Raw genomic sequence first — 72,089 nt, 5'->3', positions numbered from 1 at the left:
AAACATTGCTTCAGCTCAGGAGTTTGAGACTGCAGTGAGCTATGATCATGACACTGGACTCCAGCCTGGGTGACAGAGTGAGGTGAAAAAAAAGTTAATAAAGAAGGAGTATACTGAGACATGTCCGAACTCCCATCCTGTCCTGGCCAGAACTCAGTTTTTAAGGTTTCTCTGGGTACTCTTGGCCAAAAGGGGGTCTGTTAGGTCAGTTGGGAGGCTTAGGATATTCTTTGTCTGCCGTACTCTGATTAGTACAGATTTTGGTACCAGGAGTGGTTCTAGAGGAACAGAATTTTAAAAATGAGTTCCCCTAATCGGTTTTGGGGTTTCTGAAATTGTCTCTTTAATGTGACCACACCTAAAAATGCTCGGAACTCTACTTCTAACAGTACAGAGAGCACTGCTAATTCATGTCCTAAACTGTTTATAGAGATACGCAAAATATCTGCATTTGATGCTCCAAATCTAAATCCAAATTAATGCAAGGAACTTGATGACTCTGTACATGACACCTTTAAACATTTGTGGAAAACTAAGGAAAATAATAACATTGATGGGCTGCTTCTAATGTCACTGGTCAAAGTGATGGAAAAAAATAACAGAGATTCAAATTTCCAGCTCCAGTTCTGCATAAATAACCTACAAGCTTCTAAGTGTGCCCTGAGCCAGAATCTTCTCTTCTGTAACTGCAGGGCTGAAATTGCTGAAAATCAAACACAAGCCCTTATCATCTGATTGGCTGATTTACAACAAAAGTTGGACTCAGCCTCTCAGAGTGTCTGGTGTGAAATTAAGGGCATTGATTGGGAGAGAATGGGATTCTGTAAATTGGGATGAGGATGTGTGGAAAGACTCTGATGAAACTGGGGACATTGAGCCCCTAAATTCTGATGACACTTGTTTGCCAAGCAGAGGTGGTCTTACACCCCTCACCCCCAGGCAGCAGCCTTCCCACCCACAACAGTATCAATATCAGCCTTTCCACCTGTGTCTGAAGGGGTTAGCCCTTCCTTGCCCGAGGAAACAGTAATGGCGTCCCAAGGCAGTTTCCAAGCAAGACAAGGCCGATTCTCCTCAGGACCCACCCTCACCTCCCCTCTTTGTTTCTAGCCCTATAACCAGACTCAAGTCCCAGCAGGGCCCTAAAGGTGAGGTAGAAAACGTGACTCATGAGGAGGTAAGCTACATTCCAAAAGAATGACTTGAGTTTTCTAATTTATACAAGCAGAAATCTGGGAAACATGTGTGAGATGGATATTAAGGGTGTGAGATAATGGTGGAAGGAACACAAAGTTGGATCAGGCTGAATTTATTCATATGGGACCACTAAGCAGAGATTCTGTGCTTAATGTTGCAGCTCCAGGAGTTAGGAAAGGTGCTAACCATCTGTTTGGTTGGTTGGCTGAAACATGGATCAAAAGGTGGCCCACCGTGAGGGAGCTGGAGATGCCTGCTCTCCCTTGGTTTATTGTAGAGGAAGGGATTAAAATGCCTAGAGAGAATGGAAGCCTGTACTGGATTTTTCACTTAAAATCTGCTCACCTATAAAGGGAGGGTCTGAAGATGTACCTTTCACCAATACTGTGAGAAACAGATTTGTGAGCAGAGCCCCAGCATCCCTGAAGAACTCCGTGATTGTTCTTCTCCAGAGGATGGACCTTGAGCGGGAGGCACAGTTACTCAATTGGAAAACATAAATGCAATGGGAATCATTGGATCCTGGGTGGCTGGGGCCAAGCTGCAGCTCTCAATCACAAAGCAAGGTGGATGTGTTTACCATAATAAACAGCAGAGGCAAAGCAACAATCAGAATAGTCTGACTTACGTAGATCTGTGGCATTGGCTAGTTAATCATGGTGTTCCTAGAAGTGAAATAGATGGGAAGCCTACTACATTCTTACTTGATTTATATAAGCAGAACATTTCCAGGTCAAGTGAACAAAATTCTAACTTGAATCATAAAAACGGAAAATCATGGCCTCTCAATCAGTTCCCAGATTTGAGCCAGTTTACAGGTCCAAAACCCCTCGAATGAAGGGGGGGCCAGGGCCCCTCCAGGAAGGAGCCTGGTATACTACCAAAAATATATACTGTTAATCTTTCTCTGATCTTTCCCCAAAGAGACCTCCGACCTTTCACCAGGGTAACTGTGCACTTGGGAAAGGAAAATAATCAGACATTTTGGGGACTACTGGACATTGGCTCTGAACTGACATCGATTCCAGGAGACCCAAAACATCACTGTGGTTCACCAGTCAGAGTAGGAGCTTATGGAAGTTAGGGGATCAATAGAGTTTCAGCTCAGGTCCAACTCACAGCAGGCTCAGTGGGTCTCCAGACCCATCTTGTGGTCATTTCCCCTGTTCCAGATGCATGATTGGAATAGACATATTCAGCAGCTAGCAGAATCCCATGTTGGTTCCCTGACCAGTAGGGTGAGGGTTATTATGGTGGGACAGTCTAAATGGAAGCCCATTAGAGCTGCCCCTACCTAGGAAAACAGTAACTCAAAACCAGCATCACATCCCTGGAGGGATTACCAAGATGAGTGCCACCATCATGGCCTTGAAGGATGCGGGGGTGGTGAGTCCCACCGTATCCCCATTCAACTCTCCTTTATGGCCTGTGCGGAAGATAGATGGATCCTGGAGGATAATAGTAAATTATTAAGCTTAACCAAGTGGTAACTCCAATTGCTGCTGCCATACCAGATGTGTTTCCATTGCTTGAGCAAATTAACACATATCCTCATACCAGTATGCAGCTATTGATCTGGAAAATACCTTTTTCTCCATACCTGTCCACAAAGCCCACCAAAAGCAGAGTGCTTTTAGATGATGAGGCCAGCAATACTCCCTCACTGTCCTATCTCAGGGGTAGATCCAGCCCCGTGTCACAATTTAGTTTGAAGGGATCTTGATCACCTTCCCCTTCCACAAGCTATCACACCGGTCCATTACATTGATGACATTATGCTGATTGGACCTAGTAAGCGTGAAGTAGCAATTACCCTGGACTTATTGGTGAGTCATTTGCATGTCAGAGGGTGAAAATCTAACTGAAATTCGGGGACTTCCGCCTCATTGAAATTTCTAGGGGTCTAGTGGGTATGTTACTAGCCTATCTACCAAGTGACTGGAACAGCTGCTAGTTTTGAGTGGGCCCCAGAATGGAAGAAGGTTCTGCAACAGGTACAGACTGCCGTGCAAGCTGCTCTGCCACTTGGGTCATATGATCCAGCAGATGCAATAAGGCTTGAGGTGTCAGCAGCAGACAGGGATTCTGTTTGGAGCCTTTGGCAAGCCCTTATACGTGAATCACAGCAAAGGCCCTTAGGATTTTGAAGCAGGGCCCTGCCATCATCTGTAGACAGCTACTCTCCTTTTGAGAGACAGTTTTGGCCTGCTACTGGGCCATAGTAGAAACTGAAGGCCTGACCATGGGCCACAAAGTTACCATGCAGTCTGAATTCCTGCCATAAACTGGGTGTTTTCAGGCTCACCAAGCCATGAGGTTGGATGTGCACAGCAGCACTCCATCATCAAATGGAAGTGATATATATGTGACCAGGCCCATTGGGTCTTGAAGGCACAGGTAAGTTACATGAAGAACTGGCACAAATGGTTCCTACTCTTGCTACACTGCCTTCTCTCTCCCTGCCTGCACCTATGGCCTTTTGGGTAGTACCCTATAACCAGTTGACAGAAGAAGAGTAAGGTCTGGTTTACAGATATTTCTGCACGATATGCAAGCACCACTTGAAAGTGGACAATTGCAGCACTACAGCCCTTTTCTTGGACATTCTTGAAGGCAGTGGTGAAGGGAAGTCTTCTCAATGGGCAGAATTTGGGGCAGCGCACCTGGTCGTGCACTTCTCTTGGAAGGAAGTGTGATTGTATGCCGATTCATGGGCTGTGGCCAGTGGTTTGACCAGAGGGTCAGGGACTTGGAAAGGATATGATTGAAAAACTGGTGACAAAGAAATGTGGGAAAGAGTCATGTGGATAGACTTCTATGAGTGGGCAGAAGTTGTGAAGATATTTGTGTCCCATGTGAATGCTAACCAAAGGTGACGTCAGAGGAGAAGAAATTTAATAATCAAGTGGATAAGATGACCTGTTCTATGGATACCAGTCATCCTCTTTCCCCAGCCACTCTTGTCATTGCCCAATGGGCTCATGAATGAAGTGGCCATCATGGCTGGGATGGAGTGATGCAGGGGCTCAGCAACATGGACCTCCACCCACTAATGCCAGCCTGGCTATGGCCACCTCTGAGTGCTCAATCTGCCAGCAGCAGAGACTAACACTGAGTCTCCGATAGGGCCCCATTCCCCAGGATGATCAGCCAGCTACCTGGTGTCAGGTTGACTACTTGGACCATTTCCATCATGGAAGGGGTAGCATTTTATCCTTACTGGAATAGACACTCTGCATATGGATTCACCTTCCCTGCACAGTTTGGCTTCTGCCAAAACTACCATTCATGGTGTCACAGACTGTTTTGTCCACCATCATGGTATTCCACATGTGAAAGTTGTCAGAATAAAAATTGAGTCACTTATGTTTAAATAACCTTGACAAACAGAGGCCGGGTACGGTGGCTCATGCCTGTAATCCCAGCGCTTTGGGAAGCCGAGGCAGGTAGATCGTTTGAGGCCAGGAATTTGAGACCAGCCTGAGCAACATGGCAAAACCCTGTCTCTACAAAAATACAAAAATTAGCCAGGCATGGTGGCGTGCACCTGTAGTCCCAGCTACTCAGGAGGCTGAGGCAGGAGAATTGCTTGAACCCGGGAGGTAGAGGTTGCAGTGAGCCAAGATTGTGCCACTGCACTCCAACCTGGATGACAGAGAAAGACTCTGTCTCAAAAAATAAAAATAAATAGATAGATTGATAATAAATTTTTAAAAAATATAACCTTAACAAATAGAGCTGAGAAAGGCCACAGAGGGAGTGTTCTTGTGCATGAATTCCTGATAACAAGAACTATCACAAAACACTCGGCAAAAACCACAGACTTGCACAAATGCCAACACAATCTTACACAAAAAAATACTTCTGTGAGAACATCTATACAGAAACTACCTTTCCAGCCTTAACTGGCTTGTTATTGATTCTTGTAGCCAAGGATATTTATCCCAAAACAATTATGCAATCCTCCTCATTTTTTCTTTAAAAATATTTATGTTCCTTTACTTCCCTGGAAATGCACATCATTTACTAGGGTATGCATATTCCCATTGCAATGCACCTTCTCAAATAAACAACATTTTCTTCTAGTGAGTCTCCCTCTCTATTATTTAGGTTGACATACACAGCTCTGCTTCTCATTATGGAGCTCACTTCACAGCAGTGGGCTCATGCTCATGAAATTCAGTGGTCTTACCATGTTCTCCACTATCCTGAAGCAGCTAGCTTGACAGAACGGTGGAATGTCCTTTTGAGGATGTAGTTACAGTGCCAGGTAGGTGACAGTACTTTGCAGGGCTGGGGCAAGTCTCCCCAGATGGCTATACATGCTCTAAATCAGGGTCCAATATATAGTGCTGTTCCTCCCATAGCCAAGATTCGTGGGCAGGAATCAAGAAGTGGAAACAGGAGTGGCACCACTTAATATTATACCGAGTGACCCACTAGCAAAAGTTTTGTTTCCTGCTCCCATGACTTTATCTCCTGCTGGCCTAGAGATTTTGGTTCCAGAAAGAGGAATGCTACCAGCAGGAGACACAATAATGATCGCATTTAACTGGAAGTCAAGACTGCCACCCAGCCATTTTGGGCTCTGCGTGCCTCTGAGTCAACAGGCTAAGGAGAGAGTTACGGTGTTGACTAGGGTGATTGATTCAGACTACCAAGGGGAAATTGGACTACTCCTCCACAATGGGGGTAAGAAAGAGTATCTGGAGAGCTCTTAGAGTATCTCTTAATATTATCATGCCCTGTGATTAAGGTAAATAGGAAATTACAACAACCCAATTTAGGCAGGACTACAAATGGCCCAGACACTTCAGGCATGAAGTTTTGGGTCACCCTACCAAGTAAAGAACCACAGCTAGCCAAGTATTTGCTGAATGGTGGTTATAAATACCCGCTATGGCCATGTGAACAATTACAGAAACAAGGACTGTAATTGTCATGAATATTTCTTCCCTATTTTGTTATGTGTTTTTGCGTATATTTACATAGGTTAAGCAAATATCTTTGTTTTCATTTCTCTCTTATTCCTTTATCATGTAACATAAGATACATTGACTTTATATCATAATATTTAAGCATTGTTAATTTTTACATCACAGTATTTAATTATAGGATATCAGAGAAGAGTAAACATCACCCAGGGACTTTACTTCCTCTTCTGAGGACAGGATTAGTCCATTTTCAGTGTATGCAGGATAATTATACCACATTAAGTGGAACTAATACCTTGTTAGTGTCCTTATTTGGAGGTCAGGTATGGCTTAAGGAGATGTATATTAGTGCCAAGTTGGCAAGGGGTAGACTTAATGTTGGCTAATTTTAGGTGTCAACTTGACTGAATTAGGGAATGCCTAGAGAACCGGTAAGGCATTACTTCTGGGTGTGTCTCTGAGGGTGTTTCCCAGATGAGATTGGTGTATGAGCCTGTGGACTAAGTGGGAAAGATCTGCTGTCAATGTGGACAGGCACCATCCAGTCAGCTGGGGTGAGGATAGAACAAGAAAAAAAAAAAAAGCAGAGAAAAAAGGACTTCGTCACTCTCCCTCCTGGAGCTGGGACACACTCTTTCTCCTGCCCTTAGACGTGAGAACTCCAGGCTCTCCAGCCTTGGGACTCCAGGACTTAAACCAGCAATCACCCAGGTTCTCAAACCTACAGTCTCAGACTGAGAGTTACACCCGGGCTTTCCTAGTTCTGAGACCTTCGGACTTGGACTGAGTCATGCTACTGGTGTTTCAGGTCTCTGGTTTATAGATGTCTGGTCATGGCACTTCTCAGCCTCCAAAATCATGTGAGCCAATTCCCCTCATAAATCGCCTCTCACCTATCTACATCTATATCCACATCCACATATAAATATAGAAATATCTCATTTGTTCTGTCTCTCTGGAGAATCCTGACTAATATAATTGTCAAGTGACAAGACCTAAGAAGAAAAAATGAAGTAAGATAAGAAAACAGAGTTATGGGGTGTGATATTTTCGGTGATTAAGTAATTTAAGAGAGACACAATCCGATAAATAGAGTTACTTAGAGGAGAGTAAAATTGCCTCTAGCTGAAGAAAGTGGAGAAGGCCTCCCAATAAAAGTAAACTTTTGAAAGCATCAGAGAGAAAATTTTAGAAAAAGATTGAATATACAAGACATTTTGAAAGTAAACTCACTACTGATTAGATTTGGGAGTTAAAAGAGAAAGATGAATGAAAAAGTATTTAAAAGTAGTATTTTTGGAACAGCAATTCATATCTTTAGTGGGTCATGAAATTAATTTAATGGTTTACAACCAAATTCTTTAATGGAATGAAATAGATTGGAATAAAACAGATTACAGTATATCAAACATAATAAGGGTAAGTACTCTTGGGGAAAATTTTGTTTCACTTACATGTGTGTTTGCACATGTATATATATGTGTGTGGGGGTGTGTGTATGATGTAAAATGCATTTCTTATAGTGCATCATGATTTAAAAAAAATTGGCTTAGAGATTTTAAATCTGTATCAGTGAAAGACTGTGGTATTGTTAGTAAGAAAAAAAGACATTAACAAATGCCATTGATTTTAAAGATAAAGATTTTGAGATTAAAGTCTCAGCTGAATATCCAAAAACAAAGATGAGGCCAAGGCAGGTGGATCACAAGGTCAGGAGATCGAGACCACCCTGGCTAACACGGTGAAACTCTGTCTCTACTAAAATACAAAAAATTAGCCGGGCATGGTGGCGGGCGCCTGTAGTCCCAGCTACTCGGGAGGCTGAGGCAGGAGAATGGCATGAACCTGGGAGGTGGAGGTCGCAGTGAGCCGAGATCATGCCACTGCACTCCAGCCTGGGCTACAGAGCGACAATCCATCTCAAAAAAAAAAAAAAAAAAAAAAGATGAAATGAAATGGACACGGGAAATGTCAAAGCTAGAGATATAAATTTGGGATTCATTTACAGAGAATTTATATGTGAAGCTATAGCAATGAATCAGGTTACTAAAGGAGAAAATGTAAGAAACAGAAAAAAAGTCCAGGACAAAACCTTGGCCATAATAACACTTGAAGGAAAGGGGAAAGAAGAGAAGGCCAAAAAAAAAAAAAAAATTTAGAAGGAGCAACAGAGGATCAAGGAAAATCAGGAGACTGAAGGACCAGGAGATCCAATAAAAACTGAATTTCAATAATCCCAAAAATCCTAAAGAGTCAAGAAGGGAGATGTGGGTTAAGAAAAGCCACATGACACAGCAACTTGGAGAACACTGACAGTTTTCAAAAAAACTATTTCTGCAAAGTGGTGGAAATACAAGCCAGGATGATTATGGCAGTATATTTTGTAGCGAGGGGAAGCATATATATATATAATCATTTACCTTATTTTCCAGCCTCATCAGATGTTTTCAAGGAACAGTTGCAGACTCATTGCCACAAAGTGTACATCTTCCCTAATTTAGTGCCTAGAACATTTTTGGAAGCACCTCAGGTTTTTCTTCAAGATGATGGCCATCGAGAACACCAAACATGCTTCAAGGGCTCAGAACAAGCCTGCCTTAGTCAAAGCATATGTTTTTAGTATGTTCAATGCTAATGACAAATCCTGAGCCTCTGGAGGGGTTCCCACCCCCCTACAACCCTATCCTCATCCTAGGAATGCCAGGAGAATTCATCTTTGGGGCGAAGACTGTCGTTTTATTTGTGAAACACTTGAGTGGGACTTGTGGTTATGCAGATGTAAGACTCAGTGTCCAATCTAGGGAAAGGGATTAATACCATAAAGACCTCTGACTTCTAAACAGCAAAAGTGGAAGAGTTGTAGGCCTTGGGGGCAGAGACTGTCATGCTATTTACTTGTTTTTGGCTTCCTTGAGACTCTAGGAGTTGTGATTCAAGACATGGGGAATAATGGGAGACAAGAATGCATGGACTATGGAAGAGTATGGCTCCAGCAAGGTGGCAGAGACTAAGGAGGGAGACAACCCTGGGAGACTGCATTAGGGACTGGCCAATGGATTCTAGCAGCAGCAGAATCTGTTTTCCAATTTCACATTGTTTCTCCTCAAAGCTATACTTTTTTATAACCTAAGAAATGCATGTGTTCAGTAAAAAATTTCCTAACCCTTACAACCTGTCACTAATAACAAACTTTATTAAGTACTTACAACATAGCAAGCATTCTTCAAAGTGCTCTACATATTTTAATGAACTAACTTCTCTGCTTTCTATTGCTTTTCCTTTATCTCTACCTCCCATTATTCATTCTCATTTATCTTTTCCATTGTCTTTCCCACTTTCTCCTCTCTCACTCCCTCCATTTTTTTCCCTCTACCTCTCTGTCACTCATTCTCAAGGGCTCAATCTCACATAAAAATTAACTCGCAGAATGAGTTAACTTATTTAATCTTCATGGCAACCCAGGGAAAAAAGTATTATTATCAGCCTCATTTCACTGAGGTAAAAAACTGAGTAAAAAACTGAGGTACAGGAGGTTAAGTAACTTAAGGTCATACAACTAGTAAGATTCAGAGCCTGGATTTGAACTCAAGAAGTTTGACTGCAAAGCTTATAATCTTAACCATTGCTACTCTCCATATCTTTGTGATTGCATTGGCTTTGGAAATAAAGGGAAGATCTACAATGACATCTTAAGATGGAGCGGACCAGAAATTGTGGTGCACTGTGGAGAGGCAAGGTGAGCCCAGCAGGAGAAACCTGGGATAATCTGCAGCAAGCCCTTGGCAATGATTTCAGGAGAATATACGCACTTCCTGGGGATGCCTAGAAGCCATCGAGAAGTAGCCTAGAGTTCCCACAGTATCATAGGACAGAGACTCTTAAGGAGAAATTTGCATATGAAAAAGAATGGGTTCTGCTTCTGTGAAATGTGATAATATATGCATGGTGATTTTCACTATGCTTGGATGCTCAGTAATTGGTCACTATATATGTTAAGTCTTCCTGCCCTTTTCTGATGCTCTTTCTAACATCCCTTGAAGGGCAGTCCAAATTTTCACTCAATTACCATCATTCAGCTAATATTCACTGTCTGTTACTTGCAGGTCAGCAAGTTGACTCTATGGCACAAGCTTCCCCTTTTCTGGCAATGTTACTTCTGAGCCATGTTTGCAGTCTCCTAAGATGCTTTGCATACTGGAAAACAATTGAACTTACCCACAGATAAATAAACCAGAGTGAATCCATTTTTCTCCATTAATAAAGATTTATGTGAATATTTTTAATGAAGGTAAGTGAAACCAGGTGGAGGAATACGAAGTGTGTACGAAGCAGTTAGTAGTCAATTCGGCAGAGATCGAAGTGTGTCAGACTAAAACAAATATTAGTAAGAACAACATGTGGTCATTTTGTGCCTTTGTAGGAGGAAAGCCAATGAGAAACTTCAGTGTGGAAACATAACTGCTCTCCCACCAAACCCAAAAAGAAGCTAAACTGCTCATCAGGCGTGGCGAGTATATGGTATGCGGTCAGCCTTATTAGCATATCTTAATTGAGAATTAGACCGTCATGGCAGAACACATTGTAAGTTTAAAACTTGGGAGACAAAATAATTCATTGAAATTCCCAAGGCACATCTTGTTTCCTACCTATTCCTTGAAATGTTTTCCTTTTTTTCTCTCTTTGTTTTCCTGTTATTCATTTCTTCCTTCTTTCTTCTACCTTCAGCCATGCTCTCAACTTTCCTGTTCACTATCTAAATCCCTCCTTTTATACAATTATGTTTGTGATATATTTCCACAATTATCAGAAGTTATTACTTCTTTTCTCTCCCCTCTCTGCTTTATGTTGCTTTTCCTTTATCTGCCTCCCATTATTCATTCTTATTCATCTTTTTCATTGTCTTTCTCCCCTCTCATTCCCTCTGTCTTTTCCCCTCTACCTCTCTGTCAGTCACTCTCACAAGCTCAATCTCACATACAAATTAAATTATTATAAAGAATTTCTTTGCTGGTTACAAATTCCATTCGTGCCCAGGGACTTAGTATTGCATAAGATTGGATGCATCTCACGCCCTGTTGCTCTAAACTGAAAATGTCTTCTTGACCCCCTCTCACTTCGCACTACTGGAGGAATAGCATTATCCGTTATCTCCCCAGAACAGCGATGGGAGGAACATACTGCTGAATATACATTTGGCCATGACTGCATCCATATTATGGAAGACATCATTTGCTCTTAGAACAGAGGACATCAGCACCGGCATTCACAGCCTCATCTGTTAAGTGTGTTTCCCTCACTCTGCAGTTGCTTAGCTCAGACCGGCGAGTACCTGGTGGGCAACCCTTCCTCTGAACTTGGTGGGGAATCATACAACCTGTTGAACTTGGCTCACATATAGCCTAGGAATGGGTACCCCAAATATTCCAGCACTGGTAGTAGTACTGGTGGGTGGTGTGTTTGAAACACAATCTCAAATAAAACAAAGCAACTGTATCCCATGGAACTGGCTGTTTACCTCACATACTTGACCTGGTTGGGAGATGAATCAATGAGATCTGAAGTATTTCCCAGGGTACATACGCAATGCTGTTGGTCTAGGCCTTGGTGTTATTCTCATGAGTGGTAGTCTAAATTGCAGAGCCATACAGAGGGACTTATATTTGCCAGGAATGTATTAACTATATACTGCTTTCTGGGTAGTGGCTGGGACTTTGGAATAATTATTCTACAAGTTCACATGAGCATGAAAGATCTGATCCTGGGTGGGTCTTGGGGGCATTTTCTCTTCATGGCAAGCCTTGATAATGCCAAGCTCTAGCTGGCCCCTTAAGAAACCTCTGAGCCTTGGCCAGGGATGATTTTCAAGGTCTCTGACAGATCAGTAGTAAACAAAAAGTATCCCTGGACAGTCAAGAAGAAACCCCAGTTAATTGGTCTTCAAAATACCTAGATCAGGCCAGGCACAGTGGCTCACACATGTAATCCCAGCACTCTGGGAGGCCTAGGCAGGTGGATTGCTTGAGCCCAGGAGTTCAAGACAAGCCTGAGCAACATGGCAAAATCCATCTCTACAAAAAATACAACAAATTAGCTGGGCATGGTGGTGTACACCGGTAGTCCTAGCTACCCGGGAGGCTGAGGTGGGAGGATCGATTGAGCCAAGAAGGTCAAGGCTGCAGTGAGCCGTGATGGTGTCACTGAATTCCAGCCTGGGTGACAGAGTGAGCTGCTGTCTCAAAAAAAAAAAAAGTAAAAAAAGTACTTAAGATCCAAGCTTGGCCTAGGAATATTCAGAAACCCTAGGGAATGTGGAAACCTGTCCGAATCCCACCAGACTCTAATTACTCTAGAAACTACACTCAGGTATTTAGTTTACACTGCTATAAGCCATAGAACTAACTGTTAACTTTATGACATGTCCTGCTTATTAAGCCATATGGTGTAAGTCAGGGATGTAATATGGTTAATCTCCTTTTTTTAAGTAGGATGTTCCCAAGAGAATATATATATATATATATTCCTTCACCCAGAAATAGAGACACAGACCCAGAGACAGGCTCATGCTTAATGCCTACCATGAAACTCCTACCAGTCTCTACGGTGGTAGGATCTCTGACGGAGGTTGGGTCTCTGATGGAGGTTGGATCTCTGATGGAGGTTGGGTCTCTGATGGAGGTTGGATCTCTGATGGAGGTTGGGTCTCTGATGGAGGTTGGGTCTCTGATGAAGGTTGGGTTGTTGGGACCTGGTCTGATGTAGCTCTCTACATGGAATTGACAGTAGATATTCCAAGCTTAGCCACCTGCTGCTATCTTCTGAGCAAGAAGGGGCTCTAATGTATAAAATCTATCAAAGAACAGAGGAAGGTTTCCTCTCTGAGCCAGGCAAGTAATCTCCCCAATAGCCAAGAAGAGTAACAGAAGATGTGCACCCTGTAATGCTGGTCTTGGGGTGTAGGTGTATGAGACAGAAAAACAGGCCACAAATATGTAACTTCAAATTTAACTTCTTCTGAGACATTTTTCTGGAAAACCTTCAGCTCTATGGGTATGACTCAATTAGTGTTCACTGAACATTTAACTTACTGGAAATATATGGGAAATCAAATAATATTTCCAAATTTCAGGTGAAAAAACTGAGTCAAAAGATCACTAAGAGACACAACAAAGTGACTCAGAAAAAAAGATGAATTTATGTATCTGGTTTCTGAATCTCTAGGATTATTGTGTTCACTACAGAATACTAAATGCTTTGTCTCAAAAGCCATTGAAAGATTGTATAGTTGCATAAGCTCCATTCATCTCAGCTACTAGTAACACACAGTTATCTTGGGATACAAACCAAAGAAATATGAAATGCAACTACATTTCAAAAAAGAAATAGTGTTGCAGGAATACAATTTCCCAAACACATATTAGTTAATATTCCAGTATTAACTTTTACACTTTGCCTTTTATCTTGGCATGTCAAAGTACATAAACCATTATTCTAAGATCTTCACCTTCATTCTCTCAAGATAAAAAAGGAGATTCAGAAATAATTGTGCCCAGTAATCCCTTAAGGAAACTAAATCTCATAGAATTTCAGTGGAAGCTCTGCTTCCAGTTTAAAGTAACTCTGCACCCCAGGTTGACCAAGGCCATGCCAATTTCAAAGATTCTGTCCCAATATCACCATATGTGGCCTCTCACTTCTCAGACTAGCCTAACTGGGCTCCGGGAAACATGGACTGTAGCTTCCAATATTCATTGACCCATTTAACAGATGTTAATGACCTACTGTGCACATGACAGTGTTAAAGTAAATAAAACTCCATGATGTCTTGGTGGAAATATGAACAATTATGCCCATTAGCATTGTTCGAGAGGCTAGTAGGCATAATTGCTATATTTCCACCAAGACATAATGTGCAGGGGAGGGCGGGGCAGGAGGCAGTTCATGGAAGATGGAGCCTTGGAGCTGGCTCTGAGTGGGATGGGATTCAACTGTCAGGTAAAAGTGGGAGCAGAGCACTTCAGGTAGAGAGAACAGCATGAAGGCCGACAGGGCTTTGATGATGTAGAGGCGTAGTTTCGAGGAATGGTCCAGATGCCTTATGCATGAGCATGCGATGATTGAGGAGGCGGGAGTGTAGAAGAGAGTGAAACTAGAAAGCCAGGTAGAACCCAGGCTTTGAAGTGTCCCAGATGCCAGGCTGAGGAGCTGGGACTTTATTCTTCATACAGTAGGGAGCCATTGCTTGTTTTTAAGCAGAGTAGTGGCCTGAGAAAATATGAACATCAGGAAAATGTATATGCGAAGAAGGAGAATGTGTGGAGGGGAGATCAATTACAAGCTGATATTTTTAGATGGGAGGAGGCAATAAGCCAGATAAGACGCTGGGGTTTGAACGAGGCCAGGCAGTAAGGTCACAGAGGGGGATGCAGATTTCAGGAAAGGCTGGATATGGAGACCGTAATTTCTGTGGCCTAGACTTTTTATCTGAACTTGAGGCTGGTGTTTCTCCTCCTGAAACGACTTGAGAATGACCCACAAACAGGTTTCCAATAATGTCCTCCCAACTCCACAATGTGTCATATCAGAAGTGGCCACCAGGAGACGCAGTTACATTAACAACTGTAGTAGAAACCAGAAAAGGAAAAGGTCCTGTAGGGGTGCAGACGCAGAGAATTAGAGCAGAACATGGATGGGAAGGGTGAGGGGCAGTAGGGCTGTCCAGGTGGGGGAGACTTGGCCCAATGCATGGAATTTTTACAGTTTCAGGAAACGGGCCAGAGACGATGGAAAATTGCATTAATGTTGTTACTACTACACAGCATACCATGCACATGTGCTATGAGCATTTCTATTGTTTCTAATCTATATGTGAATTGTAAACAAGGACTAGGCATAATCTCATCTTATAGCCAACAAAACCAAGTCTGAGTTACACACATATTGCATCTCAGTGAATAAATTTCTCAGATACTATATATATGCCAAGCACTTGACATGCAGTGTGTGACCAAGACAACCCTGCCATCATGAAGCATATGTGACACAAGGGAGTGGGAGATAAACAAAGACCGAGTGAGCAAACCAATGAATAAGACAATTCACTAATGGTAACTGTTATGAAGGTAACAGCATGGTAGTATTGTAAAGTATAGCAGGAATAGTGGGCCTGGGAGGGCTTCATTTATTTAATAAATGAAAGCCTCTCTGAGCAGGTGCCACTGAGTTGACATCTGAATGATGAGAATAAACCAATCAAGTGAAGACCTGCAGAAAGAGGACTGCAGGCAGGGAGAACAGCAGGTACAAGAACCCAGTGGAGAGAATAACCTTGACATTCTCCTGGGACAGTAAGGGCTGAGTGGGCTGGGTACTGTGGCTCATGCCAGTAATCCCAGCACTTTGGGAGGCCGAGGTGGGCAGATCGCTTGAGCTCAGGAGTTCAAGACCAGCCTGGGCAACATGGCGAAACCCCATCTCTACTAAAAATACAGAAATCAACTGGGCATAATGACGTGTGCCCATAGTCCCTGCTACTCAGGAGGCTGAGGTGGAAGGATCAGTTGAGCCCAGGAGATTGAGGCTGCAGTGAACCATGATTGCACCACTGCACTCCAGCCTGGGAGACAGAGTGAGACCCTGTCAGAAAGAAAGGGAAAGAAGGGGAGGGGAGGGGAGAGGAGGGGAGGGGAGGGGAGAGGAGGGGAGGGGAAGGGAGGGGAGGGGAGGGGAGAGGAGGGGAGGGGAGGGGAGGGGAGGGGAGGGGAGAGGAGGGGAGGGGAGGGGAGAGGAGGGGAGGGGAGGGGCGGGGAGAAGGGAAGGCCAGGGTGGGCTGCGCACAGTGAGTGAGGAATGACTGGTAAAAGACGAATTGGAGGGGTGGGGCAGCCAGAGCCCAATTGGCCATGAAGGTGATTACAAGGAATTTAGATTTTTTTACAGGGAGTTATTCCAACTTAGGTCCAGACCCATACCTAACATGTTTGAGGCCCAAAACAAGAGTTTAAAGGGAAACCCTAGGCTATCTTAAAAAGGTTCTTCATCCTCTGTGTCCACTATTCCAGTGTAAATGTCCCCAGAAAGAGACACGAGAGCTCATGCCCATGAACACCTAGTGGGCTGCTGAATGCCAGTGAAGATTGGTTGAGCATACGAGGAGGCCAAGATATTTTCAGCTGGCAGCAGAAAGGTCAAGTGAAATGGATTGCAAGGGGGTATGTCCCCAGGACAAACTTCACCCGCTGCACTTATGTCTGGAGCAGAATGTGCTGTGAGAAGTGGAGACAAGATAAGAGTCCAGCTTGACCTACTGGTGAAAGAATAGATGAGGGAAAGTATATTAGTTATCTATTGCTGTGTTACAAACTTCTCCAGACTTAGCGGTGTAAAGCAACAGTAAGTATTTCTTATCTCATACAGTTTCTATGGGTCAGGAATCCACAAGTGGCTTGGCTGAGCAGTTCATGTTTAGTATCTCTTATGAGGCTCCAGTCAAGATCTTGGCCAGGGCTGCTGTCACCTGAAGGCTTGACTGGGGCTAGAGGATCTGCTTCTAAAATGGTCCACTCACCTGGCTGGCAGGATGAATGAAGCAGGAGGCCTCTGTTACCAGAGCTCTCCACTGGGCTGCCTAGGAGTCCCCATGTGTATTAGCCTGTTTTCACGCTGCTGATAAATACATACCTGAGACTGGGAAGAAAAAGAGGTTTAATTCAACTTATAGTGCCACATGGCTGGGGAGGCCTCAGAATCATGGCAGGAGGTGAAAGGCACTTCTTACATGGAGGTGGCAAAAGAAAAATGAGAAAGAAGCACAAGCAGAAACCCCTGATAACACCATCAGATTTCGTGAGACTTATTCACTATCACAAGAATAACACGGGAAAGACCAGCCCCATGATTCAGTTACCTCCCCCTGGGTCCCTCCCACAACAAGTGGGAATCCTGGGAGCTACAATTCAAGTTGAGATTTGGGCGAGGACACAGCCAAATCATATCACCATGGCATGGCAGCTGGCTTTCCCCAGATCAATGAGGGCGCAAGGCTGCTGTGTGTTTTATGCTCTAACCTCAGAAGTCCCTCTACAATATTCTACTGGTTACATAGGTCAGCCTTATCCAAGTGGGAAGAACTACACAAGGGCCTCATCACCAGGAAATGAGAATCCATGTGGGTGATCGTAGAGCCTGGCTTCCACAGGAAGTAAGAACATTTATCAAGAGTATGTAATCTTACTACAATATCTCCTTTTATTCTTCCAACAACTATAGGAATTAGTTACCATCTTTCCTTATAAGAAAGACTAGGCTCAGAGAACTTTAGTAAAAGTTGCCCCAAAGTCAGTTATTACGTGGCAGAGCTAACTGTCAAACATAGATCTGACTGACTCCAACATCACAAACTGTTAAACTACATAATGCTCTCTTCCTACGTGAAAAGAAAAAGCATGTTGTTAGGTGAGCATTCAGGTTGAGCAGAAGAAAAGATAAGTGAAATGACCCTCAGGATTCTAGCTCTATCTGTGAATACTTGGGCAAGTTACTTAACCGTTTTGTGCTTCAATTTACTTATCTCCAACATGGGACTAATATTGGTACCTACTTAGAGAGTTGTAAGGATGAAAGGAGCTTACAGTTGCAAAGTGTTTAAAATGATGCCTGGCACATAGTATGTGTCATATGGGTATTTTTATAAATAAACCAGTCAAAATCTTGATCAATAAATAAGTAGTACTGACATCTCTCCATATTTTCATTCCCGCTCAAGTAATTCTCTAATCTGCCTTACACTTTGAAACTCTTTGTCCACATCAATCTTGATTTTTTTGTAAAGATGAGGCCTCACCACATTGCCTACGCTGGTCTTGAACTCCTGGACCCAAAGTGATCCTCTTGCCTCAGCCTCCCAAAGTGCTGGGATTACAGGCGTGAGCCACCATACCCCACATCAATCTTTATCTGAAAGTTCCAAGAAGATGGAGTTGTCTGGATTGCAGTAGGTAACAACGACCAACCATTGTAAATATCTATCATAAGCATTAGAATGGTTTTCCAGCATGTCTCTCTCCTGCCTCCATTGTGAGCCAGCAAAAAAACTTGTCTTTTTCTTTTCAAGTCCCCTGTGACTTGCACAACATCCAGTTCACAAATAAATGAAGGACACACCCATACGGTATTAATAATACTATTTTTGGTGATGATATAATGGCTCCCAGATGCACCAAGGGGGCTCCTGGAACATCTTTCCATAGGCGGGGCTGCTCCCCAGCATCTGGATGGGCCCTCCTCCCACTGTGGGCTCCTCCTACCAAGGAAGGGCTATTTTTAAACTTGGGTGGGTAGATGACTAGTTATTTCCAAAGGGTGGCTGAGAATACGACGGCCATGACCTTTTGGACTAGAGCAAAAATATATGCATGACAAGGGAAATCCTGTACCCTTTTCTGGCTTTGTCCTTTACCACCATCCTTCCCGGTTCCAGTTTGTTCACATTGCCTTCTTACAAGCTAAAAAAAAAAAAAAAAAGGAAGAGAAGGAAGGAAGGAAGGAAAAAAGGAGGAAGGGAGGGAGGAAAGAAGGAAGGCAGGAAAGAAGGAAGGAAGGAAGGAGAAGGAAGGAAGGAAGAAGGAAAATTTTTGAATGTGTTATCCGTACTTTTTATAAAAGCCCATCGTTTTTTGTTACATCAGGAAGCCTGTGAAGGGGCTGAGAGCCTTGGGAATCATAATAGCAACATAATGAAAGCAAGTCAGGATTTAGTTATTCTGCAGTAAAAACACATTTTTGCTTAATATCATTTAAAACAAAATGTCATTTTTGCAAAATGTAAGGAAGTACTACAGAGCATCAGAACGATCTTATGAGACTCCCATATAATTTTTAACTGGTTTACCTCCTTCCTAATTTACTAATGAAAAGGATTATAAAACACGACCATGTTATACCTTCTGTCCTTTTTTGAAAAGTAAAATTGAATCTCTTTTATAATAAAATGGAAAGGGTAAATTAATGACTTTCATTCCCCCTCCCCCTGCTCAAAAAAAAAAAAAACTTTTTTGGTGAAATGACCTTGATCTAACCTGTTCTGTCTATGGGCTTTAACAGCATCAAGCGTATGTCCAACAGGGCGTGAGCAGGACAGTGATATTCTGGCATAAGAGCCCTGGTGTCCCCAGTGGCTCACAGCGGGAAATCTGCCAGTCTTCAATACCTGATTTCCGTCTCAGGCAGCCTTGCTTCCTGCTGAAGAGATCTGAGACCTGCAAACTAGAACGCTAAGTCTTTCCCTGACATCTAGTGTCAACGTGTGAAATGACAGACTGGAAATCAGACACCCACTAGGACAAGGATTTTAATTTATTTGTTAACTGGGTTAACGAGTAGCATTCCTCAAGGTTGCCTCTTGGTCTAGTAACCCTGAGAGGTCCATCAAGGAATAGCCAGCAGATTCCCTACCTCACAGCCCCCAGACAGAAGGGGTGGAGAGGCACCTGGGAGATGAAAATGCATCACTTTTCTCATTGTACAAGATCCCTTATTGATCCAAGACTGATATCACATCCTCTGTGCTTATGTATCTCCTGGCTGAAAAAAGTCAGAAATCATTGCTTGTATCTTAATAAACTGTCTTATCCCAGGTTCTCTTATTCAGAGTCCTCTCCAACCCACTCTTCTGCCTTCTCATGACCTTTTTACTCTTGATTTTTCTGGCATATGAAATTTACACAGAATGCACAATATAGGTCAACAGACGCCAATGCAAAAAAAAAAAAAGTAGGAGACGCTTTTAACTTCTGTTTCTCAACACTTGCTAGCACCAAGACACAATGATGCACTTCCATTTTTTGGCAGAGGGGTTGTTGGGTCCTTCTCACATTTTAGTTTTTTAAGCATCTCAGCAGATGGCACCATTAATGTACAGACAGTGCTTGAATAACGTCATCGTTTTATTATAACATTGATGAGAAAAATAAAATATCTTCCCAGCTGGAGCCACTGTCTGTGTGGAGTTCGCACACTTTCCCCATGTCTGTGTGGGTTTCCTCTGGGTACTCCACTTTCCTCCCCCATCCCAAAGCTGTGCACATTAGGTGAACTGGCTTGTCTACGTGGTGCCAGTGTGAGTGTGGGTGTGGGTGTGGGTGTGAGCGCATCCTGTGGTGGGATGGTGTCTTGTCCGAGTTCACCTTGTGTCCTGAGCTGCTGCAGGAGGCTCCAGCAATCCAAAACCTGAACTGAAATAATTGGGTAATTAATTATCTTATTTTTATTAATCTTTCTTAATTGTCTGTATAGCTTATATTTATTTCAACGTTTAAGAAGTGTTTTGGTCTTTATTTAGAAGTTTGGTAGTGCTTTTGTGGCTTGAAATATGCCACAGGACCTTAACTCTTATTTATCTCAATTAGCGTGTGATCACATTGGCTTTGTTGTATGTGGTTACACTTGAAGTTGCAGTTTCCAAGAACCTATTGGTGACTGGGCATGGTGGGAACTCCAGGTACTCTGGAGGCTGAGGCAGGAGGATCCCTTGAGCCCAGGAGTTCAAGACCAGCCTGGGTAACATAGTGAGACTCTTTCTTAAATTAAAAAAGAGAAAAACCTCGATTACATTAAGTGAGGACTTCATGTAATCAATATTTAATAGTATTTGATAAAGTGTCTTTGCTCTGAAAAAGCATTGGTTTTTTCAGAGCATACCAATAATACCATACTGTCAAAAATGTCAAAAATGTCAAAAATGTCCAGAATCAGTGGCTTCTGTACTGCAGGGACTGTAGGAAATTAGAATTTTCCAAGAAAATTGGGGGTGGGGTGGGTGTAGGGCACCTTCCTGAGAATGAGAATCATCAACATCAAGGGAAGGATGAAAGCCTACAGTGGTCAGTTCATGCCTTTCTCCAGGCAGCCCACTGAAATCATTCCAGAATGCTTGAAATTCTGCTGTGATGATGCATCTCCTTAGATTACATGGCACTTCATCAATAACCCATAACAGACCTATAATAATACAACAACGTTCCTTGCCAATAAATTCCCCCTCTATACCCTCTCTTCCCAATATTTCAGTGTAAGCCCATTTCTCCTTCAGTAGAACCTAGGATTCTTTTATCCTTTCATTGGTCTAATGTAATGTTACTCAGTGTCTATGAACCAGGCAACGTGTCTGGTTCTGGGAAAACAGAGGAGACAAAAGTCCTAGAACAAGCACTCAAGTTACTTACAGTCAAAGGAGGTGTGCTTGGTGTTGATTGGATTATGTCTCAGGAGTCTGTGTGATCTGGCTCTAAGTCACAGCCCCTCAAACCATCAAACCATCATTTATTTGCCTGAAAGCCCTGAAGTCTTATAAGGTTCTCCTGGTTGCCCTCTTCCTCCCCTCTGCCTTTCAAAATAATCGTTATTACATCTGGCAGGAGGTTCTCCCCCCATCTGAGTGCTCCTCACAGGTTAGTCTGCAGGTTGGCCAGGTGAACCTGCAGTTAGCGAGCAGGGAGTAGAGAAGGGGCAGGAAGAGCCAGCTCCTCCCTCTGTGATTGCAATGCCCCTAGACCATTGGAGCAGTGTGGTGTGTATATTCTCTCTGCCATCATGACTCGAGACTCGCATCTGAACTTATCCTAGAAAGTATCACATAGCTGTCTCAGGTAAGCAGCAACAGAAGTGCTGTCTACGTGTGTGTGATGGACAGGCTGCAAGAAGTCTCCTCCAATGCGTTTGTACATTTCTCCTGATTGCCAGCCTAATCAGCAGCTATAAAACAGGAGCACCATCTAAGAGCAGACTTCTTAGCTCCAGTTTTGGGAAATTAGTCTATTTTTTGTAAAGGGAGGGGTGGATATAAATAAGGAAAAGACTAAAAAATTAATAAACACTAAAGATCAACAACTGCCATAAAACAGCAAAAATATCCCAGAAGACTTTTTCCTTTATTATTTTTTCAGGAGTGAAATTTCAAGTTAGTATATGTAAATATCTTACTTGGTGGAACATGATGAATTTGTTTAAAAAAGAAATGACGAGAATTGTTGCTGACCTCATTGGAAGAAATGGCTTTTGTAAAATCTTTTTTATTTTTGTATTTCAAATTTGGTGGCTCCGGAATACATGTCTGTGAGCCAAATGGCACTGAGAAAGACTCTGCCCTTGAAACTTAGTATTAAGAGATTCTTAACGGTTTTTAAAGGCAGTTTAGCTCTTTTTTTTCTAATTTTATTTTCATCCATTTTGTGGTCCAAAGGCTGTCCTTTGACAAAACAAACCATGCTAATCATCATTAGAAAAGTTAGAGAAAGTCAATGGTAGAGAATAAAATTCAGACACTAATGGTGAATTACCTACCACCTTTTTAAGTGGCCTGATATTTATCACCATACATTTAGGGTATATACGGCAAAGACAGAAACTTAGACCCACAGGGAGAAAGAAAATTTATATACAACTAAAGTTCAAACCATGCAATTGGAAAAACAGCATCTGTCCCTCTCATTGAAGGCTTCTCATAATTTACTGCAGAGTAACAGCAAGTATTGATTTCTGCCCTTCAGCTTCTTGAACTGCCATTTATCACTGTTTACCTCCCAGAAACTTCGTGTCAGAAAACCACTGTTCATCAGGCTTTCATAACAACACATAAAGAGCTACAGAAAAAGCGGAGACTTCAACTAGCTTCATTCTGGCATCTCAATGCCTTCCTTGGCCAATCAGTGTTCAGGTTCCTCCTAGAGCCCAGTTTTCCTCTCCAGGGCCAAATAGTAGATTCTACACAGGAGATCCTGGTAGAAATTCTTTCCTTACTTCTGGCTCCATCCAAATATTTTTTTTTCCAGCGTTATGAGGCTTTCTAGGCTGTCTGTGAAGAGCTTCTTTGAGAAGACAATTAAACTTTCTGTGTTGAAAGAGTAGCCAAGTCTCCAATCCCTTCACTAAAAGCATTCCAGAGATGTCCCAGTTTCATCAAAGGGCCTAGATCCATTATCATCTACAGATTAAGTCCATTCCTTGTGAAACTCATTTAATCAAATTATTTGGTAGAATCATGGTGCTAGAAAGATCTTTGAGAAATCCATTGGTAAAGCCTCAAGCTCTCAAAACATTCGATGCCCAAAATAGAGGAGAAAACAGCTATCTTTCTAAGGAAAAATTTCAAAGAACTGGGAGAGGCTGCCTGGAGTTCCGTTTGGGGTATTTTATATGGCTGGCCCAAGCCCTGCAGGAAAAAATGTTGTGATTAATTAGTAACAGTATAGGAAAGGGTAAAAGGTTGATTCTGGCCTGACTTATCCAAAACGAGGCATTTTCTCTTCTTTTAGCTTTGCTCGCAATCTTTCTCCATCATATGTTGTTTCTGTTAACCATGTCTTATAAAAACCTTGCAGAATCACGCTCTACTTTAGTCTTCTCTTCTGGAAACAGCAACAAACCTTTTTATCTTTTATCCTGGAACCTATTATCCAACCCTTTAATCATCTTGGTTGCTTGTTTCTGCAATCACTCTAATTTCTTCACATCTCTTTGAACAGTGGTGACCAACACTGAACATAGTACTCTATAACTCAGACCATAATCTGACTAATGCAGAATCTAAAGGAATGATTGCCTCTCATCTTCATATTTCTTCATATGTCCTGGTATTACATGGGGTTTTTCATAATATTCTTTGATTTACATCCATGCCAGGTCACTGTTACCTGTGTTCAGACATCATTCCAGATCTCTTGCTAATGAGATTGTTCAGAGATTTCACATCAGAATAATTTGCCCAACAGAAGCCTCTGTTTTGAGGGATAGGGAAGTCTGGACAAACGTAAAAGATGTTTTTTTAAAAAAGAAAAAAGACAGCAATTTTAAAACTAAAGCAGATGTTTAAAATGTTGAAAAGGGAAATTTAGTAAAAGGCCAACATTTTTGAAAAGCAAATTTTAGCAAATCAGATATTTTAAACAAGAAGTTTCATGGGATACTAAATTAAAACTCCAAGCATGTCCCAGATCCATGCCCTGTCCTCCCATCACCCTCCCATGTCCACCCCTACAGGATCCAGGTTGGAACTAACACAAGGAGAAAGTGTGATGCTAATTTGGGGGAGCTAAAATTGGTAATAAAACAATTTAAAAGTAAAATTTAAAACAAAAGACAGCTGAATTCAAACAGATATAAGGTCAGTCCCAAGTGAGTTGACCCAGGCTGATGGAAGTGCTATGAAAAGCTTACCTAGCTAGAGTCTAAATGTGGGAAATGTGCAGCCTCCTAGAAACTTACATTTGTGGGTGCTCTGGGGAACCCCCAGGATCCCTCTGGAAAGTAACCCTTCACAAGTAACCTAAGACATCTTTAGACTTTAAGGAGCAAGATACTTAAATGTCCAGCAGCTCCTTGTACTTAACATGTCTAGATCTGAGTTTATAATCTTCTCCCTCAAATTCTTCCTCCAGCTTCCCTCTTTTGTTCATGGCGTGGCCAGTTCCCCCAACTCCAGTCTGGTAAATCAGAGTAATCTTTGTTGCCTTCTCCCTGAAATCTTGCTGAATCACATGACATCTAAATCATACCTTTTGTATTATATTCATCTCTTCCATTCCCATCCCACCCACTTTGTCCAGTTCTTATTACCTCTTCCCTCAAGTACTACAGTAGCCTCCCAACTATTTCTCCACCTTCTTCACTTCCCCTGCAACCCCCTGTATAATCTGCCAAATTCATCCTTTCAGAGCACATTCCAGTTATATCATTGCTCAAAAACGTTTTAGGAATTCCCATTATCCTTCCAAATCATTGTGAAATTCCTAACCCTGAGAGTCAAGACCTTCTGCAGTAAAGCCCCCAGTCTACCTTTCCAAATGGGTCACTTGCTCCAGCCAGCTTTTCCATCGCTATGATTTCGTTGGCTGATCTTTCAACTTCCAACTTCTTTACAACTTCCAACATTTTATTCACCCTTAAAGTTCATCTTAAATATATGCACAGCTGGATGAGGACCAGAGCCTATTCAGCTACTTTAAATAAATGCAATGCTCTAAAGCAGAGGTCATTCTGCCCAGGCCTAAGGGCTGTACTACTTAGGAAACCCATGGATGTTTTAGGAGAATTTTATGAAAAAAATATATATGTGTACACTTTTACAGAGAGGGCTTTAATCACTTTTAATGACCCTAAAAATAGTAACAGACAACCCCCAGAGGCACATTTCCTCCCTTCTCTCTCAGCATCAACGGCACTCTGCCTGCATTGGAACCACCTGTCCAATTCCCCGAAACAGTGAGTGCCACAGGGGACCGGTTCTGTCACCCATGATGATGTGTCCCAGCACCTTCCCCAGCCCTTCTCACACAATTATATTGAACATCTGCTAATTGCCAGGCATCCTGCTAAATGCTGAAGGAAAGGAAATGAAATATGAGTTCCCCGCCCTCTTGGAGCTCATGGTCCAGTGAGAGAAGCATGCAGTTTAACCCACTATTCAAATATTCTGTGACAAATGCTCTGATGAAATACACATATGGTATTATGTAAACATTGACAAAGCTCATTTCAGTAGGGCCTGGGGCATCAGGCCACCCTTTCGGAGATGAGGAATGTGCTCTGATCCTGTGAAATCAGGATGAGGTAGCCGGATACCAGGGGAAGGACCTTCAGAAAAACAAATGACATGTGGGGAAAACCCCCACAACATGGTATAAGTGTGTGTTTTAGCCCTGGGATAGAGTGGCCATGGGGGAAAAGGCAGCAATAGACAAGTTCTGAATTTTATCCTGCACAACCTGAAGGAGAAAATGAAGGATTAAAAGCAGGGGAATGGCACGCTCATATTTGCACTGCAAGAAAATCAGTTTTTGCAACAGAGTGGAAAATTAGTTGCAGCAGTGAATTCTTATGAGCCTATTCAGCTACTTTAAATAAATGCAATTAAAGGTCTAAACTAAGATCACACTGAAGGGAATGGAAAGAAAGGGAAAGAGTCTAGAAATATTTGGGAATTAGAATCACCAAGATACAGTTATTAATTAAATGTGAAGAATGGGGGAGAAGGAGGAATGGTGAGTGACGCTTGGATATCTGGCCTGTAATTCTAAGTGATAGGTGGCTATTTCCTGAGATGGGGAAGTCAAAGAAAGGGAGGAGAACTTCAGGGGTTCAGTTGAATTTGTAGTTCTTACAGCCCTGGCTTCAGAAAACTGATTTGAGTCTAGATGCTTTTTGGATTCATTCCAATATAGATGATCATTCATTATAGGAATTTTAATTAAAACCCATGCAAAATACAAAGATACAATAAGCAGCAGGCAAAGAAAAAAACAAAAAGGTACAGACTAAGAGTGCCCATTGGATTGGAGAATATAAAGTGAATCTTGATCCTCAGCAGAGCTATCACTTTAGAGTGCTGAGGGCAGAAGCTGATTGGCTCCAGGGAGGCCCGAGGTGAGGGAGTGGGAAGAGAGGCCAGAGCCTTGCACCCTTAGATCAGGCAGGAGGCCTTCTCTAGGCCTGTGCTTTCCTGGCTTTGCTCCAACCCTCCTCCAGCCACACCCTCCCGGAGGCAAGAAGTCCTTGGGCTCAGGACCAAAGGAGCACACCCACCTGGAGGCCACACCCTGCTGCCAGACTGCATTTTGATTGCTCGTGCTGCCAAAGTCCCTGGCCAAATGTCCTCATGCTCATGACTAAGCCCCTCTCCCTGGGCCTGTCAAATAGAGAGTGGACTGTGTTATGGGATGGCCTATGAGATGGCCCAGGGGCAGCTGTCTGCAGGATGGGGCAGGGGTGAGGGCTGTTCTCGGATGTGTGGGCCGGAGTACCCACTCACATGCACTCCGTGTCTCTCATGGTGGGAGATGGGGCAGAGGAGGGAGGGAGAAGAAAGTCAAGCTATGAGCAGAGAGCCTGACACCCACTCCCCCAGTAAGCCGACTTCTACCCCAGGACTCCAAGGAGTCTGAGCTTTTTCAATTTAACCTGACCTTCTAGGTATCTCTATCAAGGTAGGACAATAGAACACCTTTTATTTAATGGCTTGTTAACTTGATATACAACTTTCAAATATGTAGATATACGGTGTGCCTCTATGTGAGCTCTTACCCTTGACCCCAGAGACAGGGCCTGGTGGAGACGGATAATAAGAGACCAAGAGGCAAAGTATTAGTATAGAGAGGAGTGATTTTTTTGTTGTTGTTTGTGTGTTTTCTTTGCTTAAGATATGGTAAACTTAAGCGTATTTTACCCACAAGAGAAAATCTCCAGTAGAGATATAGGGAGAAGGAGAATAACAATAGAGCATCCTTGAAGAGCTAAGAGAGCACAGCCTTCTGGCCAGGCACGGTGGCTCACTCCTGTAATCCCAGCACTTTGGGAGGGCCGAGGTGGGTGGATCACTTGAGGTCAGGAGTTGGAGACCAGCCTGGCCAACATCTCTACTAAAAATACAAAATACAAAATTGAGCCAGGTGTGGTAGCACACGCTTATAATCCCAACTACTTGGGGGGCTGAGGTAAGAGAATTGCTTGAACCCAGGAGGAGGAGGTTTCAGTGAGCAGAGATGGCGCCACTGTCCTCCAGCATGGGTGACAGAGCAAGACTCCATCTGGAAAATAAAAAAGAGCATGGAGTTCAAAACTGGTGGTAGTGGGTGTTAGCTCCAGAAATTAGGGGCCACGCACGTTCCTCTGAATTAGGAAGAGTGGTTCTGGGGAATAAGGACGTCCAGGGTAAGGTCAAGAGAATGACCGGCTGAAATGAACCTAAGCTGAGCAATGAATAATTGTCTGCATTTATCTTTTATCTGTCCTTCCAGGAGCTCTGACAAGTACTAAATACAATGAGATGTAAAGAATTTAAATTATTCTGGGGAAAGAAATTAGTAGTCAGTTCTGGTATGCCAAGTTGAAGTAAATTTCATAAGTGAGTATATGGAAAGAAATCTGGAGTTCAATATCACTGCCAGAATACTGCCTTGCTTTTTTAAAACAAGGTGACTAAATGTCAGACTAATTAGTGTAATCCATTTCACCCATAAATCTAGCACTATAATTCTCAAACTTGATTTTGCCACCCTAGTAACCTCAAGAGCTATTGCAAAACTATATCCAAATACTCAAAACAGGTTTACTTTTGATTCACCTTAAAAATTATAAGTACATATGTGCTCGATGTCAGCTTTTTATAAGACAGAGGAGAAGTGGTGAAATCAAATTAAAAATAGTACGATTTCATAATGCCCAAAAGCCTGTAAATGTCTATACTAAGGAGTTGGAATCATTCAAAATTCCCAGATAAACTGAATTTAAGCATTGATACATGATACGGTTTGGCTGTTCCCCCACCCAAATCTCATCTTGAATTGTAATCCCCCAAATCCTCATGTGTTGAGGGAGGGACCCCGTGGAAGGTGATTGGATCATGAGGGTGGTTCCCTCATGCTGTTCTTGGGATAGTGGGTTCTATAAAATTTACGGTTTTATAACGCAGTTTTCCCTTCTCTTGCACGCTCTCTCTCCCGTCACCATGTAAGACGTACCTCTTCCCCTTTTGCCATGATTATAAGTTTCCTGAGGCCTCCCCAGCCATGCAGAACTGTGAGTCAATTAAACCTCTTTTCTTTATAAATTACCCAGTCTCGGGTATGTCTTTATAGCAGCGTGAAGACAGACTAATACAATATGCTAATGCAAGTGGGAAAACTAAGATTGATTTTGGAATAAAACATGCAGTCTCAACTTAAGAACACCCAATTTACAAAACTATATATATCCAGACAGAGTCATACTGAATGCCATGTTCTCCCACATCAATGTCAAATGCTTAGCATGGCCAGCGAAAAGCTGTTCCTTTGCTGTAATGCAACCGTGTCTTCTGAATATGGATCCATATTCACTTTCCATCTTATCCTCCATCAGACACACTCTTCTTTTCCTAAAGCATTTGCAGGGCAACAGAGGGTTCCAGGTTTCAGAATTTAAACAGTCATATCTCATTGAAAATAAGTTTAATGATTATTAAGTTTCCAAGCTAGATTACAGAAGTCTTTTTAGCCCATATCATAAATAAAATAGTTCTGAATTTTTCGCATGGAAAAATATACTCTGAGTTCCAAGCAAACAACTTAAGAAAATTTTTAGAACTAACACATTCCTATATTGGGAAGAGCTCAAAAGTCTGTTCTTCCTCCCCATCCACTGTTGTTTAATTAATCTCTTAATATCATAAAGTCCCTCATGTGCCACGTGTAGACGGTCATTTTTGAATCAGGGCTCACTTTGTTAGCTTTTTTGTCAATTAAACCTCTTTTCTATATAAATTACCGAGTCTCAAATATGTCTTCATAGCAGTGTGAAAACAGACTAATACAGGAATTTGGTACCAGGAGTGGGGCATTGCTATAAAGATACTTGAAAGTGTGGAAGCACCTTTGGAACTGGGTAACGGGTAGAGGTTGGAAGAGTTTGGAGGGCTCAGAAGAAGACAGGAAGATGAAGGAAAGTTTGGAGCTTCCTGGAGACTTGTTGAATGGTTTTGACCAAAATGCTGACAGTGATGTGGATGATTAAGTCCACGCTGAGGTGGTCTCGGAAGGAGATGAGGAACTTATTGGGAACTGGAGTTGCCAATAGATCAGCAGTTAACCAGAAGCTTGAGTTGAGTATGGACCTGACATATGGATAGACATATTGACATCTTATGCTAGTGTTCTGGCCCTGCCTGCCCCGACAGTGATAGAAGCATCCATCAATGCCCATCCTGACATCAGCATAAAGCACAGGTTGGAGAGATTGTAGATAAAGGCAGAGAGGCTATTATAATGCTTCTCACCTCCAGTTCCCCAGATGGAAGACAAGGAGGCACTGGAACAAAGGAATGGCATTTGGGACAAAGTGATGTTGGCAAGTAAGAAATGCAGCAGTGGTCCAACCCACAGGAGATGCCAGACAATTGCTCACGGCATGAGATAGGGTCATGAGGAAGAGCTGAAGAACTGAAAATCTTTCTTCTTCCCTCCCTAGGCATTCATGCTCCCACCTCGTCTACATCCCACAGATCCTCCATTTTCTCTAGGTATGAGATTTATTTCCAAGCTAGACTGAAAGCTGGAAGAAGATGGGACACATGTCTGCTTCATTTTCTATTTCCCCAGCATGTAGGTGCAGCACCCAGCCCCTAGTTGTTTATCAATTATAGGTCTTGATGGTCATGTCTCCAGCCTCCCGCCTCAGGAGTAGGCTTCACATGTCTCCCTTTCAGAAACAAAGCCACGTAAGACTCCAAGAACCCTCCTTCCCTTGGGCTCCACACAATCAGCATGCATCTTTCCTTATCTGTTTTGTGCTCTGAAAATCGTGTCTACCTCCAAATGATACATCTTTAAAGTGAGTCACCCCTCCTCACAATCTACTCCAAAATTTCCAACAAGTTTTCTTCTTTTCATTCTTCCTCCCACCAGCCTATCCTATTCCCTTCTCTCCCCCCACAAAATCTAGCTCTTCTTTAAATACATTTAAACATTTTCGCTAGGACATTTCATCTATACAGGATATGCTATATTCTAACTATTTCTTAGTAAACATTGAAGGGAGTTTCTTCCTTTATTCAAGTATGGAACCCTGCTCAATATCCTTTTGGTCTTCATATGCCTTCTTTCAAGGCCTTTGTGAAATTTTTTTCCATGCCTGAAAGCCGGTGGGGTTTTACACAGGGACTGCGATGGCTAAATCCAAGGCAGAGTGGGATCTTTATCTATTAACCATTTGATAACTCAAGTTTATCCCTTGATGAATGAATAAGTTATCATTTGCCTTTGGGTCCCATTCTTGAGTGGTCATGGAGATTTCTGTATCTCACCCTCTTTATACTCATAATTTGCACAAATTTCACCTAAGAGTATTTACTTAACCACTTTAATTCAATTTGTCTCTACCTAAGACATTTAATTCAACAAATATTTTTTAAGCTTCTCTATAAAAGGGACTCTGGCAACTTTCAGACCTGCACTGTAGCACCAGCTCTCTGCTGGCCCACCCCTTGCAGACTTTGGGCTTGCCTGCCTTCAAAATCATGTGAGTCAATTCCTTAAAATAAATATATTTTTATTTATTTATATATATATGTTTGCACACACATGCGAATCTTATTTTTTCTGTTTCTCTGGAGAATTCTGACTAATGCACCCCCATTCACCATCCAGGCTTTTGAGGAGAAAGATACCAATCTTAGCAGCAGAGGACACTCTGGATAGAGCTAGGAGTTTGTTGCAGAGTCTGACAAAAGTTCCCTCTGCAGAAGGGATGGAAGGATAGCCTTGGGGGTTGATTTAGGACTGGGTGTATGACATGGGGGAAAAGAAATCCCTGGGGGAGCTAAATGAGGGGAAGTGGACCCCTTATGATAGTTTATCAGAGCAATCTAAGAAATCACGTAGGCCTCTGAGAAAGCATCAAGAATCAATGCAATTTGATTAATTGACTTAAAATATGTTGAACTTTTCAGCCTCCATTGTGTATTTTTGGTGCAATACTCTGTGCAACTATTTCATCCAAGACCAGAAGGGGCTGGAAGATTGCCTGCTTCACATTAAAACCCTCCTTATTGTATTGGTGCTGACACGACACAAGGATATGCAGTCTTTATCCAGTCCTTACTGCTCACAGAAAGTAGTGAAGCCTCCCTTCACTCACAGAGCCCACACAGGTATGCCCTGGTTTATGTAATGAATGGGCTGCTACAAATAGGTGTGATGCATGCCTTTGTGAATCACTTTATATTTTGAAGACACATTAGAGGAGCTGGCTATTTCAAAGAAATTTCACAAGTGCCTCATTTCTTAATGTCACAAGCATTTCTGATTTATAATCATAACCCCTTTCTAATGTATTAGCTTATGAAGTTCCATTTTTTGCCTAAGAGGTTTAATCAAAGCAAGATAAAACTATGCTTAATAATATTCAGTTACCTGAAAGAGCTATTGCAGAAATGCCTAATATATTACCAGAAAGTAGCTTAATGTCTCAAATAAACGTCAAGTTGTCCAAATCAAACTGATAGGCAGCTTAATGAGGGATAAATGTCATAATTATCCATATTTCTCCACATTTTTTTTAGAAAAAAAACATTCACACAATGAAGGGAATCAGAATCTGTTTTTATATCCCTAGAGTTATAAACATTTGTATCAAAATATTTACAATTATAGTATATGAAATAATCTATTAACGAAGAAGCCCAATACAGTACTAGAACAATCCACCAGAGTAATGCAAATTACATGAGACATAAATGTCACAGAAAAAAAGTAAAAGATAAGGGAATACATGGTTTACTCCAGTCATAGTTCAACTTCTTAACAAAATGTGAGTATTCCCTTTGGATATGTCTGATATGTAAGTATGTTTCTGCACTAAGACAGCCTTCTATAATCATGTGATAATGAAATCATAATGACAAAGTTCATCTTCCCACAGTTTTTGCTGGCCAATCTCTCTAACCTCAGCCTAGGTAATTTGGTGGCTTGCCCTCAACATTTCCTTAACTAGAATAAACATAGAGAAATAGAATTAGTAATAATCCTTTTACATAAATACCAGAAATCATGGCATAACAACTCCCCAAAAAGGAAAGGTATAAAAGAAATGGATGAGGAGAAAGCTAATAAAGAAAAGTAGGCAAGATGTCTCAGATTCTCCCTGGGGTAGATCTTCTCAGGGCGATAAAGAAAACGTCTTCCCAAAAAAACCCCTTTAGACAGAATCTGAGATGGCTTAAAATAGCTGCTCCAGGGCAAAGCAATGCCTGCTTAACCAGGAATAACATACTACTTCTAAGTCCTGTATAGAGGTGCTCCTGCGGCAGCAGACAGCTCGTCTACCATCTGACTAGGTACCACAAGAGTTTTTGCTTTTTTATTTTAAAGAAAAGATCTTCCCATCACCTATATTTTTATTTATCTCATGGGATGTTCTTATTTTCCTGGGAATGCAGGCACTCTGTTCTTATCATGGCTGAAATATGGTATGCTTAATACTTCACAATTATATAGCACCTTTCACCCAAGGGCCTGTTGTTTGGTTTTGGTTTATGTGTGTTTTAATCAGCTTCCAGAATTGCCATGCCTCACCCGTGAAGTGGGATAGGCAGGGTCCCCAAGAGGTGATCACTCCAGATGGTGTCTAAGCCAGAGCTACCACTGAGCCTAGGAGCCCTGATCCTCAATATTGATAATTAGACAAAACTTCCTCAAAAATGTTAGAGGAAGAGTAATAGGATTGTGCTACAATGAGCCATGTCCATCTCTCTCCTGTTGTATACTTAAAAGAAACACTGACTGCACTGAGGGGAATCCTAAAAACATAACCCTAACATGGCACTGTTGCAAGACTGCCCCTTGGATCCCATAGTTTGTGTGGTACTTTTACCACCGAATTGTTCACTAGTGACTTTAGAGAAACTCCAGAAGAGCTGCCTTGGCTTTCAGCGAGAGGCCTAGCAAAGACCATGGCATGAGGTCTCCATGAGGGACAGCCGTGTGTGAGGTCTGGACTGGGCTCTGACCATCCCCCAGGTTTTCCATTGTGAAAAGGTCTCCTTCTTGGTTTACCTAACCCACCAGCATGACCTTACAAACTCTCTCTCCTCCTCCCATTTTGTCACTGAATTCCACAGAGCTAAATATCTGTTCCAAAGAGGGACAATGGTTCACAGGCCAAAGCCCCCCAGTAGGCACTTCAGACTGGAATGTGATGTTTTGCTTTGGGTCAGAAGGGCAGGATGGCTTCCAGGCTTAGCGTATTCAGCACAAAGACAGTATCTGCTCTTGCCAGAACTTGTACCGCTATTTTAACTCAGTGCAGTAGGTCTGTGGACCTCAGTGCATGACCCAGAAGTGGGGCTGGTGTTGTGGCAGCTGATGGGGCCCCAGACAGTGTGTGTCACTGAGAACAGCTGGAGGCCAAGTCTGGTGGCTGCAGGGAGGCTCTCTGGACCCCATCAAGGGAGCATCAAAGTACTAGCCAACTACTTTCTCCCCAGGGCAGGGGCTTGGCAGTAGAGAATCCCCTCAGTAATGGTTTGGGATTTGACCTCCCCCCTTTGCTTCCCCCTCCCCCCTCCCCTATCTCGGTTTTTCCTGTACAGCAACCTCCACTTCCCTCCCAGATTCAACGGCTTCCTCCTCCCCACCCCCCAGATCCCCATGAACTCGTCCGGCCTTATTTCTTTCTCAGGACCAGATAGAGAACGCCGATGATGAAGCTGAAGCAGAAGCAGATCCAGGCCAGGATGTAGGAATACCCGTGGTGATACAGCGTTCCATCATGATTCGCATAACGACTAGTGTAGATGGACACCCCCACAAGAATGCACAGCCCTGCAGGGGAAAAGGAGATTTGGCGGTGTGTTTTCTTACATTAAAGTCGAGAAAAAGTTTTACTAATTTTAAGAAGATCCTATTTCCCTCATTAGCAATAGGAAAATGAACTCTGCTTGTTTGTCTCTAAACAGGAGTTCTGATGGATGTCCCCTGGGCCAAGCTCGACGGTATGTTGATAAATTAGAGGTGTCTGAGCTCTCATGTCTGCACTGGTTTGTGTGGCCACAGTGTGATGTAAAACACAGAACCTCATGCCTACCATCCAGCTGTCCTGTCTGGCCCTTGTGGGTCTAGGAAAGCTACTCAGGGATGCAAAAGAGCATGTCCTTCCACCAAACCGAGTATATTGGGAAAGAACAACAATTAAATGAGAATCACAATAATGATGTGCATTGTGGCAGTGGTTTCATCTTTCTGAGAACTCCTACCTTTCTGCCTTCTTGAAGTGTCTTGTACACACGTGCTACTAACAGATATGCACTGCCACTTGGTAGCTACCCAGGAGCACTGGTTTTGAACAATGAAGCAGATGAGGGTTCTCAACCTAAGCAGCAATTCAAGGTTCTCCACAAGAGAACAAATAACCAGAGGAGAAAATTGCACAAGGAAGTTTCACTGAACCATGTGCTAATCTGTTCAAGTTGCCAGAAACACCCATGGTAAGATGGACTTAAAAGTGTAAACTGGAGTCTACCCATGAGATACTCACAGCACACCAGTGTGGTGGCCCCTGAGAGGAAGAACCGGTTTCCCTTCTCCATGGTGAAGAGCTGGAACACGAAGACCAGGAGGGCAATGACACAGAAGATGATAGAGAGAATCATGAAGGCCTGCACTGTCTTGAGGGCATCTGTAGACACAGGACGAGGAGAACAAGGGCATGAGGTCACTCCAGGGGCTGAACATTCCCTGACCACACCTACTGTCAGCACTGGGTCAATATCTTTATATATACCTTCACTGGCATATGACAGGCTGTCACTGCAGCTACCGTTGGTACAGTTTTTCCAAAGACCTACTGATGCATCTGCCGTACTGGAAGCCAACCAGACCTGAAACCAGAAGGAAAGAAAATGTTGATTGAAAGCTGGCCCTCTGATTTAAAAAGAAAATAACAAATCAGCTTGCATCGGGATCAGATTTTAATAAAGACATTCTATTTAGCTATAACTATGGCTATGCAGCTTATCTGTGGGTGGAAATAAGGTCCGATTAAAACTGAAGTTCACAAAGTTGCCAAGAGAAGAGACATAGAAGAATGTGAAACCCAGAAAGAAATCACCTAGCCCTCTTTGGCCTCCACATTCTTCATGACTTAAAAAAAATGGAAGTAACTCAACCACAGTGGTTTAAAATTCTAAAGTTCTGAGAAACAGAAGTCCAGGATGAGGAAACTGGCTTAGGTATGTGCAGTTCATATACTCTAACAAGATTGTTTCATTTAAGTCCCTGGTTAACCAGGAAAAAAGTGAAATGTCCAACTGGAAACAATTAAGAAACATAAGACCTACTGGGAAAATAACAATGAATCTAGTGGTTAATAAGCCACTTTCATCTAAACAGAAGGATCAAACTTGACTGTCACAACATGCAAAGTAATTTGATAGTAAAATACTACAGCAAGTGCTTTCCTGTAGGGGCTACTAAAAGCTGAAGGGTGACCTGAATGGATTCCCCCAGACTGATCATGGTGCCGCCATCCCTTCCTGCCTGGCCCAAGAAAAGGAATTATCCTTCTGGAAGAGAAAACAAGTGCAGTGTCCTGTCTACACACACACAAATGCACACACTGGAAAGGTGGGGCCGGGAACATGCATCACCTACGCCAATCCTTGCTCTTCATTCAATAAACAACTGTGTGCCTAGCCTTATATTAGGGGCTGGTAATTCACAGATACGCAGCGCTTTGGCGCTCATTAATACACTTTGAAGAAGCTTATCAGATTTATCTGGATAGATATAGGAGTTGACATATAGAATGGCTAAATTACAAAATGAGGAGGTCGTGTGGGCGGGGTTGTCTTATCACAGTTATTCTTAATTAGCCTTGCTTATGATCACACCCACTAATGTTTGCAAAGCTCTTCTATCTGAACTTTAAAACTCACTTATACTTTAACTGTGATAGGGACCTAAACAGATTCTGAAACCATGGTTTGCCTGCCTAGTGATTGGTGGCCTTGGTTTTTAGGTCCAAGGAGCTGGCTTTTTTCTGAGAAAAGCACAAGTAAAAGCAAATTGGGCGCTGTAAGCCACCACTAGAGGTCAGAGTAGCCCAGGGTTCAGAGAGAAAAGACACTACCTCCATCTTTTTTTCTTGTTTTGTCTGTTAGTTAATTCAGTGGCACTGGGTTAATCTTGCAAAACTCCACTTTCACATGCTACTCTTTGCTCAAAATTTGAATTCGTCAGTCTGGCATCCTCTTCTTCCCATCTATCCTTCTAATCAAGCTTCTCAGAAGGAGGGGAAGTTCGGCTCCAGCCACATAGGTGTGTGTCCTCCTTATCCTCTGACCAAAGCTTGTCCTTCCTACATGTGCTCCTTTGCTAGCACTCCCACCTGAATGCATCCCTATGATCCTTCCACCTTCCCTCTTTCACTAAGAGAAACCTCAGCCATCTACCACTCCTCCAGGTTCACCTCAAGCTCCACTCACCCCTGCTGCTGGGAAGGCTCTTCTAGAGACCGAAGAAGCTGCACTAGATCCTCCAAGCCCTTAACCACCTACAGCTCTGGCAGGATCACTCCTGTGGACATTCACTTTTATGCTCCTGTTATTTAATTGTTTGAAGAGCAAGCGTGTGTTTATTTTGTTTTCCCACAACTGAGCTGTAAGTTCATGAAGGGCAAGGGCTGTGGCTTAAACTTCTTTTGTGCACTTCATGTAAATATTCGAATGATTTCTCAATGAATGAATGAACAAAAGAACATTACTCACATTGGCAATGGTGCTAACAAATAGCATAATAACAGTAGCGATGTGGACCACAAAGATACCAGCCAACAATACCAACATCTTGGCTCTTTTTTTTTTGGTAACTCGTGAGCAAAGAGAGTTCTGAAAAGAAAAAGAGAGGGACAAAAACGGTTACTGTCAGATTCAATACGACGACTCAGCTTTCCCACACGTGTGGGCTATCTGCTAACATGGGGAAGAGCTGCACTAAAAACCATCACAATCTAATCATAAATTCCTGAAAACACCCCTGTAACCTAGTTCTGATTTGCCTAAGTGCCTATTCATCCAGTTATACATACCTACATGGAAACAGAATTTGGTTTCTTCTTGGGTATTTACATACTCATTTCTCTAATACATTCTATTTCAAAAAAGGAACAAGAACATTTTATGATAACTGTTCGTATTTTATTTTGTTTGTGTTTTAGAGGTTAAAAATAGGACTTTGATTTTCAAAGAAGTAGGCCTTTATAATTTCCAGGTCTCTGAACAATGTCATATAAATGTCCATTTTCCACTAGGAAAATGTCCATGCTTTCATCAAATTGCTCACCCAGCACTTTTAATAGAAGTAAATGCCTTCTGAAGAATAGCAGCTATTACTCAATGTCCATATACCGAATAGGCTACTAATATGATCCTGGGCGAGATATAAAATGTGAGAGGCACAATTCTATTATTATAATGCTGTTTGGTTTTCAATAATTATAACAACCTAATTACAGTTTAATGGTCTGGTCACCCTCTGACTGAGCATTTCAGACTAGTATTACTACACCTGAGCCTTTGGGCTCTGTGTGCCTCATGGCAGGAAGCCTGCCATTGGTCTGGGCAGAGAGTCATATTTTCCACAGCTCAGTGTGACGGTTCTGGGGGCTTTAAAAGTAATGCAACTTGAGATATCACCAAATGTGCCTTCTCCTTGTACATGACATTTATACAAATTCCAGTCCTTCAGGACTCAATACAGAAGACAGGCAAATGCATAAATCACAGGGTGGGAGGATTGGGAACTAATATCGATTAAGAATGTGCATGGATAAACAAAAGCTTTCAGCCATAATCACAGCAGAGAAGGGAGCCCATTGATCATAAAACCTAGGAAATAAAGGAAGTGTGAAGGATACACATGGGGGAGGCTATTCTGATTTATGTCAGCTACAGAAGGAGAGCTTTGTCATGCCTAAGACTGTCACAAAGCAGTGCAGGCTCAGAGGGACATCAAAAGGAAAGGGCTTGAGGTTATTCACACCCTAGACAGAATGGATGTGTGGATGCCCCAACCAAGGGAGGAGATGGCCAGGCGCATCCTGCAATTGTTCCACTGCCCTCTCTCACTCCACCTAATTTAATTGATGCTTTGAATGTGCTTGAGGCACTTTCATGCCACATCAGGTATTTATTAGAGAGCACTGATACTATAATTCCAACACTTCACATGCCTTTTATCTCCTCTCACTTTGTTTATCAGGCAACCAAAAATCTAGAATGATCTAATATACATCAGGGTGCCTTGCTCTCTGCAAGCAAGGAATGAGAGGCAGACAATGGCTTCCACCATTCTCCCTGACCGTCTCCAACAGCCCCTTCCCAATCTGGCCACTTCCTTCCAACCCAGGCTGTTTTTTAGGAATGTGTCCAATTTAACTGTGAATGCAAAAATTATGACGTTTATCCTGCCTCTTCAGGGGAGAGGTTGGAGCTTTCGTGTCTGCTATTAGTAATCCCCCCACACATTCAAATTCATTTTTGCTTTTCTCAGGTTCTAGCACACCTCCCCAATTTTCTGCTTGACTTAAATGCACAGTAAAAAGAGTTTTTTGAATCAGACAGAGGTTGAATTAGAATCATCTCCAGTTATTTGACCGCTCATCTGTTTCCTCATTTAGAAAGTGGAAGTCGCAATGTCAATTGCAAAGGGAAATGTGAGGATGAATTCAGATTGTTTACGTAAAACACCTAGTGTCTGACACATGGCAGCTACTAATAATGGGGTTGCTTTAGCTGCGGTTATTATTATTACTATTATTCATAAGTGAAGCCAGGTAGCTGTTGCCAACCCAACCCAGTTACTCAATCGCTAGGCTGCCCCATGTTAAGTGCAAGTAATAAGATATCTGCTGTCTAGTTCACGAGGCAGGGTGTAAAAATCCTTTCGGTCCTCTTAGAAATTGTCATTTGTCTAACCCTTGCCCCTTAAGGGGGGAGACCTCTAAGAGCACACCCTCAGGAAAGACCAGGAGAAAGTTCACTTTCTCAGCCCAACTTCCTCATACCCCCCAAGATTCACACCTCACCAGATCCTGATCTCCTTGCCCCCTATGGGGAAAGGAACAGGCTGATTGCAGGGAATTACAAATATTACATAACGAATACCTATGTTTAATCCTCCTCGGGCTCTTCAAATGACTTTCTTGTTCCTGTTGCTTCTAATTTACAAACATCCTCTTCTTAAAAGGGGGAAGGGCTGGAGGGACCAATAACAGAATATAATCCACCAAGTGAGGCCACTTAAATGAGTCACAGCAAACATTCCCTCCCTGATAGGCTGTTGGGAATTCAGCAGCATTTTGTCTCCTTGGGTTGCTCTGTAACCCCTAAAGTCAAGTCTGATTTCCTCTGCCCAGCTCATACTCTCTGTCTCCATGACCCCTCCCACGGCACCTCTACCTGGGCCCATGCATCACAGCCCTGGTGGTGCGTGCAAGTGCCTGGCCCCTGGATCCACCTGACCATATGCCCTGCCCATTGCAGGCTGGAAGAATGGATGTGAGAATCAAGCAAAACAGCGACTCTCTTTCATCTTAGATTTTTGTGATGGTGCCCTCCCTGTCTTTTCACCACGGAAAGAAGCAAAATGTCTTGAGTTAGCAAGCGGTCTTGTGCAAAACACACAGTTCTCTCTGTTTTTAGCTGCTGTATCCAGCCAGAAGGAGGGGCTGTTTAGCTTAAGCTACAACTTCTCCATCTTTTCACTGGCCCATTATTTGTCAGGTTTTACTAATATCATTCACTGTCAGTTTAGAGGGGCTTCCATTATTTTCAGTTGACTTCCCCCAACACAGGTGAAAACAGAATGAATTATCTTCTTGAGTTTCTGGGCTGAATCATCCCTAGTTACCCAGTCTTTACACTGTGCTAGATACCTCCTGCCCCCAGGGAAACCCTCAGTCTGGGAGGAGGTGATCATTGAGGTCTTTATGAAAAAGCCATTAGTGGTACCTAATGGGTAAATGTCTGGGCATTTATCAAATAGCAGAGTATAATAAACAGAAGAACCCCTGCTTCTGAAACTTCCACCCACCCATTACTTGCAAGGTAGCTTGTGGGGAGATTCATTCTCTGCCCCATTGTGAATCTTGCTTCATACAAAGGCACTGAAAAAAATACCATTTATGAGAATTTATACCATTGGAAGTATTGGTGGCTACTACTTATTTCTTAGCAATGTGTTTCACTAAAACAATAGTAGACTTCTCCCTTAGCCCTCTCTAAAATGATATGGGTGGCACTCTCCAGTGGAAAGCATACCCCTAGTCCTAGTGAGGCAGTGCAAACCAAGATGCAGAGAATCACAGCATTGCAATTCTGAATACTTTGAAGCAAGACCCGCTTTTTGCAGAGCATTTGGTGCACTGGGCAGTTCCAAAGTTGTAGGGGAATGCTCATAACAGCATTCATTTGTGGTGCTTAGACTCCCAGACCTAGGCCAGCAGAGCTTATCAGTTCATTGCATTTTTAAAGAACAGGCCATCCACTGACTTCTATGTGGATGCCAGGAACACATTTCTGTACCCACCACTGTGAGTGGAGGATGATCTCCTTCTTAAGCCTCGTCTACCTAACATACATGGCACAGGGGCAGTTAGGGGCTGGGTGGGACACTGAGGAAGGTATAGGACCCATGTATGTTGACTCTGGAGAGAAGTATTATTAAGAGAAATGGAGATCAGCACCTCGGAGCCACACACAGGTCTCTGATATCCCTTTTCTGTTCTTCTTTCTGCCCTAATGGACAGGCTTGCAGTTCCCTACCTCTGACCACCATCTTTTGTTTCTGACCACTGTTCCTCCTTTTCCTTCTGCATTGCCCAGACCACACTACAGCAGAGGTGTCTTTGTGCTCCTAGCTCTAATGCAAACCTCACAAACACTGACCATTCAGTATTCAGATAAAGTTCTTAGCTAACAGAATAGCTAATATAGTTATAGTCAGTAGAAATAACCCTGAGGGAGTTCGAGATCATCCTGGCTAACATGGTGAAACCTAGTATCAATTAAAAATACAAGAAATTAGCCGGGTGTGGTGGCGCACACCTGTAGTCCCAGCTACTGGGGAGGCTGAGGCAGGAGAATCACTTGAACCAGGGAGGCGGAGGTTGCAAAAAGCCAAGATCGCTCCATTGCACTCCAGCCTGGGCAACAGAGCAAGACTCCGTCTCAAAATAAAATAAAATAGAACCCTGAGGATTAAAATTGCTCGTGACTATAGCTCTAAAGGACTAACTAATATGAGACATGAGGGAAGGGAAAGAGGGATAACCAAACCTCTCAAGTTATCTCCATCCATTTAAATCTTTATTGGCTTCTTGCCTCCCTCTTACACACCACACACACACACACACACACACAAATGAAAGAATCAAAGGAACACAGCCCTGAGACTGCCATGCATTGCCTTGTTGCCTTTGTTCAGGCAGCCTAACACTTTGAGGATTCTCTGACCAGTGAGAAATTACTCAGGCCCCCATGGGAGCCTTTCCTTTTCTGGTGGGTAACTAAATCTGCAGAGACTTTGAGAAGAATTGACTTCTAAGGACCAGAAGGGAAGTTTAGAGGTGCATAATTTGGTTCCCTGATTGCTAACCTAGGAGTCAGATAATTTCTTCCTGTCCAGAAGTCTGTGGGTTCATTGAACTGCCATGGGGCCTGGGGGCAGCAGCAATTCTTTAAGAGTGGCCTAAAACACAATAACTGGGAGCAACACAATAGAATAGAGCAACGAAAAACCCACTTCTCCAGTGAAGGAAGTGGTCAAAATCCTGGGGCTTGAGTCACTGAAGAATTAGCCTTAGCTGAGGGGTGGGAGGGGAGCATGCTCAGAAATCAGGAGCTGAAGACGATGCAAACACTGGGGGAGGCCCTCAGGGCTCAAATTTCCATGATTCATTTGAGAGTGGGTGAGATTCTCCCAGAATGAAAGGCATCATGGAGACCTTCTCTACAAAAGGCACGAGAGAGCTTTCTGAGAAGCAGGGGATGGATCTGGCTGGCATTTCCCTGGCAGCTTAAGAAAGGCCAGGTTTTTTCTGGGGAGAAAAGAGCAGTAATGACCACTGCCAAATGTCCTATCTTCCCTTCCCCTCATTCCACTTTTGTTGCCCAAAACATCACAGTCCTACCCTGAGTTTCTACCTCCATTACTTATCTCACATGCTTCCTTATGTTCTATTCCCATTGCTACTGTCCAGTTCAGGTCCTAGCCTGACCATGGCGTCAGCCTCACCCATGACCCTGTCTCTGAACACCTCTCCTCTAACATATCCTTCTACCCTGCTACTGGGTTATCTGACCATGGCACTCCCCTGCTCAAGAACCTCCAAACCCCGACCTCTAACCACCACCAATCAGCAGGAAAGAGGCTCCACGCACCTCAAGCCAGCCCTTGCAATCCCAGGACTTGGATTTCCAAAAATAAAAGCCCTGCTTTTGTATTCTTCTTTCAGTGACAGTGTATCAAATTCTTTTCAACCAAGCTAAAATCCTACCTCTTCTAAAAAGCCTTCCCAGATCCATAGGTTAGGAGCAGTTTTCTTTTCTCTCTTCTTCTATTGCCCTCACATAGCTTTTTATTAAAACCACTGATGACAGCCCTAAGACTTTAAGTCCCTGAAGGGAGAGTCTTGCCTGTGACAGGTACCAAATAAATATCTGTTCAATGAACAAATAAATGAATTAAGGATGGCCATATTTTCTTCCCCATGGAAAAATAATCAATGTCAAAATGACTGAAGACTTCATAATAAACACAGAATTATAGAGGGAAAATATTTCCTTTTTTTTTTAACATACATAGACTTTAGTCCTTTATTATTTTTCAGAAATTGTTTAATACTTTACTACAACTATGTATTGAGCATCTTATTGTATGCAAACTTTGTTATATATTTCTATATAAATACCTATGTAAATATGTGACTGTTTCCTGAGTGCATTTGAATATACAAGGGTATATATGTGTGTGTTGCCTTTTGTTCAAGAGGAAATAAGTGAAGGCAAAGAAAATGTCTTAAATTTCTAAACACTAGTTTGTCTGCAGATTTAATCTTTCTCTCTACTTCTTTGAATTATAGAATCTCAGGACTGAAAAGGGAGGTGTTTAAAATTCCTTTTCAATTCAAGAAAGTCATGTACAAATCTGACCAAAGAACTATCTGAATCATGCTTAACCTCCTCCAGTCATGGAGAGCTCACTACCTACCAGGATCCCTTCCCCGATTAGAAAGATTTTTCTGACAATACGTCCGAGTGTGCTCTTTGCAACGACCACCATGACTTTTAATTCTGCTGGTGAGATTACCCGACTAGACTAATTCTTCCTCTTTCTAGCATGGTTGTCTTCACAGCAGAACTACCAGGTTATCAGAAGATTCACCAGAGGCCTTCACCTTAGATCTCAAAATCTCAGTCAAGTCATAACACAGTCCTGAGATTACTGCTAGACACTCCCTGTCTTTTTGTTGGCCAGTGTTTTTCTGACAGTGAAATTCTGATCTCTTTCTGGATAACTGTAAACTTTGGAGAAAGCTTTCTCACAGCATCTGACCAAAGACGTGGAGCTTCCTCCAAAGCATGAGGAGAGGGAGAGGCGTAGCCGCTTCTGGTCAACTGACCCCCATGAGTCAGATGACCCCACACCACCTTCCTCAGTGTGACACCTGAAACTCCACAGCTGCCTCTCCTTCCTAAGACACCACGCAGGGTGGCACGAAAGCCTTTCTGTCCTCTGCGCAAGTCGGGAGCATTTTGCTTTTGTTGGTTTGGTTTTGATGTGTTTGTTTCCCATGAAGGATCATTTGGTTGGCAAAATGGATGCGCATGTAACACAAAAGCAGAAAAGGAAGCACTCCCTTCTGGGGGCAGCCGGAGAGGATGTGTCTGGAGGAGGAAAAGACTGGGATTAAAGGCAGGCTGAGTGGATGAGACCTTGGATGAGCCTCTCTGGCCATTGTTATTGTTGTTTTATATCAAGTGTACTTTTCCATTCTCAATATTGTTTTTATGCAGGGGTGGGAAAGCAGGGTATTAATTTCTCCGTGGGAAACATGGGGAGAAAAAGGATTCTCAGGGGCCATTTCCTCCGGCCTCTGCATAGCTCATGTTTGGTGTGGAAGGAAGGAACCTCAGGTAGGACTTGATGTTGGAAAATACAGGGCAGTTTTTACAACCAGGAGAAATATCGTCAATCAAGCAGCAAAAGTAATAGGGACCTACATGCTGCAGGGAAAACAATTATTTTTTTCATCTCCCAAATGCAGGCTATTATAAATGGGGGTTATTATACAGCAAGTCGTGTTGGTCTGGTGCTGTGTAGACTAGCACAGAGTCTCACATAGTCAGGGGTGAGGAGCCAAGGTGTGGGTTAGGAGTGGGGCAAGCACACTGTATGAGAGAGAGAGAACCTATTGGAGAACCCGATTCTTATAATAAATCTGCCTCTGACCAACTTCTGACTTTGGAAAAATCACATAACCTCTCTGGTCAGTGGCTCCTACAGGCACAGAGTTCTAAGTAGCACAGAGCAGGGCTTCTCAGCTCCAATCCTGGCTCCACCACATCTGAACTGTGACCTGTAGACCTCACAGGATTAGCATGAGGGCTGAAGGCCTGTGCCAGGCACAGAGCGGGGGCCACACAGTTCCTGGTTGGTTGGTCTCTTCCTCTGTGTAAAATGAGAGGCTCGGGCCGGGGAAATGGGCTTTATGCTTCTCTGGCAGAGGCTGAGGGCCAACAATTATGCTAAAAGCAAACAAGCGGCATGAATATTGTTTTTGCAAATGCTCTCAAGGAGAATAACCTCTCTCTCTTATTTCCGCTTGTCCTCTTTTGTGTCCAGGGGAGGGGTGGATCTGGGCAACATCTGCAAAGACTGAGGCCAGACCTGGGCTTTGACGCTGGGGCCCAGCCCACTCCCCCAGACTGCAGCTGGTCAAGGGATCAGGCGATGTTCCCTGGGCGAGGACGGAAGCGTGAGTTGCCTTCTGCTTTTGACAAACGAGTGTTCTGGCAGCCAGAATGTCTTCAAGGGAGAGGTTGCCAAGATAATAACTAGGGGTTTGGGAAGAAAACCTAGGTGTGGCCCAGCCCCAGCGGCTCTTGGGTGGGACCAACAGTAGATGGCGGCAACATGCTTCAACCAGCAAAGCTGCAGCCTCCTGGAAGGCGGCAAGCTGGGAGGGGAGGCCCCTCGCCTAGAGACACCCCCGACCCATCAGGTGGGCTCAGGGCTTCATTTCAATTCGTTCTTTAGAGGTTGAGAGGCATTGAGGTCATTCAGTCCAACCCCTTGATAAGAAGGAAACGCACGTCCCCAAAGGAGAAATGGAATCGAATCAGAACTGAAGCCATTTCGCACCTTCCAGGCAGGGCTCTTCCACCTGGCATGATTTTCTCTCTCCTGTCTCTTGGCTTAGGGTTTGGTGGAAGTTCTAGAACTTCTACCAGATCTACTGTTCTCTCTTTTCCTCCTACCCTCTCTGAGTTAATCAGAGAGTCAGCATATACCCCTTAAAACTGTGCCAATTATAAAAACACAGGGTCTTCAGAGGCCACTGCTTCTCCCTGTCGTTCTGCTGAGAAGTCCCACCCAGCAGAGCCAGCCTGCCTGACCACAACAGGCCCGAACAAAATCCCCCTGCAAACTCCGAGCAACCTTCTAACCCTCAGCACAGGAGTCCCCACCCCACCCAGACATGGAGACTATCTTTCAGCAAAGGGAAGCTCCAGGTCTCAGCTTCAGAGCTTTCTCTGAGATCAATGTGAACACACTGCCTTGCCCCAAACTAGTTGTTTCATGGTTGCAAACCTCTCTCCAACTCCCCTTCTCCAGCATCCTGGGGAAGGGTCTTTGATTCTTTGAAATGAGAAGTCTAAGGATCAAGGACCCCGTTTTGCTCTCAGCTCTGATCTGACCTGGAAGAGGAGAAACATTGAAGAGGTTCCAGCCTGGTGGGCACACGTAATGGAAACTAAAATGATACCAAAGAGGTGTCAACCATCCTGAAAAAACAAGAGGTAGCCAGTGCGACAAAAGATTCTTCACAGGGGACAAAGAATCGAATTTTGACCGAAGGACTGCCTTGTAACATTGAGGGTGGGTGGTCCCCAAACAAGAGCGGAAGGATGGAAGGGGAGACAGCCTCATCACTTCTCCCTTGCTCTTTTGCCCCCTTTCTGTCTTTCTCTATCCACTTAGCTTTTTCTCCCGCTTCTAGGTCTTTCTGCCTGCCTCCTCCCTCAACACACAGGCCTGGGAAACAGCATCCCACTTGCCCTCCCTCCCTCCTGTCCTAGTTGCACCTTCCTCTTCCTCCTCTCAAACTGTTCCTCATTGGCTCCTGTCCACACCTGTACACCACACCTTCATGCTGCAGGGTCTCCCTCCTCAAAAAGAGGGTGGAGTTTCTTTCCCAGAGCCAGCTCAGTTTCTCCCTGAGCCTGATTCTGTTCCTGGTGAATGCTTTGCTGTTGTCAATGTCTTCGCAGACTCAGCCTGCCCTCCTCATCTGAGCTGGCACCCTTTACGTTTAATTACTCAAACCTCTTTCTTTTATTCCTAGTGCCGAGTGAATGCTCATGGCTGAGGGTAAGTCCGGGGAACACCATACCTAAAGAATCTGTGAGTGGATGGGGCAGAGGAGGCTCCGTGGGTCCTCAAGGCACCCAGGAGACGAGAATCCTCTGCAAAATGCCCTTTTCAATGCCACGCGTTGCCCTGTTTCACTTTTCTATCAATTTTTAAGGATTAAACCAGCTGCTAGCATCAGCGCAAGGGATTTCTCAAAATAGAAATGGTAGGATCTTAATTTTTTTGTTTTTCGTTTTTTGGTGTTTTTGTTTGTTGGTTTGTATTGTTTTTGTTTTTTTTGAGACAGGGTCTTGTTTCATTGCTCAGGCTGGAGTGCAATGGTACAATCATAGCTGACTATAGCCTCAAAGCCCTGGGGCTCAATCAATCCTCCTGCCTCAGCTTCCCAAGTAGCTGGGACTACAGGCATGCACTACCACGCCCTGCTTTTTAAAATTCTTCTTTTAGAGACAGGGTCTCACTATGTTGCCCAGACTGGTCTCAAACTCCTAGGTTCAAGTGATCCTCCCACCTCAGTCTCCCAAGTAGCTGGGATTACCACGCCTGGGTGAATCTTAGAATCTCAGAGCCATAAGGGGTCTGAAAGAACCACCAAGTTCAACTTCCGAAAGCAAGACAAGTGCCTCGCCTGTGGTTACATGGCAGCGTCAAGATAACACCACTGCCCCTCTGTCTTCCTAGTCAGCTGTCTTACATCTATCTGCTCCAGGATTCTTGCCACACTTTCAACCTGTGCTGAAAGGGCTCTCTAGTTTAACTACCCGGTTTGAAGAAACAATTCATGAAACAGGCTCAGCAAATAGAAAAACTGTCACAGCCACATAAGGCCAAGCGCACCAACAGCAGAGGATTCCATTGCAGTTCCAGGGAAATGCCATCTCCACAACACAAAAGAAAACCTTGACCCAAACATTTTGTTAAAAAGGAAGAGAGAAGCAGCAATCACCACAGGTGTTTGTGCTTTCATCTTTCTGCTTCAGTATCAGTGAATCTCCCAGGTAAATTGAAGGAAATGATTTTACCCAGGCAGGACACCAGGGACTGAAGTGTTGCAAAGAGCAGTCTCAGGACGTGTGTATGTCGGGGCTGGGTGCTGAAGATTCAAGTAAACCCCTAACTGGAACCATATTTGGGCTTCCTTGATTACTGAATAGCAAGTGCAGTCCAGAAATTCAAGATCAACTGGGCGGATCTGGGAAGAGTATTAGAAAAGGGCAGCTTATGGTGAGAAAATTCCCGTTCTACACTGGTTAAGGGTTAGGAGCTCTTCTCAAGGGGCTGATACCCAGATCGCTGGCCAGCAATTACAAGGAGGCTACATTTGATGGGCAGCCTGTTCCCGTAATTACTATGATGGGTGGTGACAATGTATAGGTGTGGGCTACATGAACTATGGACCAAATTATGGGACAATCCCCAAAAGGCCTAGCTAGAAGCCTGTGTCCTGGTATTGGATTGATCTAACCATGACCTAGTAGGTAGCAACACTGGGTGAGTCCCTCCGAGTGTGTACATCTGAGAGTCCCAAATAGGCCTGAGCTTTTGTGTTAGGCAGCTATGTACATACATGTGGGAGGTTAAAGAAGGAACCATATTCATGCATTTAGAAAATTAAATACCTCCAAATCAAAAACCCCGTGAGTATGATTGACTATGTGCATAATTCCAAACTTCAAAAATGCTTCCTGCCCTTCTGAGCCTTAGGCAAAAAAAAAAAAAGAAGAAGAAGAAGAAAAGATAATGCAATGTAGATCCATCAAGTTGTATTCATTAAATATTAAATAGGCGTTAAGTGTTTAGAGGATAAGAATCACTGGGTGGAGCAACAACAAAACCAGAATAGATATTTTCTGAGTTGTTTCAGGCCAGCAGAATCAGGAAGTTATAAGGAAGTTGATTTTGCTTGATTTAAGGAACTTTAATAAAATTCGAGCTGGCCTGCTAAGGGGAACGAGTGTGGAGGTACACACTGAGGTTCTGAGCTCCCCGCATCTGGAAATTTTAAGATCTGTAGGATGGCCATCTGTTCAAGATGGTGTAAAAATTAGATTTCTGCATACAGTAGGAGAATGAATGAGATCCAAGATCCCTCCCAAATTTAGAATTCTGTGAACGAAATGAAGGATGAAATGGAACTGACTTGCCTCCTGCCCTTTCCTGTGTCCACGTTTCAGTTATGTGCCCCACCAGGCTCCATAGAGTCTACAGAAAAGCAGTCTTGCCTCATCCACAAGTTTTCCCCAGTCTTCAACGTGTCTCTCTCCAGTAGTCCCTGTGGGTCTGGCACTACCTGAAATCCCTAGAGCCACCCAGAGCAAGCCAAGAGGGTCTGCATTCCCGGGTGAGGGGTCTCCATGAAGCCCACTGACAAGGCTGGGAACTTGATGGGCCTAATCTGGTCTCTGGAGGAAGCAGGAAGGGCTGAGGAAGGCGCAGTGAGTCCTTTCCACTCTCCACAGAAGGGATGTCTTTCCTTTCCCCAGCGGTCTGCCCAGCAGTCCTGGGAGATAGCCAGATTCTAAGGATGTGATTTGCTCCAAGTTGGTTCTTGATGGCCTTTTGCCAACTCCCAAGACAGTTTAGTACCCACAAACAATGTAAATGTGGGGGGCCCTCTGACCAGGGCGCCAGACAGGATGTCCTGCAGCCCCCGCCCCCGCCCCATTCTTCGGATCTGGGTGGAATTGAATCTGCCCCTGAGGGTGGGAGGCAGCGGGCAGAGTTGGGGGGAAAAATAACCCTCACATTTCGGGATTGTCAAAGCTGAAATCCAGAAAAACTCTCACAGCTAAGGGACTCTTTCACTACTTCTTGGAGGAAGAGCAGAGAGCAGGAATCAGAACGGCATTTTTCTAAATTGTCTTCAAACTCCAGGAAGTAACATGTAGCATATTTTCTCCTTTATAAACCTACAGTATCATGTGAAACGTTGCCACAAATAATGCAATTCATGATGGTTTACACTCCCAACATTGTCAGGGCTTTCCGTGTGTTGACTGGTTATTAGTTTTAACCTGCACAGAACTAAAAGATTTGTATAATTTTCACAGGATATTAACACTACTGATTTAATAATGGCTAATCCACATCCATGTAATGTGGAAATAATAAACATGTGAAGCAAATGTAGGAGTTCCCTTCATCTTGAAAAGTTGCCCTGATGCCTACTCAATCATCCCCCTTGGGGCAGTTTTACAAGGAGCATTGCCTGCTCAACACAGGGTTGATTACATCTAACTTCTCTCCCAACGTACTGCCTTTCTAAAGGAAAAGCCTAACTTTGTCAGACAAGCTGAATCCTGTCATTCTCATCTTGTTTACTTGGGGAAAAAATATACCAGTGTCTATGCTGAAATGGGCCACACCTCAGTAGACACTCACCCAAAATGCTAACCGAAAAAAAGAAAAAAAAGAAAAAGCACCCTTCTTCATTCCTCCAGATTTCATGATTAGCATGAGTGTTTGCATTTATACAATCACATTTCGGGAACGAGAGAAAAGATAAGCATTTCAAAACAATCACTGCCTTCCATGCAAAGAAATTCCACATCCACTTTCTTTTAAAAGTTCTTTTATCGTTTCTGGTATGCCATCTTTTCACTCAGCACTGAAAGGCAGCTCTTTCTGGGGTGAAAGCACAAAGCCACTCAACAATTTTTAACAGGCACAGATGAAGTTCTCCTGCCCCACCCTCTTCTCCAAACCCAGCTTCCCTTTTGCCTCCCCCGCCCTCCACATCTGGCCAAGAGAAGGCATCTGGAATCCTCATCAGCTCCTGCTTCGACCAAGTGAACCCCTCCCACGTTTCATTTAAAACACCATTTGCCTCCCTCTCTTTCTCTCTCTAACGTTTTCTTTTTTCATTTTTTTCTTTTTCTTTTTTCTTTTTTTTTTTTTTTTTTTGAGACGAAGTCTCACTCAGCTGCCCAGGCTGGAGTGTAGTGGCGCAATCTCAGTTCACTGCAACCATCGTCTCCCGGATTCAAGCAATTCTCCCGTCTCAGCCTACCAAGTAGCTGGAATTACAGGCACCTGCCATCATGCCTGGCTACTTTTTGTATTTTAGTAGAGACAGGGTTTCACCATGTTGGCCAGGCTTGTCTTGAACTCCTGACCTCAGGTGATCCGCCCGCCTCAGCCTCCCAAAGTGCTAGGATTACAGGCATGAGCCACCGTGCCCGGCCAATGGTTTTCTTTAAACAAACCAATCCCCCTCTTCCCATCCTGTGAGGAGAAAAAAATACTTAAATTTAAACAGAAGTGAATAGAGAAGCAAACAGGCAGGAAAAGCAATGTCAAAAATAAACTGAAAACCAGTTATCTATCCACCACCACCCAAAAAATCCCAACCAACAACCAGCGAGCAGAGAAACAATTCAAGTCCTGAAGCAATCGGAATCAAAACGGAGGAGGTGAAAAACATCTGGCCAGTTCCCGATGTCATTTCCAAGGTGTGTGGTGTTTCCTCCATAAACAGGATCCTATCCCAGTTTGTTTCAAAGTCCCTGCTCCCTCCACATCCTAGAACAAGAACCCGGTCACTGCCAGGCACGATTTTAGCCCCATCCCACTGATTTCCCCAGACTCCGTCCTCAAAATACACTTTTCTGAACTTTCTAGAAAAAGTTGTCTCTGTATCCACTTTGAGCCAAAAGTTTCAAGGACTTGGTTCTTAGAGGATCATAGAAAAATAGCAAAGGAAAAAAATAAAAAGCAAAGCTAAGATGAGGTCAGAAGAAGCAGAGCCGTGGAAAGGAAGGAGAAGTTTTGCTGAGAGTCCCCACGGCGTTGGGAGCTGTCCTACCTGAAGGGTCCCAGCGACAGAGGCGCTCTGAGTGGCAGGTGCTGGCAGCAGCCCTGGTCCGCTCTTCTGGAAGTATGCGACCGCACTGAGGGGAAGGACCTGCCTCCCGAGGTTATAAGTTTCCTCTGCTGGTGTACTGGGGTGTGTAATGGGCGGTTTCTTTTCACCGTGTTTTAAAGGAGTTTCTATGAATCAGTCTGGCTTTAAAAAAAAAAAAAGATTTGTTGGTAAGCTACGCCCTGCTAAGCTGGCAGTCAGTCAAGAGTGGCTGGGAGTGAGCCATCAATTCAAAGAACCCTGTTGTAGGCTCTCTCTGACTCAGACACACAGACCACAGTGGAAAAAAGGAGGGACATTGCTTCAAATGAGTAACAGGATCACACAAATAGATCTGTTTACTGAAGCCCATTTCTCCTCACCAAAAAGGAGACTTGGTTACCATGGACATAAGGCAAAACAAGGTTTCAGCCTGGGAGGGGGAGGAAAGGGGCCAGTGTCCTGCTGACTGAAGTCCTAGGTCATCATCAAGCGAGATTCCCAGTCTTCCTCCCCCATTAAAAGCATCAGCTGCTTCTCACTGTCAGGAATTATCAGATTCCTTTTTTTATTTACTTCCCTGCCTGACCCTGGTGCACTGTCCTGTGGGTGGCTGTACAGGGAGGCCCTGAAGGCGAAGGGGACACACCAGGAGCCCTTGCAGCCCTGCCTCTGAGTGATGGAGCACTGATTGAACAGCAGACAATTCCTGGTCTTTCATTATGCTCTGCTAGTGCCCGTGTGGACTCTCCACATTCCAGGAGGAAGTCCTCTAGTTAAGAACTTTGCTCTCTGTAATAATCAGCTGCACCTTGTTCCACAATTGACTTTCTTGAACTTGGCCAGTAGCATAATCATCCCGACTACCTCCCTGCACCACTCCTCTCTCTCTCTCTCTCAACACTGGAGCTGGGAGAGGCCTGCGAAGTCATCTCATCCCACAGCCCAGGCATTCCACTGGAGAGAGTAAAAGCCCAGATGCCTGAGTTCAAGCCCAGCTCTCCACAAATTTGCTGCGTGACTTTAGGCAAACCACTTAACTTCTCCATGCCTATTTTCTCATGCATAAAATGGAGATGGCAGGTACGTAACTCATAGAGCTATGATGAGAAATACACATATAGGGGCTTATGGCAGTGTGCATAGTGAGCGCTCAACAAATCTTAGCTACAAGGATTATTTTACTGAAGAAGCAGCACAGGCCCAGAGAGGTGAAGTGACTTATTCAAGGAGATATAGTACGTTACCAGTAGCAGCTTGGATCTAGGTCAGCACATCCAAGCAATTCTATTTCTGTTATTCTCTGCTGCACCCTGACAACTTATTTCAATTCAAAATATGCGTGTGTAGTATTTATTCATTCATTCCGCCAATACAGGCTGCACGTCAGTCTTCACTGGGCCTGATTCAGAGCACTGAGTCACAGAAGTGAATGACATCCCTGCCTCTTGGAACTTATATTCCCTAAAAAGATAGAAAACAGACTGGTGGCTATTCACCAAAATGTTGATCAAATTCGATGATAAAATTATGGGTGCAGTTTAGTTTGTTCTGGTCACAATTCTGTATTTTCCAAATCCTCTGCAATGAACCTATATTACTTTCTTTAGGATGTTGGCATGTGGATGGATGGATTTTAGGAAAAAATATTTTAACATGGGAATGTAGAGAATATTTTCTAAGGTGGATGATAAGGAAAACACAACACACACACACACACACACACACACACACACACAATGATTTGATGATGCTGCATCCTCACAAGTCCCTGAGAACTGAATTCTATCTCTGTAAAAGTAAGAAGGTCTGGATTTTCTCACTGAAAACTGATGACGTGATCAAAGACTGCATGTTTCTCATACAGTTCCTCACCTCTGCCCTCTCTCATTGCTCATTTGATAATAAAAATGCCTGTCTGAGAGGGGCCACTCCCAGCAGTGGGTTGAGAGTCCCTGTGATCTCTGAGCATCCCAACCCTCAGGGAGGGGAGGGTGTGTGCAGGTGAGGCCAGGGAACCCCCAGGCATGTGCTGGCGCTCCAGATGGGCCAGTCTCCCCTGCTGGAATCGGCCTGTCTCCCTGGCCTTTTCCTACTCTCAGGGTTGCCTTTCACCCCTGATGCCCTCTGCCAGTTTTAAAGTCTCTCTTCCCTCAGCTGCCTGGAAAGGAGAACTGGACTCCAGAGGAAGTGTTCTCAGATGCTGAGGAGTATGTGGTCTGATTGCATTTCTTAAAGAGAAACCTGGAGCCAAGGAATAGCAGAGGGGAGGCATTTTCCCTCCCACCTCCTTCTCGGGCTTAACAAGGGGAAAAATCAGGAACTTTTCTTAAAGTACTTGAGTAGAGGAATCCTTCAGTCTATCTGGATTTCCATGGATTTCACAAAGAGAGATGCTGGACTCAGGGAGGGGCTTCAAAACAGGACACAGAAAGCAGGAGGCCCAGTTTCCATGCCTACTACCTGGCAGTGGCTGTGAGCGAGGCATCTGCCTGCCTCCATTTCACCTTAAAGTGAGTAGACAGCATCACCTTCCAAATGGGTCTGATAAATCTCACCTTCCTGTGTGCTTTTGGAGATGTGTAGGTTTGGAGAGAAAATATTAAATGCATTGAGCTGTTAAAACACACCCATGCACACATGCAAAAACACATGCACGCACACACACATGCACACATGCACACACACAGAGTGGTGCCATAGAAAGCCAAGTTGTGTAAATATTTTTAAAAGATGAATGCAAGTCCAGGATTTCTAAAGACTTATAATTAACCCTTGAAATATCACTGAGCTTATTTTATAAAACAAAGTTATCCAATCTGGGAAAGAAATTGGATCTGTTCTGGCTGAAGTTCTAGCTTTTTGTGCCTCTGGATGTGATTAACTCGTTAAGCCTGAGTGTTCCTGTGGCTATGAGCAGACAATTTTGAGACTACAGACAGTAAACGGTTCAGGGCCTAAAACCACATGGGGCTGGACATACAGCTCCCCTGGCGTTTATATGGTCTTTCCAAACAATGTCCAGTAAGCTGCCTTTCTGCTCCCATTTCCCCCATTTGGAAGGTAAATTAGACACATTCATTTTCCGCATGGGCAAAGAACCGGGCAAAGTTTCATTTGACCTCACTCAATAAAGCCATATATTCTTGGGAGGGAATGTCCCTCTCACCCAATGCAAATGTTACTCCAGCAAAGGGATATTTTCCCCTTTTTCTGAAGCAACAAGAATCAACTTCTGGCACGTTGCCATTTGGGGCAGATTTTCAAGTTTGAACCGGCGTAAACATTTTAATGAATGCATGAAACGACGGCTTTTAATGACGGATACAAGAAGTCTCCTAAGGCAGGTCTGGCCCCTACAGCCCACAGAAAAGAAAACTAATAATAGCTTGAACTTGTTTTTGTTCAAACTCAGTTAACCGAAAAGAATCCCAAACTATGCAACATGTTCCCCAAAGCTATTATATGAACAGGGATGTCAATATTAATATTAGCACACACTGCTTGGAAGGTAAATAGAATGGGGGAAAAAGTTACACAGTATCTTCCCAAGTCAAAGGAATGTTTGTTCCTCACCACTCCTCTTTGAAATTTGAGAATTTACCAGAAATGTTGTATTCCTTCCCTTTCCTTTCTTTCTTTCTCCAACACTCCTCTCTCTATTTCTCTCTCAGGCTTTCTTCTGGCTTTCTTTATGGTTTTTGGGGGGGGGGGGGTTTGTTGTTTTTTGGGTTTTTTGTTTGTTTTTTTGAGACGGGGTCTCGCTTTGTCACCCAGGCTGGAGTGCCGTGGTGCAAGCTCGACTTATTGCAATCTCCGCCTCCTGGACCCAAGCGGTCCTCCCACTTCAGCCTCCTGAGTAGCTAGCACTACAGGCGTGTGCCACCACACCTGGCTAATTTTTTGTTTTGCTTTGTTTTTGAGACAGAGTCTCGTTCTGTCTCCCAGGATGGTATGCAGTGGTACAATCCTGGCTCACTGAAGCCTCTGCCTCCCGGGTTCCAGCAATTCTCCCACCTCAACCACCAGAGTAGCTGGGCTCAGATAATCCGCCCAACTCAGTCTCCCAAAGTGCTGGGATTACAGGTGTGAGCCACCACACCCAGCCCATTTTCTTCTGGCTGTTATTGCTTTCTTTCTTTTTCTTTTTCTTTTTCTTTCTTTCTTTTTTTTTTTTTTTTTGTGATGGAGTTTTGCTCTTGTTGCCCAGGCTGGAGTGCAATGGTGCAATCTCAGCTCACCACAACCTCTGCCCCCCAGATTCAAGCGATTCTCCTGCCTCAACCTCCTGCGTAGCTGGGATTACAGGCATGCACCATAACGCCCGGCTAATTCTGTATTTTTAGTAGAGATGGTGTTTCTCCATGTTGGTCAGGCTGGTCTCAAACTCCCAACCTCAGGTGATCCACCCGCCTTGGCCTCCCAAAGTGCTGGGATTACAGGCGTGTATTGCTTACTTTCTTAAATTCCTCTCAGTAAGATGTAATTTTAATATAGTTTCACAAAATGAGAAGTCTCTAAAATCCTCCTAGTACCCCACTTTCTGGTCTCTTAGCTAGCTGGTCCTTAGACTGCTTAGGAAAGAGAACACTGATGAAATACCAAGAGCCTTTCTAGAATATGGGCCATGGCCTGACACTTTTGGTGGAACAGAGAGGAAAGTGGCATGTGGCTAGAGAGGAGAAGTGGTGATGTCAACAATGACATCTAAATTTGCAGGAGAAATGAGCCACCCTTGCCACATTAGACAGTTACCAGATTGATACTAATTGCTGAACCCAGTTTTTTCAGGCAGTTGGGATATGCATGACTGATCCAAATGGCTGACAAAGGGAGCTGAGCCATTTCCAGTGTGGATACAGCTTTATGACAAGAGAAGAATAACAAGAAAATAAGTAAAAGCAATTGTAGCCAAAATGAAAAATGAAGAGATCCTTTCTCCAACCAACGCCAGCTGTAATACTAGAAGACAGATATTAAAGGTATACTGAATAAATGTTTTTCTTTTGTACCTTAGCTCTCATGTTACTGAGTGCATTGTTCTTACTGCTTAATGGACCATTTCAGGTAAAGAACTGAATATTCATAAGAACTAAAGAGTGACTAGCCCTTCCTTTGCATACAGTGAGCAGCAGGTCCAGTAAGCAGATGCTGGCTACATAGTAGGCATTCCATTAAAATGTAGTACATTCAATCAATGAAGTGTCAAATAACCAAGTAATGGGATCTCGGTTCCTCAAACTCAGATGCCGCATGGTCAGAGCACCCATCTAGCTAAGCCACCATAGCTGTGGGGAAAGTAGTTAGTACATGTCTTTAAATTTGCCTGAGAAAAACTGCCATGGAAGGGGCACAAAGCCAAGTGGTCCAGCCTAAGAATCCTAAAGCACATTCCCCATGAGACTGTGTGGTCCACAAAACACACGAGACCCAGAGATGTGCCAGAGTAATCTTTGAGACCAAGTTAGCACCTTCAAAGACACAAATTGGTTCTTGGTGAAAACAAACAAACGAACAAGTACTAAGTAGAGTGACTTGATTATTCAGCCTCACTGGAAAATGGAATATGCATCCTGGTTAAATGTTAGGATAATTGGTCAATTTTTAAAAAAATATTACAGGATGAAACGAGACCTCTTTCCACCCTTTGAGACATGCACATGCACAAAAGTTGGCCTTTGCCATTCCAAACACAGATGCCAGGTCCAGCCTCTTCTTGTAGGATGATGTGTAGGGAGGAACTTCAATGCTCTTAACCTGGCAGAGTCCATGGCCACAGGATTTACAGCTATTCTTCCTTGGACAAAGCTAGATAAACTCTGACGAACACACAAAGCTCTCTTTTCTGGACATGCTGCTGATCAGCCCTCTTTGGTTAACATACTATGTCCTCAGCCAAATTACAGCGCTAGCCAATGCAATTGATTCAGTCTCACCTTTCCAGCTATAATTCCACTCTAGTCATGCTTGCCTGTGACTATACCCGGTCATCTTAATTAGAGGTAGGGGGTTCCTAAATCTCTCCTGCCACCTATTTGTGACTATTTTAAAGGTAGTCGCCTCCACAGAAGCTCAAAGCAACCATTACATTCATTCCAACTTTTACTCTTCAAAAGAGACTTTATCTTGAAGTTCTGGGGACATCTTAATCTACTTCCTGCACCAGCAACTTTCGTTGGAAGATCCAAGGCACCATGCTCTCTGAATGGCCATCCCCTGGATTGTGTGCTGGGCAGCACTTGCCTATTATTGAGGAAAGCAACTATAAACCAACTGGGTGTGGAAATTCACTCCCACCGTCCTGGGAAGCTCTGAAACTGCACATGGAGTTCCATGACCAAAAAAAGAGGAAGTCCTTTTACTGTTTGATTTCTGATTATAAAAAATAATATATGATCTTCAAACAAAATTCCAACAATGCATGGAAGTGTAAATAAAAAGTTAAAATTATCCAAAACCTCACATCTTGGGTAATTATTATAAACATTCTTTCATATATATATATTCATATATGCATATGAAATTTTACCCAAAATGATGTGCATGCTGCATTGACATCCATTATTATTACATACCAAAATTTATGTGTCCCTCTAGCTAAGCCCCTCAGCACCCCATGTCAATAAATGTAGATCCACATCATTATTCATAATGACTATGTAGTATTCCACTGAGTGCATATACCATAAAGCATTTAAGCAATTCTTTATTAGTGGATAATAGATATTTATGCTGCTTCAATTTTTTGCTATGATAAACAACACCATAGTGGAACTCCTGTACATAACATATCTGTATATGTAACAACATATTTGCCACCTTATTAACTATTCTGTTTCCCATCCACTGGACTGGTGTACAGCACTGATCATATCACTCAATGGTGTGCAATCTTAGAAAGCTTACTTAAGCACTCCAGGTCTCAGTTTCTTCCATGGGGTCATTTCTCATGATCTTGAGGGTCCCCTCTAGTATTAATATTATATGGTCACTTTCCCAAATCTAAAAACTTAGGCGAAGCCTGTGTTAATGGATGCCAACCAGCTCTCTCTGGCCTCTTTCCTTTTCTTTTTATGTCATGAGCAGTGATTGACAGTTCATATTGCTGTCCTTCTGATCTTTCTTCTGAGAACATGAAGCCAAAGGAGTCTGCCTAACCTTAAAGACATAGGGCTGAGTTGTTGCCAGGAATCTGATCTTTTAAAGATCCCTTAGTTCTGGCTAAATCTCCCCAGACTACTCCATTAGCATTTTCAGTTCCAGCACATTCATTTCCCAAAATTTCAGACTCCTGGCATCATTTGAACTTCACTTTATGCCTCAATTCCCACAGCTCAGCATGTGACTCTAGTCAGTTCCACAGGCTGGAGCCCACACAGAGCTCTGCAGGGCAGCAGGAGGTATGCTAGTGAATTGTCCCTAATGAGCTTATAGTTCCCTATATCCTGGTATGGTGGGGGTTCCTTCAGCACCCTGGGTGCAGTGAAACAGGCAAGTCTATGCTGGTGGAGCCCCTGCCAAGGAATTTCCAGCCTTGGTGCAGAAGCAAGAAAGTGCAAGGTCCCTCCTAGCTGGTGGCAAGGCCACAGCTGCACAGATTCCTCAGCCCAGTGCTGGCTGATTGATGGGCAGGACAGGGGGTGGTTCACTGGGTAATGGCTGTTGGACTGTCCTCGGCCACAGAGGGACAACCCTTGGAGCAGCCCCAAAGATCCAGGTCCAGATTAATGTAGGCTTTAGGAGGGAAGCCTGCTAAAAGTGAAAATAATAATCACAACAACAGCAAAAAACAACTTCTACTTGCATAACATCTTATGCACACACACCGCTCCTATTCCAACCTTTTAAAAAAGTCTTACTGGGCAGGTAAAATCAAGGCTTAGGGAAGCCTACTTGCTTGATCGAAGCCACAGATCTATTAAAGAACAGCATCTAAGTTTCTTAGAGTTTTTAACTCTTTATTTGCTGTTAACTTTTCTCTTTCCTTTACAATGCTTGCCTTTTCGTGGCTCCTGGAAGCTATGAAGTGTCTGCCATAGATCAAGGATGGTACAAATAGATGAAGAAATTGCAGATATGAGGAGTGGTTTTTTTTTTAACTACTGCTGTTGGTAGCAATCCGAGCCAGAGCTTCCTAGACCTTCACAGAGCAGCTTATGACTCCGAGAGGTCTCTGCACCCCTGTTGTTTGAGCAGGACACTCACCCAGCCCAAATGACCCCTGCAATGGCCTCTTGGTTCCTCATCCCCAGGTTATCTTTGCATCCCAGGTGACCTGGTGAAAACCAACCTCCCCAGAAAAGTTTTCTTGAGTATCCTGCTCTGCCAAATCCACACCAGTGTACCAGCTCAAGCCTGAGTTCCAGGCCCCTTTTGGGTCTATCTGGACACTTTCCCGTAGGAAGGACTTTTAGCTGAGGACAGAGAACAAAAGACCACAAGGGCTTTATGACAGAAGGTGTGCATCTGGTGAGTAGATCCATGGGAAGGATAAAGGGTCTGGTTTAAGGATACAGTTAAATTATCTTATCAAAAGAGAACATGAATTGTTTTCAGAGTATATAGAGGAAGAGTGATATTTAGAACTTGGGCAAAGTATTTAAGGTTTTGTTTGGTACAGTGGAGATTTCAACAGCCAAGGTAAAGAGCTGCCATGCTGCAGACAATTCATATTAGGGGAACAGAATGGAGAGCCTCAGATGATGGGGAACACAGCCTCACTTGAGAGTGGACTGGTGGGAACATTCTTCTGGCTGGGAGGGGGCCACACATCTGTGCACATCCCAAAAGAGCAACACAGAAATAAACATGAACAAATCATTTAGGCTGCAGGAAAGCAAGGCTGCACGAGGGTAAGAGCCCTTCTTTGTTCATGAATGCAACCCAAACACCTAGAACAGTGCCTGGCACATGGTGGGTGCCCAACAAATGTGTGTTCAATGAATGAAGCAAAACCTTGCCCAGGTTTGAATAAAGAATGTGTGGCACTCTCAGACAGGAGGTGGAGTGATGAACTGCACAGGGTGTCTTCCTCCTAATTAATCCACCATATGATAATCATAATACCTGGAAGAAAGCAGATCATTCTCCACAACAGCAATGAGTAATCTAAACAAACAAGCCCAGGTTCACCTTGCAAATACTGCAACACCTAAGATGGATGACAAGTGGGCAGGGACCCAGGAAAGAAATGGACGTTGACAGTAACGCCAGCATCTGCTACACTCTCAGCAGTATACACATGTATGCCAAGTATCTTAAAAGAGGATACGGGGAATGCATGACCTCAAGAAAGGAATGTGTCATATGAGTGAGCAAGCTGTCTGGACTCTAAATGTGTCATGAAACTAAAAGCATCACAGAGCAGTGGTATCAGATCACAGAACAACCTGGGCTGTAGCTAAAACCCAACTCAACACATCCAAAATCCAATGTGTGCCCCTCTCTCTCACACCTGCACTTCTCCTGCATCAGCAGAGCCTTCCCTAACACCCTGCTGCTTCAGACTAGGGTGGGTGCTCTTCCTACATGCCCCCAAGTCTCTCAACAGACCTTATCTTTCAACAGACCTTCTCAGTAGATTCAGAGCTTCTTCACAGCAAGGTATCATGTCTTATTCCTTGTGGTAGCTCTGCTCCTCAGGCCATATCTTGGATATAGTAGGTACTCAATAAATAATTGTCCAAAAATTAAATGAATGAATGGCTCCATCATCTACCAGGTCAACCTTTACTCCTCCCTCTCCCACTCTCCACATTCAAAGTCAACTAACACTATTTAATCTACTTAAAACCTATCTCAGGCCTGACCCCTCCACTTCCTCCCTATGCTGTGGCCTATGCTCCAGTCTTCTTCCTCTGTCTAGACTGTTACAATGGGCTCCTGACACTGAGCCCCTTGCCTCTGAGCTCTCTCTGTTCCAATCCATCCTCCATGTCAGCAGTAGCAAACTTGCAGCCCACACACATAGTTTGTTTGGTCCTGAAAGTGTTCTAAAACAGGAATCTGAATTAGTCTCCTATATTTTAAAATCAGGACATTTCAAATAAAATTTTGCTTTGCCAAACATCCCCTCCTTCTCGCTTGGCCTGCTTGCCTCATTTGCCTTATGGGCCTGGCCCCCTGTAGGCACTGAGTTTGTGGCACCACAGTATCTAGATGAAACACAGACCCGATCAGATCGGATCACATGACTGCTATCTAACTTTGCTGGGAAGATAAACTCACACAAGGCCCATGGCTCACTGGCCCCATCCCCCTTTCAGGCCTATGCCCTCCTCCCTCCTTGCATCCACCCTGCACCTTGAGTGAGCTAGGCACCTTTACACCTCTGAGGCATTGCTCAAGCTCTGTTCTCTAGCTTGAGTGCTTGCCCTGTGCTGCGGTGGTTGAGAGAATGAGCTGGAATCGGACTGCCTAGGTGCAAATCCTCCCTAAGCCTTCATTTCCTCATCTATAAAATGGGCCTAATACCAGTTGATGCCTTATAGAGTTATTGAAAGTAGCAAATGAATAATATCTCTGAAGTTCTTAACACAGGGCCTGGCACATAGCAAGGACTTAACCAGTGATCCTGTTGATGTTGTTGTCTCTGCCCTTCTTTCCCTAAAGAAATGCTGTTCTACCTCCACAGCCAGTCTCAATGTCACCTCCTCTGTGGGGCCATCTCTTCCTTCCACCTCGCCCTAGGCACAATGAGTAGCCCCACCCCAGGAGCTGGCTTGTTCTGGCCACACCTCTGGGATGCCACTTACCACCCTGTCGCACCTTCAGCTCCCCTGTGTCCATCCTTCTCTGCACCACTTGCTCCCTAAGGGCTGAGCTGGGCATCTTTGAACTCCCAGTACCTGGACACCTTAGGTACTCAGTGTTTCTTGAATGAGTTGCATTGGATGCCAAGGCAGAAACATTCGGAGAGTTAAATGGCATTTTCCCTCAGTTTTATGCACCAAAGAATGTTCATGTGACACCATTTGCCACCTGAGTGTAGTCAGTGAGAGACAAAAGGCAAAGGATAAATTCATAGCACGGGCTATGCCATTTAATCACATGACGTCTGCTTCTCTGCCTCAGTTTCCTCATCAATCATCTGGAGATAACAATGTCTTTCCAAGCTCAGTGGAACATAGGCGGACCCAGCAAGGGCAACATAGATGAAAACATTTTACAAATTACAAAACCTCCATTTCAGCACCTGGTGCAATCTTTGACCTTTATTTAATTAGGAAAATTTGAAGATATAAAAATGAATTTCTTAAAGGACCTGGATTGCTAACATACAGCTAAAAAGTGTGGAGGGTGAAAAAGGGAGGAATTCACCCCCTTCAAAACAAATACAAAAACCCACCATGGGACTTCACTGAGAGTGCTATGCTTGGTTGGAATCCCAGCTTTGTCACTTTGAAGGACTCTAGGCAAATTCTTTTCTATTTGTAATTTTTGTAGATTTAGGGAGCACAAATGCAGTTTATTACATGGATGTATTTCACAGCAGCGAAGGTGGGCATTTAGTGAGACCATCACCCAAACAGTGCATATTGTGCCCATTGAGTAATTCCTCATCCCTCACTGCCTTCCCACCCTCCGCCTTCTGAGTCTCCAGTGTCCATTATTCCACTCTCCATGTCCACCTCTGGCCATATTATTGAACTTTCTGAGCCTCGACTTCTTTATCTGTAAAGTGAAGATAATGAAATCTATCCCAGGAAGTTGATAGGAAGACGAAATGACACGACATATGTAAAGACCTTGAAGAATACCTGCCACTGAGGCTCCCAATACTGTTGTTTGTAGACTGTTATAACCAATAGGCATTAGATGTAAACAAATAGAGATACTAATTTGAACTAAATATGACAATGCTATGAGAACAAACGCAGTCTATGTATTTTCTGATTTGAGATGGAGGGCAATTGAGTGTCGAGAGCTGTCTCCCCCAGTCAAGCCCTCTGCAGCCTGCTTCTAGCTCACTGTCCTGGATCCTCTCATTGCTTCCTAGCCTGTCTCTCCTCTCCAGCTGCCCTGTCCTGGTTGATCTCCCCTGCTCTCGGAGTGGTTTTCTAAAACTACTAAGTCTTTCCTCCGTAGAAAGCTATTCAATGGCACCCCATTGCTTCTAGGATATGGACCCACTATTTGGCCAGCACATAAGGCCTTCCCTGGTCTGACTGTCCCTGTCTCTCAGGCCCACCAGCCTGTCACCCTCTTCTCCCTGCCTTATGTCCCAGCCATACTGAACTCTCTCTGTGCCTGAGCCTGAAACCTCCAAGCCTTCCATGTCCTGCCTGATGAAATGCCCTTCCCCCTGGCCTGCTCTCCCTTGCCTGGCCTAGTCTACAAGACTCAGCCTGGCCATCAGCATCCCCAGGAAGACACCCGCAGCCCTAGTGTGGATCTGATGCCCCTCCTGGGACCTCCCACAGCCTCTAAGTACACCTGAGTTTACCAATATTCACTTTTCTGTCTCCCTGTTTCCAAGAGACAGCAAGATCCTGAAGGCAGGAATGATCTTTTGTCTCTGAACCCTCACTAATGGCCAGCCATGCTTAAACCTAGTGCATGCTTTATTATTTTTATTGAACAAAATCGATTTATAAATGAATGAAAGATTGTGAAAATGGATTGGTTGTAACATTAGTGCACTATAAATATGTTTATCTCCTTGTCCTACTCGCCCCAAAAGATCACACATCTACCCATCCTTGGTAACCTACTTTTATAGACATAAACAAGTCAAAAATTAAACACTGGTGGATGCTGAGGCAGTATTGCACTGCGTTCAAGCTCACAGCCATTGGTGTGAGCCAGTCTCAATGTCACCTCCTCTGTGGGGCCATTTCATCCTTCCACCTCACCCTAGGCAGAATGAGTAACCCCACCCCAGGAGTCCTCTTTCTTACTAACTGTGAGGCTGAGGCATATCACATAACCTCTCTGAGGCTTCATTTCCTTCCCTGCAAAACAAATATGAGTACATGTATCATAAAGTTTTTATAAGATGAGATAATGTGTGTAAAGCACAGTGCCTAGCATGTAATAAGTGTTTCATAAACCTTAAAAATAGATTGTTAAAAAGTCCCAGTTACTGCCTTGTTGATCAATGAATCATCAAGTATTTGAATGCCTGCCCATTCAACCTATGGGAAGTCAAGAGAAACCTTCAACAGCAATAGACACAGAATTGTGCATGTGAGGAGCCTGGCTTGTCCCTTGTGCTCAAAGGGAGACCAGAGCTCAGTGATGAGCATGACATTGCAAAGTGACTTAAACACTCAAGAAGCCACATGTAAGATTTGCAGCAGGACCTGGTCTTCCTGCCACGCAGAGTGTGAGCCTCTAGCACACGCCATGGACTTTTTATTTGCTCTGAAACACTCGGCTCTCTGCAGCCCCATGCTTCTTTTCTCAATCTTCTGAGGGCCTTCTATCCTTCTTAACTCGCTGACCACAGGACTCCCCCAGGTCTTATCCAGACCAGTTTTAAATGCCTGAAACTTCCTACAGCTTCACCATCAGGTTGATCAGGTTTTTTATCATAAGCTTTTGAGCACTCACATGGTGAAGTGTCAAGATCAATAAGAGGGAAAGAGATAGTGCACGGGGAAGCAGAAGTCCCAGTGCCAGCTCTCCCCAGGTCCCCTCCTGAGTGACACTCCCCAGGGAAGGATGGATGGACAACCCATGATGCTGGTGAGCTAGCACCTTCTGGTAGGAAGGTTCACAGGAGTTCATGGCCCGGAGGCTGATGCCAGATTCAGACCTACATCCTGGTCAGCCCCACCTGCCTCCTCCCCACCTCTTCTCCACTCTTCTTCCCCAGGACTTGCCCCAAACCCTCAAAGTGCTCCACCTTGGTGCCCCAGGTCAGAGCATGCATCCAACCACACCTCCCAAGTGTGGTGGACAGGGGTGCATTATTTAGCCTCTCTTTGTGCCTGATTTAGTCATTGACCCGAGGCTGGCAGTTCTACAGTGAAATACAAGTTTGACTGATGTTAGCACCCTTCAGACTTATGACAGATTTCACAGTTGTCGGCTCGTCATTTTATTTCACATAGTTATGTGGTATCATGATAACAGTAATCATGGGTATGACTTGCTGAGCTCTTAATGTGTACCTAATAACAACCCTGTAAAAAGTAATAATAATAAGGTAATATTCTCAACTTACAGATGAGAAAATTAGCACACCAGGTCACAAGGTTAGAAAGTGGCTGAGCAACTCTCAAGCCCATGTCCCTCTGGGTGAGGGCAGAGCCACTGCCCTCCCACCCAGGCTACCTCCCCGGTGGACATTGCTAAGCAATCCTCGTGCTGCCTCCCAATCCCCAATGCTGTGATGGGGACTGCCGGACATCCCTGGGAAAAGTCCAAGTGCTGATGTATCCACCCAAAGGGTATAAGTAGGCAATAGAATTGTTTTTCTTGAAACTGTGTAATATATAAGACACAGAGCAGAGAAAACATTTATTGGATTATACAAATTTCAAGGTAATGATATCAATTCTGTCCCTCTTATCCCTTCTTCTTACTAGATAAAGCCTTTCCGACTTTCAAGGGTGTGGATATAGCCTCAGCCTCTGCATGAATGTCCTCTGCTTATTTCCCAATTTACCGCTCTACGATTGTCCTTTTCCAGCCTGAACCACGCAGTTTCAGTACTTGTATCTTTCGTGTTTCGACTCAAATGTCACTGTCTCAGGAAGAACTTTTCCAGTCACCTATTCTAAAATTGCAACCCTTCCCCAACACTTCCTATCCCCCTTTGCCACTTTATTTTTCTGCTTACCTGTTATCCATTATCCAGCATTAGCCAGCATATGGCATATACCCGACTTATTATTCCACCTGTTCCCCCAACTAGAGCATGAGCTCCTGACAGCAGGCATTTCTTTATGCTATTTCACAGCTGCCCTCCCCGGAGCAGTGTCTGGTAGGCACTCAGTACTTCCTGGCTGAATGCTTTGCATGTCTTCTCTCCAGTTTGCTTCAGCTGAGTTCGTTCTCTCTCCTTAACTATAAAGTCCTCAAAGATGGCAAACAGCTCTTATATCTCTTATGTATCCCCACAACACTTCAGGAGGTGCTAGGCACACAGAACTTATTTTTAAAACCCTTGCCCAATGAGTGGCAAGGCTGGGTGCAGTGGCTCATGCCTGTAATTCCAGCACTTTGGGAGGCTTACTCGAGGCCAGGAGTTAAACACCAGCCTCAGCAACATAGCAAGACCGTATCTCTAGAAAAAAAATTTAATAGCTGGGTGTGATGACTCATGCCTGTAGTCCCAGCTACTTGGGAGGCTGAGGTGGAAGGATCACTTGAGCCCAAGAGTCCGAGGCTGTAGTGAGCCATGATTACATCATTGCACTCAAGCCTGGATGACAGGGTGAGACCCTGTCTCAAAAAAAAAAAAAAAAGCAAATTAAAAATTAAGGACCATAAACCTATTTAGAGGTATGTGGATCTTTTCACCACTGTGAATTTACCTCTGCTTTGGAGGATTTTAATCTGCATGGCAGGGGTGGAGCAAGGTTCTTCATTGTAAAAACTGATCTCTCTTTTATTCAACATGATTAACTGTTGGAGACCCTCAAGTACTGTTGCGGGAAGTCTGGGACCCCAAACGGAGGGACCAGCTGAAGCCATGGCAGAAGAACGTGGATTGTGAAGATTTCATGGACATTTATTAGTTCCCCAAATTAATACTTTTGTAATTTCTTATGCTTGGCTTTACTGCAATCTCTAAACATAAATTGTAAAGACTTCATGGACACTTATCACTTCCCCAGTCAATACCTTTGTGATTTCCTACGCCTGTCTTTACTTTAATCTGTTAATCCTGTCAGCTGAGGAGGAAGTATATCACCTCAGGACCCTGTAATATTTGCATTAACTGCACAAATTGTACAGCATGTGTGTTTGAGCAATATGAAATGTGGGCACCTTGAAAAAAGAACAGGATAACAGCAATTGTTCAGGGAATAAGAGAGATAACCTTAAACTCTGATCACCGGTGAGCCAGGCAGAACAGAGCCATATTTCTCTTCTTTCAAAAGCAAATGGGAGAAATATCACTGAATTCTTTTTCTCAGCATGGAACATCCCTGAGAAAGAGAATACGCACCTGGAGGTATAGGCTTATAAACAGCCCCCCCAGGTGTGCCTATCTCTCACAGTCAAGACTGCAGAGGTGAAATAGACTCCAGTCTCCCATAGCGCTCCCAGGCTTATAAGGAAGAGGAAATTCCCACCTAATAAATTTTGGTCAGACCGGTTGATCTCAAAACCCTGTCTCCTGATAAGATGTTATGGATGACAATGGTGCCTGAAACTTCATTAGCAATTTTAATTTAGCCCCAGTCCTGTGGTCCTGTGATCTCGCCCTGCCTCCACTTGCCGTGTGATATTCTATTACCTTGTAAAGTACTTGATGTCTGTGACCCACACCTATTAACACACTCCCTCCCCTTTTGAAAATCCGTAATAAAAACTTGCTGGTTTTTGTGGCTTGTGGGGCATCACGGAACCTACAGACATGTGATGTCTCCTCCAGATGTCTGGCTTTAAAATTTCTCTCTTTTGTACTCTGTCCCTTTATTTCTCAAGCTGGCCAATGCTTAGGGAAAATAGAAAAGAACCTATGTGAATATCAGGGCAGGTTCCCCGATAAAGTACCTTCTCAAACTATCTTTGTCTTCACATAGCCTTAGAAGCCCACTGGGTCCCTTCTGTACCTGTCACTGTGACAGCTCCCTATGCTGAGTGGAACTCAGCATACTCTATAAATTCTTATGCCTGCCAGGGCCAGCTGAGGATGCACACTACCCAGACCACCACAGGAATGACTAGCTCAGATAGCAGACAGGCTCTGCCCCCAGCGTTGCCTTCCCAAGCCAGGGCGGGTGTGTGCCACCTGCACTGCTCACAGGCTGGGCCACGGAGAGATCTTGCATTTCCACCAGCTGCCTCACCCACAATGTGCACGAGTGTGGTAAGCTGGCTCTGCCTAACACACCGCCCTCCTGAGCTGGGCTGGCTCCTCAGGGATACCCCGTTTTGAAATCCTGGGGGAGGGACCAGCTCGACCCTAAGAGAATTCCCAAGGCGCCAACTCAGAGGATTAGCTCCCTCTCTGCCACCACCCAAATCAGGCCACAAGTTGCAGCAGTTAGACAATGAAATCATCTTTTCTTCTGGTTTTGGTGGTTACTATTTTTAACTGCATTGAATGCCCAGGAAGAACCTGAGGAGAAGGTAACCAGAGCAGCAAAGACCCATTTCCTGGCTCAGGAGCCCACAGCCCTGGGAGTGTTTCCTGTTTGCCAGAGGAGAGCTGTGTTTGTGTGTTGCGGGGAAAGCTGTGATTCCCTTACAGTTTTAAGGTTTTGCAACACTTTAAGGAAAAAAAAAAAGAAATCTTCAGGCTCAGCCCTCGTAGCAATTATTTTTTCTGCTGGGGTGAGGGGGGTTAGTGAGCAGGAGAGAGCAAAAGGAGGAAGAACAGAATGGAAAAGAAGCAACTGTTAGTGGAACAGGATGTACTTAAAATTCCCCCTGTCTGTTATCCATCCCAAAACTGGCCTCTCCATGGGTGTAGGAGGCCACTGCGACTTCATACATATTTATAGCATTTGGCAGCTCCGTGGAGCACATCGCTTTAACAATGTATTTTAAATGAAGCTAAATGAAACGCGTTCCCAGTTCCTGGGAAAGGATCTTTTTTTTTTTTTTTTTTGGATAAGCTGTGCTGTGGAGATGCTGCTGGCTGAAGTGTCATGGATAATCACAGTGTGGAGGCTGATGCGAGTCTGGGTAGAAGCCAGATGACCCAGACCAGAATGGGACATCCTGGGAAAGATCCAGTCTAGCCTGACCGCTCCCAGATCTCAGAGCCCCAGGGAGCAGGCTGTAGCTCTGAGATCCCGCCAGTCTTCTGCCCCACCATGTTTTCCAATGGCTTTTGGAGAACCTGATCCTCTCCATCCGTAGTAGCCCCAATGCAAAGTAACTCACTACCTCCCAAAGGTCTCCAGGGATCAAGGGTCAGAGCTTATCAGGGGTCAAGTTTTCTGGAATCAGAATGCAAAAGTCAAAAGCCTGAAACCAGTGCTCTGCTTGACACACCGTATTAGTTAATTAAGCTTCTGTGTCTGAAACCTAAAACATATTTATGTTATTTTCCAAATAAAATATAGACCTAATTGAATTTCATTGGCCCACCTGGAAGTCTATAGATACAACTTCTTCACTGGCCTCTCTGTGCTTTGGTTTTCCCATTTGTAAAATAATGATATTAGACTAAGGGCTCTTCCAGCTCAAAAATTCCAAGAGGCAAAAAACACATGTAATATCTCTCCTCCAATTCCATCACCATTTCTTTGCTGAGCCCTGGCTAATGGTTCCTCTGCCCTATGTCCTGTCTTAGGGTCTTTTTCTCCATTCCAAATGTCTCAACACAGGTTCAGTTTTTATGCTTCTCAATGCTAGATTATTAGAGCTGTCCTCTTGCAGATTTCTTTGGTTTCAATTGTTTTTTATGCTAATTGATGCCAAATGCAGCTGCTCAGACCAACTAGGTTCAAAGCCCATTTCATATCTGGCTCAGAACCTGTGCATAGCTCCTGATATCTCCACCCGCACCCTCCCCCACCTCGTCAGCACCTGCTGCGGCACAATACGGCCCTGTGGCTCCAATCATGTTCGTTCTTTATCCAGTCATTTATGCACCTGAAGACTCTTGCCCTTTGCCTGGACAATAATGTTACCACGTGGCTTCCCCTTCTCTCTGAACCAGGCTTTGTTCATGGCTTCTTCCAGGCTCAGCCTGGCTACACTGCCAGGACACTGACACCCTTTCCCTTTAGCACTCCCTTCACATTGCTTTCTTTGCCATTTTGATGACCGTCCATGTCCTTCTTTGGTGGATTCGTGCCTGATTCTTCTTCCATCCTAGTGAAATGCTGAAACGTCACAACCTCACCTCCTCTTCTGGGTGACAAGTGCAGTACTTGGCATATTGATGTCCAAAGGATGATCATTAATAATTGAGAAACTTAACTGACCTCAAATTTTCAAATAATTAAAGAGCCACTGGACTTGCTCCACCCCACACCTGTTTTCAGCACTAACTACATGTACCCATTGCAGCAAATATGCATATTGAGGGCTGGTAAAGAAGGCCAGGCTCGTGCGCTGAACCCATCGCCTGGCTCCAAGCCAGATTGAAGGAGGATGAGATCATCAGCTTCTGCTGATGACTTATTCTTCAACTAGTGACCTCTCTTGATTTTTATTCTCATCTCTGCAAATTAGAGGGAAGGTGATTTGACCAGGAAATCCTATGATAAAAGATTCTGCAGAGATGTCATTCTATTTTGGTAAATACGATAGTCTCCATAGAGTTCATCAGTAAGGCAACTAATATATAATGATACAGATTCCAAAATGTTGGCTCATATTTCCTGAGTAAGCATTACATACAACCTAAGGAGCGAGAGGTTTTGATCTCCCTTTCCTAATAGTACCCCCATCATAGGCAAAAAATAAATGAATAAATAAATAAATAAAAATAAAAAAAATCCAAGAGGAAGATCCTGGGAAGGGTGTTGTCTTATCTTCCTTATTTGTACTAAACAAAGGTTGGAAGACACTTTTCTAAAAATCTGTTTTGAGGGCTCAGAATTTAAACTCTTCCTCTGCAGTCTTTGCAAATCCAGTAGCCTTTTTCGTGCCAAATGAAAAGTTTCCTGTGCATCCTCCAGAAACGCCATTTCTTGTGACAACTCTTCAGAGCTATATGCGTGACTTCCAGCATTGAGGTCCATCAGAGGACCCACTGGATCCCTTAGGACTGTCTGCAGAGTTTCAGGAACACAGCAAAGATATCCATGGTCACTGTTGGAAGAAATGGCAGCACAGCTGGTGATCATGCTATTGTCTGAACTGCCT

At 43.7% G+C, this 72,089-nt stretch overlaps 1 protein-coding gene across 4 annotated transcripts; it reads right to left on the bottom strand.

The window, feature by feature from the left end:
* Positions 1–32,235: 32,235 nt before the first annotated feature.
* Positions 32,236–52,820, bottom strand: EMP1 (epithelial membrane protein 1). 4 transcript variants are annotated; one of them, XM_055358712.2, is made up of 6 exons: positions 52,107–52,302; positions 39,811–39,901; positions 37,414–37,533; positions 35,430–35,526; positions 35,184–35,324; positions 32,236–34,471 (listed from the first exon to the last, which is right to left on the bottom strand). In XM_055358712.2, the coding sequence occupies exons 3-6, from the start codon at positions 37,489–37,491 to the stop codon at positions 34,314–34,316; spliced, it is 474 nt and encodes a 157-aa protein (XP_055214687.1). In that variant the 5' UTR covers positions 37,492–37,533; positions 39,811–39,901; positions 52,107–52,302; the 3' UTR covers positions 32,236–34,313. The 4 variants fall into 4 exon arrangements, with proteins under 4 accessions (XP_055214687.1, XP_004052817.2, XP_063549890.1 ...); XM_004052769.5 differs by lacking the exon at positions 39,811–39,901 and having other exon boundaries at positions 52,107–52,820; XM_063693820.1 differs by having other exon boundaries at positions 32,236–35,324; positions 52,107–52,271.
* Between the last annotated feature and the right edge of the window lie 19,269 nt (positions 52,821–72,089).

The sequence above is a fragment of the Gorilla gorilla genome, chromosome 10 (assembly GCF_029281585.2).
Source record: "Gorilla gorilla gorilla isolate KB3781 chromosome 10, NHGRI_mGorGor1-v2.1_pri, whole genome shotgun sequence".
Lineage (NCBI taxonomy): Eukaryota > Metazoa > Chordata > Mammalia > Primates > Hominidae > Gorilla > Gorilla gorilla.
The sequence above is the reverse complement of the archived record's forward strand: the minus strand, read 5'-3'. Positions and strand labels throughout refer to the sequence as shown.

Coding starts and splice junctions, on each gene's coding strand:
- EMP1 (XM_063693819.1), bottom strand. CDS start 37,491: ATGTTGGTATTGTTGGCTGGTATCTTTGTGGTCCACATCGCTACTGTT. Junction 35,527..37,413: donor TTGTTAGCACCATTGCCAAT/GTGAGTAATGTT, acceptor TTCTGGTTTCAG/GTCTGGTTGGCTTCCAGTAC. Junction 35,325..35,429: donor CCTGTCATATGCCAGTGAAG/GTATATATAAAG, acceptor CTGTGTCTACAG/ATGCCCTCAAGACAGTGCAG.